Source organism: Leucopleurus acutus (assembly GCF_964270905.1).
Source record: "Leucopleurus acutus genome assembly, chromosome: 12".
Classification (NCBI taxonomy): domain Eukaryota; kingdom Metazoa; phylum Chordata; class Mammalia; order Artiodactyla; family Delphinidae; genus Leucopleurus; species Leucopleurus acutus.
Window position 1 is genome coordinate 36,489,643 of NC_139154.1, and position 72,089 is coordinate 36,561,731.

The 72,089-nt window shown below is 45.5% G+C and overlaps 1 protein-coding gene across 1 annotated transcript; it reads left to right on the forward strand.

Moving 5' to 3' along the window:
• Positions 1-1,955: 1,955 nt before the first annotated feature.
• On the forward strand, positions 1,956-27,909 carry TRIB2 (tribbles pseudokinase 2). Its single transcript, XM_082851824.1, has 3 exons — positions 1,956-3,549; positions 8,415-8,707; positions 25,478-27,909. Exons 1-3 carry the CDS (start codon positions 3,280-3,282, stop codon positions 25,944-25,946), a joined length of 1,032 nt encoding a protein of 343 aa, XP_082707950.1. The 5' UTR covers positions 1,956-3,279; the 3' UTR covers positions 25,947-27,909.
• The last annotated feature ends 44,180 nt before the right edge of the window (positions 27,910-72,089 follow it).

The following is a 72,089-nucleotide window of genomic DNA, read 5'->3' on the forward strand; positions in this document are numbered from 1 at the left end:
ATTTCCATATGTCTGTCTGAAGCCGGACTAGGAGCTCCTGGGCGTCAGAGACCAAATCTTACTCATACTTGGATTCTTAACACCCAGTGCAGGCCCAGCTTATGGTAAACCTTCATAGATTTCCTGGAACTGAAAAACATCATTCTACAGCAATCACATGAGCTGAGCAGGGCGGGTGTTAGGCTTCTCATTTTACAGTTGAAAAAAGGGGACCCAGGGAGGAAAACCAAAAATGTCTTGACTCAATTTTCATTCAAAAATCAGAGGCCCAGACAGGGCTGGAACAGGGTCTCCTAAACCCCTAGTTATAGAGCGCTGCTGGTGGCCACCGAACAGAGGAGGCTGGCGCCTTTCTTTCTGACCCCTCAGCAGAGAAACAGAGGTCTGTTCCTGAGACAGGGACCAGCACAGGTGTGCTGTGGGACCAGACTGGGTGAAAGGATACTGCTCACCACTCATGGTGATGGCCTGGGGGAACAGATGAGTCCCCCTAGGGTCAGGGACTGGGTCCTGGTTTGTGAGGAGTAGGTTGGGGAGACCTGCCAGGAGGCATGGGACCACTCCGTGACCTTTTCAAACCCTGCGGCCCTGTGGTGGCCTGTCGTACAGTCTATGTCCTCTCTGGCCAACCTCCCAGGAACTGCTTATCACCAGAGTAACTTGTTTGTGCATAATTATAAATTATAAATATGCTCCAGGGGGCATAATTGTACAGAGCTCCCTTTTTTGCTCAAAAGTGTCCTACTGTGGGCAATACACGATATAGTCCCCTTTTCCTCCCCCACTAGAAAATATGCATACATGCATGTAAAAGGTCAGAGAGCTCCAAGAGTCCTGTAAACGCCCCTTTCCCAGCCCCTTGGCTTTTATTTATTTATATATGTATTTAAGTTTGTTCCCCCGACCAGATTGCTTGATTTACCAGGACCCATTAGGTTAAGGCCTGGAGGTCCCAGTCTCTGCCTGAGTTCAAGCCCCTTTCCTGACGTGTGTCTACCTAAGCCAGAGGACTGGCACCTCCTGCAGAAGTTGAGAATAACTGAGGTGAAAAGGCAGCCCTCACCTGATTCTCAGTGTTGAATGCCTTTTTGGTCCACGCGTGCGTCGAGGTAGGGGGCGCCACTCTGGCTAGCGGCCTGGAGCCTCGCAGGAGGTGTGCGTAGGGCATTGAGGGCATTGTTTCACTGGGCCAAGGCCCTCTGGGCGCTGTCTTGGGAGAGGAAGAATTAGTGATTACCTTTGGTATGAGTTAAAAGGTGTCTTCAAGCTGGTCTTCTGCAGAAAATACTCAAAGCCTTGGTGGGGGGCGGGGTTTGAAGGGTGACACCAACTAAAAGTAAGCAATCGATTTCTTTTTAAATGGGGAGAAGAGTGTTGGAAAAAGATAACGAAACTAATTTTTGAAACTCCGTGCGGCACCACTGATGCAAGCACATTCTCCACGGAGAAAAGCTACACGTGAGCAGCGGTGTCCTGATGCTCAGAGGATGCCTGGCTTTCTGGGGAAGACGAACGGGTTAGAAAGTCCACTAGCCACTGCTGGAGCTGCTTGGGTACTTGTGACCGGGCGACTCCTGCCCAGCCGCGCGCGCACTCAGCCTGTGGAGGCGCCGGGACCCTCCCTCCCCGGTCCGGTGCTCTACCTCCCCAGCCCCGGGCCGCGGTTGGATAATGCACTTTGTTTACCTCGCCCGGGCCGAGTCATCCAACTGGGAGGCAAGCGCCCGCGCCCGGGGCCGGGAGCTGCAATGGCAGTGGCAGCCGGCCGCGGGCGCGGGAAGCCGCCCCGGGACTGGCAGAGGCGAGGCTGATTGATGGGCACCTGGCTCAATGAGGGCGGCCCGGGCGGGGAAGGGGCGGGGCCTGCTCTGGGCTGAGCCAGTCGCGGGTGCCGCTGGGGGGGGCGGAGGCGCCGTAGAAATGTGTCGGTGACATTGAATGGGGAGACTGAGCGCGAGCGAGGCGCGCGCGCGCACACACGCGCACACACGGCCCCGCTCGCTCCGAGATCCCCGGCCACGTAAGTAACTATTAATACCGCCTCGCAGAGAGATGCGGGCGTGCTGAGCTCGGGGATTGGCCTCGGGCACCGTCGGCCGTCCCCTTCAATTTTAAGTACACATTCCTCTTACCTCCGGTTGGGGGAAGAACAAAATAAAAGAAGAAGAAAAGCCGTCAATTTTCTCCAAAACAAACCCCGCCAGGCAATTTGGGTTGAGGGTAAGGGGAGACGGAGTGGTTGCAAATTATTCCAAGGCGAGATCCAGTTACCGAACGAGAAAGGAACAGCGCGGGTTGACTGGGCTGGGGGTGCATCCCCTTCCAGGGCCGGGAGGACCCCCCGGAAGCTCGGAGACCATTGATCTACCCTTGTCCCTGCCCGCACTTCTCGCTTTATTCGGAGGACGATCTGGAGCGCGAGGGAGCGGCGACAGCATGAGCCGGTGCTGACCTCCGCCCGGCGGGCCAAGCCCTGGGCTTTGCCGTGGTACCTGTGCCCGGACCACAACTCTGTGCCCAGCTTTTGCAATCTTTTGTTGGCAGCGCTGACCGCTCTAAGTTAAATGCTCCCTTGCTATTTTTTTTGTCTGTTTGTTTAAATTCTGGAGAGCTCTTACGGTCTTGGAAAAGCCTCAGACGCCATCTACAGTTAAAACGTAGGTAACTACCCTCTCCGGCACCCCCCCTTCCACGCCCCCCACCCTTTCCACCAAAAAAGGGGGTGCAGCGCGGATTCTGTCTGCGGTGCGGCGCGAGCCGGTACCCGTGCTTATTTCCTTTTTCTTTTTGTTTGGTTTCTAACGCGCTGAGACCAAGCAGCGGCCGTGCGCTCCCCGAAGATTGCACAAACTACAGCCGGGCTCCTCCGCCCCGTCTGCGGTTCGGAAGCCTGCGTGGGGATCGCTTCGGGAGACCCGGCGCTGCAGCTCCCCACCTTAGCAACCTGGTTACTCGTCTAGATCCACGCTGGAAGAAGAGAAAGAGAGAGAGAGAAACTAAAAGTGCGAAGATTCTGCAAATCGCTGGCGGCTTTGGGGTAACAAAAGGACCCGAGTTGCTGCCGACCGAGGACCCCCGGGAGCCGGGCTCGGAGCAGACAAGGTGGCCGGCGGCGCCCATTTGGGGGCTTCTAACTCTTTCTCCACGTAGCCCCCTTCCCGTCCCCTCCCCTCTCGTTCCCTTTTAAAATCCGTGGCACCGAGGCGCCTGCAGACGCACTCGCCAGCGACTCGTCTCTCCAGCGGGTTTTTTTGTTTGTCGAGTGCGATCCCCACACTCATGAACATACACAGGTCTACCCCCATCACAATAGCAAGATATGGGAGATCGCGGAACAAAACCCAGGATTTCGAAGAGTTGTCGTCTATAAGGTCCGCCGAACCCAGCCAGAGTTTCAGCCCGAACCTTGGCTCCCCGAGCCCGCCTGAGACTCCGAACTTGTCGCATTGCGTTTCTTGCATCGGGAAATACTTATTGTTGGAACCTCTGGAGGGAGACCACGTTTTTCGTGCCGTGCATCTGCACAGTGGAGAGGAGCTGGTGTGCAAGGTAAAGAGCCCGGGGTTTGCTTTTGCTTTTTTTTTTGTCTTTTAAGAAGATCCCCCCGGCCTTTTGGAGGGGGCCGGAGGGGGCGGAAGGTTGCCGAGCCCTGCAGTCCGGGGGTGGGGGGAGGGAGATTCGCGGGATAATTACCCGTGGTCTCGTTAAATGGGGTTATGTATTTATTTGTTCCTGTTCGACTAGTTGCGAAGTTTTTAGAGCGTTGCGGGCAATGCGGCGGGCTGCGGCGGGGGCGTTTTGGGGAGAGCCCGCGGCGGGGAGGGCGGCGGGACTGCGCGGGGGCCACGGCCACGCGTGCTCCCAAGGGCTCGTGGAGCTCCTCCGCGCGACGCCGGGTCCCGCTGCCCGGGGATTGCTCCCTGGGTCCAGCCCCCTCCCCTTTCCAACACCGAGGAGGGAATCCCCCGCTAATTTTAAGGCGCTGATGACTTGGTTCCTTTCGCAGCCATTGTTCTCAGCAGCGTGCAGGTGTTGAACCTTTGTTCCGTAGGTGCCCCTTCAAAGAGACACACAAAGGTGTCCCCTCTGGCTGAGCCCAGGGGCCCAGCGCGGGGAAGGAGTTCACAAAGAGCTTGCTTCTGCCAGGAGCCTTGAAAGGAGGGTTGGGGGTGGAAATCAAAGCCGCCAGCGCACCTTTGGGTGCAGGAAATTGTGAATCCTTTGGGTCTTTTCCTCTTGTCTCCGTTCCTTCTCGTCTCCAGCTCTCCGAGCCGGAGCCCCCTCGACCCTGCTACTCCACCCCTCAGCACACACCGTTGCCTGTATGGTTTAGAGGCCAGCATTTGGAGCCTCGGGGATTCACAGTGCTAATGCAGAGATGGGCACTTTCCTTTCCTTTTCGTCTTTGACCCTGAACTGGTTGGCGTCTGTGCTGAGTGTGTCTGTGTGTCTTTGTGTGCGCCCACAGGGCTCCAGACAAGGGGATGAGCAGGAGACTAGTTGCAAAAAAAACAAACAAAAAATGAAGACGGTAGAGCAGGCTACCCAGGAATTGGACATAGATCAAGAATTCACTGTTGCTTAATTTTAGATTTGCTCACTGTTGTTTTTTGGGGGGAGGGAGGTAAGGAGGTAGTAAGGAGTGGGGACCCCTGATGTCTTTGAAATGGGCACTCGGCACAGCTGTGCTGCAAATAATGCATCACACTTTTACCATCAACCACAGGCTGCTTTGTGGACTTGCTTTCTTTCACAGGGGACTGGAGTATTTCATTGTGAAACATGGGTTTTGTGAAGGGTCTCCAGTCTGTTTTGCAATTGCTCAGTTCAGACCGCTGGGGAAAATCAGAGACTCTTTAAATATTTCTCTCTGCTTGTACTGAGCATTTGGTATTTTGCACCTTCTCCAAGCTATTGAGACTCAGAGCAGCTATTCCCAGTTAACCAAAATTCAGTAGGCTATTCAGAGCTGGATTGAATTCTCAGAAGACCTACAACGTTGTACAATGGGGTAGTCATCCTTTGAAATGAATGAATTCCACAGAGCTGCCACTCTCATATGAAATATGCACAATCACCCAGCAGTGAGTGTTTTCACTCCTTTTGCTAAACTTCGGTAGAGCATTTTAATATTTTTCGAAGGCTGGAGACGCGTTTAAGTCAAGGGACTCTGCCGCCAAATTCTGCAGAAGCATCTTGCCCGCTATTTCTTTGTTTAAAGGCAGAGGTGACTCTGGCTCCTGCTGTTTCTTTCTCCCTTCAGATTTTTCAAGACATATTTCACTTTGGGCTGACCTTATAGTGTCATTCGTAGACTTGCTCTCTGGCCTGAAACTGTACTTAATCGGCTGGTTCAGTTCTTGCAAAGATTGAATCAGCCCCTCACCAATTACCATGCGGCGGCAAGTGGATTTAAGTGCAGTATCATTGTTCTGCTTGACAGAGGTCATCCCTTTAAGACACAGCAGCTTCTGTTTGCCTGCCTTTTTACCAGAGGTGATGTGGGTGACTTCTTATGCAAGCACAGTTGTACATAACCTAGGAAGCTCCAAGTGGGTTTATAAGGCTGCTTCTATGAGCTACCCTCACGTAGGCACCGTGGACTTACTGCAAGGCTCAGTGAAATCTACACACTGAATTCCAGTTCCTTTTGACATCTTAGAATATAGAGTTCGTGTCTCCTAGCTCTGTGTTGACCCAAGAAAAAAAGTCTTTGCAAAAACAGATCCAAGGTAAAATGCCACTTACAGAGAACTCTATAGAATTCTGTAGGACATAATTTGGGAGAGAGAGACTGGAGGGTCATTTAACCAAAATAATCATGCCTGTTTATTGTCTCCCTGTGCCTACTTTAAGCTAGGCAGATGAAGGAAGGGGACTTTAGGGGGTTCTTAGCTTACTGTTTTCATGGAAATGCTTGTAGCTACTGTGCAGAATGACATAATTACTATCTTGACAAAATGGGCACTTTTTTTTTTGCAAAGGCTGTGAATGATGGCCTAATCTCTGCCTTATCTGAACTGTCACATTATATAACGAAGGCTCCAAATTAAACATTTAAAAGAAGCTGGCAACCAGGCTTATGGCTTGATTTTACACCTGAAGGTGATGGTTTAAATACCAATCCAAGCCCATAAATGCCTGTTATAGCTACTAATAAAAGTTTGGTTCCTACCCATTTGGGAAAACATAAGTACTTGCTTTATTTTTCATACTCTGTCCACCATCTTGGAATTTAATTTAGTCTCTTCTACAAAGGGTATGGCTGCATTTTGAAGCTGCCATGAATTGTTTGATTATTTTTTTTTTTAATTTTAATGTCCATCCAGTTTTTCAGCAGCAGGACAGGATAATAGACTAAAGGTACTGAGCAAAAAAAAAAAAAAACAAAAATACCTCCTTTTATTTTTTAAAAATGCAGCTCGAAGCAGGAAGTATGTTATAAATAATCATAACTCCATGAGGACTGGCGACACAGCCTGAAGCCTGGCTCTTCAGATCCCAGCATCCTCCTTATATAACACAGTGTCTACATTAGCCACTGCAAAGCCTTTATTGCTCTCCGGGAAATTTTTGAGGCTTTCCTGGGTTTCTGCTGCCTGCAGTCTGGGTGTGAAAGTTGACTCAAGCATTTCAGATTCCTAATTGAACGGACCTCTGAGGTCACCGCTCGCAGGTCATCATTTGACAGTATCAGGGTGTGATTTGTGGTCTCTGGGGACACTGAAGTATTCATTCTTAAATTCTAGGTTATAGTGGCAGCAGCTGTGCCACTTTCCTGAGATGCCTTATTATGGTTCATTCACAACGTTACTTTGCTTCCTCGCCGGGGTTCGCACCAGCCCTCCCGAGGTTCTTAGGAGGCCGGTTTGACTCACAGATTTTTGGGGTTTGTTTTTTGCAGCTAAGAGAGACTTAACTCATGGATTCTTAAGGAGCAGCCTGTGTCCCTGGCTGGGTTTTGGAAAGCCCGTGAATCCCCTTAAGACAAATCCAGTATTATACATGCTTTTGAGTGGTCATTGTCAGCTAAGAGGGGACAGAGCTTTTATCAGATTCTCAGATGGGATCTGGACCCAAAAAAGGTCAACCATGTTCTAAATCAATGTCTTCAGTTTCTGAAGAGGAGGGAGGCCCAGTGATTCGGAGGGCTTTATCCCCTCGTGCGGGTTATTGGTGGCCAAGCCAGGATTAGATTCTCAAATTTGATTATTTCTAGGCTAGCGTTTCCCACACACACTGCAAAGTGATGATCAAGGAGAGTATGTTCTAACTAATGAAAAAGAAATTTAAGAAGCTAAGCGATGGTGAACCGATAACATTCAGTGTATTGTAAGAGCAATCCTGGCCTCCCATGCTTCCCAGCAAGGAACCATCGAGCCTGCACCTCACTTCTGCTGCACCAGATAGACTCATCATACTCACATTCCCAGGCAGGTAGGAAAGCCACATTCCAAACCCAGAGATTTGTATCCCTGATTTAGTGGAGCTCTTGAAATGAATGAAGGCGTTTTCTTGTAACCCCAGAAAAATCTCTGTAGTGTTAATTCCTCTTAGATCTGTCTCCAAAAGGTACTGAGGATGGATTTTCTTTCTAAATAACCCCACAATGAGGTGGCATTTCACAGGCTTATTCTGATTCATAGAAAATCATTGCATAACTGATTCATTGAGCTAGATATCTGTGGAGGGGAGAGAGAAAGGAGCGTGTCTGCTTTCTTAATAAGAAGGACTGTGTCCTTTCCTGGCTCTGCCACTGGGGGCTTGATTTGACTTGTTATCTGAGCCTCAGTTTCCACATCTGCGAAATGAAGGTATTGAATTAGGTAACCTTCAGTCTACGCATTTAACCTATTAATTGCTGTTATATTGTATACTGCTATACAACCCAATTATGCAGCACAAAACATGTTGTATACAGTTGCTGTAGCTGTGTAGTGTACTTTTTTTTTTTAAGGTAAATAAGGTGTTATCTGTGCAGCTTGGGATGGGTCACTTTCAGATTTTGCCTTAATTTTTCTATAAACACAGGGGATTAGGATAGAGAGAAAAAAATCATAAACTTATTTGTGATTTGTTTTGTGTCATTGTGTATACAGTTTGTGTAATACAATACACAACTTGTGATACACAACTTGTGTATTGTATTACATCTGGCTGAGCATCCTGACCTTCGTTTTCTCCTATAATCCTCCTGACACGGTGAGTCAATCACTTGCCCTTTCGCACATGAGGACTCAGAGGCTCAGAGAGGTCAAGCGAGCTATTCAATGCCACACAGCTGGTAGGAGGCAAGGCCAGTGTGGTCTGGGTCCAAGTTTGCCCCATGTTTATGGGAGGCATCCACATTCTGTGACTCGGTTGTACAGGATTTGGTTGTACTCTGACTCTTGGTCTTGTTCATCCTGCCCTAGGTGTTTGATATCAGCTGCTACCAGGAGTCCCTGGCCCCCTGCTTTTGCCTGTCTGCCCACAGCAACATCAACCAAATCACCGAAATCATCCTGGGGGAGACGAAAGCTTATGTGTTCTTTGAGCGCAGCTATGGGGACATGCATTCCTTCGTTCGCACCTGCAAGAAGCTGAAGGAGGAGGAAGCGGCCAGGCTGTTCTACCAGATCGCCTCAGCGGTGGCCCACTGCCACGACGGCGGGCTGGTGCTGCGCGACCTCAAGCTGCGGAAATTTATCTTTAAGGACGAAGAAAGGTGAGTCTCGTTCCTGTCCAGGCCCGTGTACTAGAGCAGGCTGCTCAGAGATGTTGGAGTGGACGTTGTGTTTTGCTGCCTGCCGTCCAGGAGAGGAGGAGGGAGCGTGGAAAGACAAAGGGAGGTGGGTGTCGCAGTGTTTGAAGTGCCCTTAGAAAGCAAATTGCCGCTCCTCTAAGAGATGTTATCAGATGCTCACAAGTGCCAGATTATTCCGTGACCCAGTAGTTATTTTTGTCTTGGTGTCTTGAACTCTGAAGGTGGCTGCCAGCCTGTGTGGCACTTTCTGTGTGAATAAAGCAAGATTTTGAAAAGCTCGCCTTCGGAAAGCTCCACGCCTGGGATCAGTTGTTTGTCATTCATTCGTCACTCATTCAACAGATATTTCCTAAGTCTGTTCCTCAGGATGAATTACAAGTCTCAGTACCGTGACTATCAAGTTTCATTAGCTAGTCAATGACCTATAAAGGAAATGTTACAGACCCTACATACACTTATGTACTGGGTCAGATGGGAACTGAGGGCTGGGATGTCAGTTCTGACTAGGAATTGGAGAGTCAAGAAAGTTTTTATAGGAGAGGTGATTTTGGAGCCAAGACTTGAAAGATGAATGTGTTGTAGGCAATGTGGGAAGGACCTGTGTTGCAGGTGAGGAACCTGCCTGCGCACATGCCTGGCAATGTGAAGGTCTCGGTTATTTTAGGAGACGGCCGGACAGGATGCTAGGCATCTGGGCTTCATTCATGGTTCTTCCATTAACTCATTACATTCTATTTAGCAGATCCCACTGGGACCCTGCTTTCTCCTCCAGCTGACTTTGATTGTAAAAACTCTTTCAAGTTACTTTTTTTTCTTTTTAATAATGTGCTTTTTTAGAGGAGTGGAAGCAGCTGATTTATGTCCATTGCTGACTATTCCAAGGATTGTTCCAGGGGCTCTGCATACATGATGTCATGGAATTCTCCGGACTGCCTTGGGCATCCTCAGCTCCCGTTAGCAAAGTGTTTAGTGAAGTGAAGGTTCCATTGTCACAAAGCTATTAAGGACCATCTGAATACCAGGCTAGTGCACATCATTCATTCATTCACTCAGAGAACATTTCGGGGCTCCCTTTTATCCGTCTGGAATAGATTTACTATCAGACCTTTCCATCTTCCATTTAGTTGGCCATCAATCCCAGTGGCCTGTGGTGTATTTAGACGATTGCTTGTAGAAGTCTCATGGCATCCAAATGAGAGAGACCACGTGGTGTGTGCTTTGGTTTTTCCATCTTCATGGTTTGAGCTAATTGGGCAGTAAATGTCTGGGAAGCATTTGGGGATTAGCACAGGTCAAAGGACCTGTGGTTACTTAACCCAAATGGAATAATTTCATGAACTTTTATAATCCAGCTGAGTATACAAAGTGCAGAGAGCCCCTGGATTTCCTGGACCCACAGAAGTTGATTATTGTTCCATATTTTTACCCATAAAGGAGTATCATAGGAATCCGTGGTGGCCAATATCCCGGTCTCTGACAGTGGATGGCATTTACCTTTATGAACAAACTAAAGAAGGTCGGGGGCGCTATTTGAAAATCTAGAGTGTGGGGCGATGGTTACTTTTCTTTCAGCTCAGGTGTGTCTGCCCTTGGAGCCTGGAGACCCAGGTTCTCATCCTGTTTTTGCCTTTACTCCACTCTGTGACCTTATATTGGTCCCTTCCCCTTGGCCTCAAGTTCCTCATCCTTTTATTGTCCTGGCTCAGTTCTACTGGCTCTAAGGTCTTCCCGAGTTCCAACACTCAGGCATGTGCTGCTTTGAATATTCTCATATGGAAAGATAAATATATATCTGACCCCAGCGGAATACTGACAGAGAGGTATCCTCTTTGCCCTTCAGTGTTCCACCATCCTTGAAGATCTAATAACTCTAACTACAAAAATAAGAGGTAATATTTGGTGACCTCTATAAGCTCCTACCATAAGGTTATCATTTAACACACTTAATTCTCTCTGCAAATTGGAGAGGTGAGTATTAGCATGTCCATTGGGTAGATGAGGGCTTCAAAGTGTAGCATGGCGAAGTCTCAAAGTTACAGACATGAAAGAGCAGAAATAAGGACATATTATCTCTGTTAAGTCAGCTCTCAAGAAATTCATTTGGCCGCCACCAGGAGTCAGGACAATCAATACTGTCTCTCGTGGGGATCTGCATTTTTAAACATCATCTTTGATTCTGTCTCTTTAGAGAGGAATTTCAGGCATCAGCAAGGACATGGGGTGGGTGACCCATCCAGGCTTAGCACAGCCGTGGTAGACACAGATTTGTGAAGTGAGTCAGAGTAGGCTGGATGTTCCCAGGTCACAGGACATGGGAGCAGAAGCAGACGCTAGAGGTTCCATGCTTCAGCCCTTTTGTTTTGCCACCAAGAAGCAGAGCCCCAGAGGTGAGGGTGCTCACCCCAGAGCCCACAGCCGTCTGGAAGCAGATAAGGGCTGAGTCCAACCTCACGTTTGCTGGTGCAGGGATTCTCCCCCAGGCCTGCTTGTCCTTTACAGGAAGACGTGTAAGACTGCTGATCAGTGCACTGTGGCAAAGCCAGAGTCTTTGATGTCGAGGGGCTGGAGAAGAAATACCCACGCGTAAGACGCTTCCAACACGAGAACTGCGGGGCTCTGATGCTCAGTCTGGAGTTATGTTTGACTTATGCAGAAGAGCAGACCCTTTCTAGAAAGAACTAGAAAGAGGCATCTCATGTGAATGTGAAACCAGGACACCACTGGAGCAGGCGTGTCAAAGCTCAATCCTTTTTAACTCCAAAGAGCATTTTCCTTCTGAAAAACACAACCTAAGTGACAGGCAGGAAGCTGGTCTTCATCTGTTTGCAGCATGTCTGAGCACCTGAGCCCGAGCAGCCCGGCCTCCCGAAGGACCATCGGGGGGAAGGAGAACTCCCCATGCCACAGGCGAGGCACCTGGGCCACACAGGAGCTAGGTGACCTTGCTCAAGGTCTCACAACCAGTCCGATGATGGAGCTAGCCTAGAAATCCTATCATTTCCTTCCAGAGCTCTTTTTCTGCCCCGAATCATGCTGAGGTACCAACGAACTTGCTGTGCTGAACACGACATGTGTCTCTGTCTGGGCAGCTCCGAGAAGGTTGCTGTTTCCTTTTCAAGGACATTCTGAATGTTTTCATCAGTAGCTGACAGGACCTTTTTAATTTTCACCCAACCATCAACTTTTCGTAAAAGATGAATAATGCTTAGTGGCCTTCTTTCATCTTGTTTGGTTTTTAACCTCTCGACTTGGGACTGTGAGACAGGTTTTGTCACTCAGCATATTCTAGTTCCCAGGGGCCACCGAGTTTCATGGTAGAGTCTCTTTGTTGGTCTGCACGGTGGCTGTGTGGCAACCTTGCTTGTATTTCCTGAGAAGAACAGGACTCAGGGGCCCTGGGATCTCTTGGGGGCCATGCTGCTGGCAGCCTTCACTTTTGGTCCTAATCAATAGGACCTAATCCATAGGTATTTCAATAGGACTAAAGCTTCTTCCTCTCTTGACAGCAACGAAGCGTTAGAAACAATAGGTTGAATTTGAAAGCTTTTGAAAAGTTAGGTGACGGCGTCTGTGTCTGTTCTCTGATTCTTAATGCATTGGTCCTATGATGGGGGGGCGGGGCATAGAAGAGACTTAGGAAGCACTGCTTTATTAAACTTCAAATCACCAGACACTTCTTTTGCACTCTATTTTTTTTTTTTTTTTTTTTTTGGCTGCGTTGGGTCTTCGTTGCTGCGTGCGGGCTTTCTCTAGTTGTGGTGAGCGGGGGCTACTCTTCGTTGCGGTGCGCGGGCTTCTCATTGCTGTGGCTTCTCTTGGTGCAGAGCACAGGCTCTAGGCGCACAGGCTTCAGCAGTGTGGCACGCGGGCTCAGTAGTTGTGGCTTGCAGGCTCAGTAGTTGTGGCTCGAGGGCTCTAGAGCTCAGGCTCAGGCTCAGTAGTTGTGGCGCACAGGCTTAGTTGCTCCACGGCATGTGGGATCTTCCTGGACCAGGGCTCGAACCCATGTCCCCTGCATTGGCAGGCGGATTCTTAACCACTGCGCCACCAGGGAAGCCCCTCTTTTGCATCTGTCTTCTCTCTCTCAAGGATGTGCTTCTTGTTCCTTGATGATCTTGAAAGTGATAGAAGGTGAAAGCATTACGTAGTGATATTGACTGTGCCCCACATGGTTCAGAAAGAGACCTGCCTCCGGGCTGACTTCTTATGCACAGATTTTCCATTCTGGACCATCTGTAACTCTTGAGTCCATGGCCATCCATGGGAACATTCTTAATGGCACTGTCATCACCGCAAGTCCAGTTTCCCACAAGTGGCTTTGCAGACATCATATACAAATGACACCCAATGTTCTATTAACCCTGATGCTAGGGTGCCTTCTGCTTCTGTGTTGAATCAGCAGCACCTCAGATTCTTCTGCTCCTGTTTTATTTGTTTATTTTTATTTTATTTATTGTTTTATTTGAGCTAGATTCAAATTCTGGCTCTACCACTTATTAGCTACCTGATTAAGTCATTTCATGCTTCTGAGCTGCACTTTCTTTCCTCAAAGCAGAAATAATAATTGCATCTCTGTAGGGTGGTTGTGAGAGTTCAGTGAGATGATTCTGTGACTCACAGGGCAGGGCAGGCACTTACTAATCCACAGCTGCTCCTAGAGTCATTGATAAAATGGTACCGTTATGGAGGAGCAGTTCCCAGAGAATGGAGAATGCAGTAACCATTTCCATGAAGGTGGAGCCCTTGTGATGGAAGGGTTCAGATTTAAGCCACTTCCTCCTCTTTCTTTTCTTTAATTATAATCACTGGATCCGTATTATGAGGGCGCCTGACAGGTCAAGTACATGTGGTGTGGAACCTGATGCTCAGAAGGGCTAGAAGGTTGACGCGATGCACCAAAGGCAAGGTGGACAGAAACACAGGCAGGGAGGGAGGGATCCTGCTCCAACAGGCCTGGACCGGCCACTGTGCTTCTGCCCCTGTGCTGCTGCCTCTCCTCCCTGCCGAGATGCTTCTGCAGGGCAGAGCCTCAGTCATTTTGTTTGTGTTTTGAGGAAGTTAAACCCCTATCTTGGTTGAACTCGCCCTGGACACACCCTTTGCATCCCCAGTTCCTGTCGTAAAATCTGAGATGGTCTGTGTGCGTAGGAGGGGCCCCTGTTGGTTGGGGCCCTGAACCTGAGGAAGAGCAGTGCTCAAATTCCCAGAGGGTGTGCCTGCGTCCTGCAGCCCCTCTCGCCCTGCTCTGGGGTTAGAGGGGTCTGCTTGGTCAGTCTGCTCCTTGAGGCGCATGGTTCAATCCCAGCCTCTAAGGGACAAGGCCAGTTATGCCCGTGGAAAGTGAGTTGCTGTCTGGATTCCAATCTCTCCTCTTGCACTTATTCATCACCTTAGCTTTGACAAGTTACTTCACCTCTTCTGCCCCATTGCCTCGTCATAACGAGAGGACTTTGCTCCTGAAATTAAGTGAATTAACGGCAGTGAACCTGATGCTGGGTGCACAGCTGGCCGTCAGCACGAGATCCTGCTGCTGTCCCTGGCCTCGTCTGCACGTGCTGTCTGGCCCTCTGGGTGACACGGGGCCAGTCTGCTGACTCAGGACGTAAAGAGCCCTTTAAGCTGGTGTATCCTGGGGCTGCAGCGGGGCCACCTGAAGAAAGCGCCAGGGGCAGGGCTTGTGCCTACGGCAGTCCCCGTTTGCCAGCTGGATTTCTCCTCTCCCTTGCCACCCCTCACCCCAGCTCCCTGCCCCCAACCACAGTTCAGTGTTGACATTTCTTTGCCCAGAAATACCCCATGTGAAGGAGAAGACGGCTTCTGTACATGTTTCTTCTTTGGTTTGGAGATCATTATCTCTTGACGTCACAGGTCTCATTTCCTCTGCTTTGTGGAAGCCGATCAGTGCTGTGTCTGCCACAGGGGACCCTTCGGAGGAACCCAGCGGCCTGGGGTTTTCGGTAGAACAAAAGCCCTCTGCCCAGGCGCCAGAGGACCTGCACCTCCCTGCGGGGTGAAGGCCTCTTCCCTCCCACACCAACCGAGGTCAGTGCTCTCTTTCCCAGGTGTTAGTATCTATATGAGTCCTCCCTTTAGATCTTCCAGGTTTTTCTCACCTCTCTTGGGGCTCAGCATCTAACAAAGTACAGAGGGCAGGCACTGGATCCCTGGAGACCAGACTCTGGTTTCTTTCATTAATAGTGATTTACGTTAAGTTGTAGGCTCACTGGATTTTAGGGAAACACCTTGCCTTTTTGCTTTGAAGGAGCCAGAACTCCTGGAATTCTCTTCTTCATGTTGACCACTTTGATGTACAAGGGGCCCATCCTTAGGGAAAGCTCCTCTCCCCAGATCTTTCTTCTCAGGATGTGTTGGTGACACCCTCCGGTAGCGCCCACACTTGCCTCCGTCATAGCGTGTCTCCCGTTCTGTTGTTATTGTCTGTGTGCATCTCCAGACTGTCCTCATCTCCTGCTGGCCTGGGAGCTCCTCGGGGTCAGAGGCTGTCTCATGCGCACGTGGTGGGCACTGAATGACTAAAAATGCCTTTTACTGAGTAGGAGCCGCTCAGATTGGATTCTAATGACAGAGTGAGGGGGGCAGGGAATGTATTGATCTAATGGTCGTCTTGGTCATGGCCCAGATGGGAGCCCAGAATGACTAAAACTTGGGATCTCCCACGTAGACACCGTTTTTCAAGAGAACTGTTTACAGAGCTCCACATCAAGGAACAAATCATTCCCATTTTGATTTAATGATTTATGCAAAAGTGACATTTATCTAAGATACCATTATCCATGTCTGCGGTGGGTGTCATTTTATTTACGAAGGGCTTCAGGTCACAGTTAGAGGGGAGGGCTTCCTCAAGGTTCTGTGCTTAGAAATACACTAAATAGTGGAAATCCCAGCAGGATTTCTGGCTGGGCTCTTTACTATTGGGGCTTAATAAATTAGCTCACAGGCTCGACTGGGACCCCTCAGGCAAATGGAGCAGAGGGCACAGCAGTGAGATTTTTGATTCCTGCACTTGACCATTTGACCTTGGCCTGCCTTCTCTGACATGGGTTGGAGATGATAAACTTAGGGTATCCAGCACAGAGCCTGGGGCACTGCAGGGACTTAAAAAGGTACCTGTCAAGCATTCAATCCCAAATCTGTCACACTGAAGTTTAAGCTAATACTTGAGATTAATAAAAACAGCACTAAATTAAAAAAAAAAAGATACCTGTCATGACTGCTGTCCGTCATCCTCTATGGCTGTGAGCCTCATACCCCAGCAACCTGTAGATTCATTTATTTGTTCAACAGATATTTATGGAGCACGTGGTATGTGCCTGGCACTATTCTAGGTGCTGGAGATACTGCAATGCCGAATGAGACAGAAGCCCCGCTCTCACGGGACTTACATGTTAGTGAAATAATATCTAGGGTCCACCATGTACCAGGCCCTGTTCTAACTACAACACAAATGAATTTCATCTGAATTAATTACTATATTTAAGTGAAGCCATTTAAACCCAGTAAGTGAGTTCTGCTATGGTTATCACCATTTTACAGATGAGGAAATTGAGGCTCAGGGTCATACAGCCAGTCAGCACAGACCTGGGGGTTGTACCCAGGAGACCTGGCTCCCAAGGTTAGGTCCTCAAATGCCACGTTAGCTGCAGAAATAGATGCTACGTAAAATACACCCTTGTGCTCAACTCGTAGAAGGAATTTTCGTATGCAATTAGGCGACAAATGAACAGCACGAGGACCTGGCCGGCTGGAGTCGAAGTAAAGCTCAGGACTCGGTTTTCTCAGAGCAGTCTTGGCAGACACAGACTCGGCCACCAGTTAACTAACCCCACGGGCAGTCCTAATACGTCTTGTTGTTCCACTTTGTGGAGTGGGTTTGGTTTCCTCTGCAGAACTATAAGCTGTGGTCCATTTATTATTTGGACCCTCATGCCTAGCACAGGACTTAGCATTATAAGTGCTGGTGAATGTATGACATTTGACTCAGTGGGGGGGATGAATAGCCCCATATACCCTGGAGGCATAAATATTATAAGAAAAAAATCCCCTAAATATACTGCTGGAAGAAGACAGTGGATGGAAACACATTTTAAATGTCCTTTATCCAGCCCTCGTGGGAATTTCTCTAAACCATGCACAGAATCCAGTCTATTTGAAATTTCTTTGGATTCTAGACATTGCAGTTCTTGAGCAGTCACGCCAAGATGCTCTGAGCTCTAGACAGCAGGTTAGAGCTGGGGGCATCTCACAGACGCGAGAATCACACTATCTTGCAAATGTTTATTAAGCACCTGTTATGCGCTACTTGCTGTGCTAGGTATTGGGGATACAAGACTCAATACCAGAGTCCTCCCCTAATGGAAGACACAGTGCAATGGTTATTTTTAACACCATGTCAGAGAGGAAGGGTGTGCGTTAGAGAGCTGTCTGCAAGCAGGAAGAGGATATTCCAACAATGGAGTGGGGTGTAGAGAAGGATTATGTCAGGGAGGAGATGGGCTCCTTCACAGGGCTGTTCCGAGTGATGGAGGAGGGAAGGGGAGGGGTCCTGAAAGTGCCAGGAGTAGGTGGGGAGGGACTGCTGGGGAAGGGTACTCTGGGGTGGGGTGGGGGCAGAGATGAGGCTGAAGAGGTCTAGGGCCTTGGCTTCATGCCTGGGACCTTGAACTTGATCTGAAATTCAGGAGGAGCCATTGAAGTTGTTTTCTAGTCAGGGCTGGGCGGGGTCACGTTGTGATTCCAGAAGTGTGTGTGGAGGATGGACTGTGGATGGACATCCCCTTCAGGGTGCTGAACCAGGACTCAGGCAGTTGGGGGCGGGGGAGGGGAGGGGGATTTAAATCCAGCCCTTTTATCTTTGCAGCTAAAGAAATCAGGAGGGGAAGGTCCTTCCCCAAAGTCCTATAACGTGTTAGTGACACGACCAAGAGCAGAACCCGGTTTTCTGACTCCCTGAACTTGCTCCGTCTCTGCTCAGGCCACCTGGGGAAGCCCCAGTTTAGGACCCTGCCCAGGGAAGCATCCCCGTCCGGCCCCGTGTGTGGACCAGCCGCTCACAGCGCTGAGGCCTGCCCTCACCCCACCCCACCAGTGGGGCATGGATAGGAATGTTCTGGGCCCCAAATCATCCGAAACAGCACCTCAGGATGTGCCTGCCTCTTGGAAGAAACTGGGCTGGTGGCCCCTTGGGGCAGCGCTGTCCAGCATGGAGCAGGGATGATTGCCTGGGAAGCTTTCCTGAGAGGCTCAGTCGACTGATCTGGGGTCGGGGGAACCTCGGGGACCCGGGTCTCAATGCAGGGGAGCGAGCGCTGGATGGAGTATCATGAGGAGTCCGAGCTGCGTCTCCTCCCTTGGATGTCCTGGCCGTTCCTATGACGACGGCAGGCAGGCTGCATGGAGGGGGGGCGGGGTATGGCTTCCCCAATCCCACCACGGCCCTGATGAGTCGGACGCGAACGTGCGTCTGCACGCCAGCTACACAGGCTTTTACATCCTGGCTGGGCGGGCGGTGCCATGGAAACACCTGGGTGCTTGAGTCCGCTTGGGTTTCTCCTCCCAACTGTGCTGTTTCCCAGCAAGTGACTTCATCTTTCCAAGCTGCAGATTTCTCTGAATCAAAGCGGTGCGGGAAGCACCACGTCCCAGATTGTGGGGTGGTGTCGTAGGGCAGTCAGAGGATATACTGCCTTCTAGAACTTACCAGCCCTCCCTAGGTCCCCCTCCCCTTAGACTTCTCCCCCCCCCACCCCCGAGTGGTTCCCTTACTGGCTTACCTGCTGCTCTCTTGCTAATTTGTGAGCAGCTTGATCTAAGTGCTAGGTCTGTTCACTGAATCTCCGGGAGCTGGCGCATCGGTGGCTCTCAGAGGTGATTGCTGGAAAGATCTATACACACAAGAAACAGAGGCTCAAGGGAGTAGTGATTTATTGGGCAGTTTAGCGACCTGGGGAGTCCCAGTGGTGGCTGCCAGGCTAGCAAAATGCAGCCCATGGTGCTCAGAGGTCTTCCTTGAGTCCCCCCAGCAGTAGCCCCAGCTGGGACCCTTGCTTGACAACTGGACCGGCAGCCAAGGGTGGCTTTGCAGTAGCGGCTGTGGCGGACTGCGGCTGACCTTTCTCCCTCGACCCTTTGCCTGCTTGGACCCACCCCACGGAACAGCCTTCAGTGACTTCCGGACTTCCTGCCCAGGCCAAGCCCACTTGGTCTGGCTGAACTCCCAGCCTGGCCCCTCCCTGGCTGACCCTGTCCTGATCTCTTCCTGCTGAGAGCCCAGGGTGGGTTTTGAGGTTTAAAAGCAAAGGATGATTTGCTTGTGTGTATACCTTTTTTCTATTTTGGATAGAAGCACTGAACATGGAAATCCAGGCTCTGTCACTCACTTTCCAGGTGGCCTTGGACAAGTCACATCTGCTTTCTGTACCCCAGTTTCTTCATCTAGTAAACGGGCAGGTCCAGCTACCACCATCCACCTCATAAACTATAGCACTTAGATCATGTATGTGATGGTTTTGTAGGTGCTCTGGTGCTGAATAAACCCGGGGCCATATTTGTCTCCATAAACCCAGGGTCTCCCTTAAGAAGTTTCTCTGTCTTGGACACCAAGTAAATCTGTGATGTTGGTGCCAGTGTGCCTTTTGGAGAGGACACTGGCATTAGAATCCTCCTGACGTGGATTAGAGCTCAGTTTTTTCAGTTACTCTATGTATGACCTAAAACATTTCATTCTCTGTGCCTCACTTTCCTTATTTTTTAGGAAGTGGCACATATAATATTTGCCTTTCAGTTTTGTCATGAGAAATAAGATAATGTAGACTGAAAAAAATCCCAGCATTTTATAGATGTTTAATTCGTGGTTTCCTGTTGTTGTTACTACAATTATTATATCAATATCAGGATGTTATAGAGGACGGGTTGCAGTCCCTATAGCTTAAGAGTTAAAGGAAAGGTAAAATCGGGAAATCTGAAGCTAGAAGAGCTCTTTTCAGGCCATGTACCATTGGTTCTCATTTTACAGAAGGGAAACTGAGGCTGAGGTCGATTTCGTGCCCCACAGGGAGCCACTCAAGCCTCTGCTGAGAGCGGGCAGGACATCAGGTCGGGGCTTTCAAGGCGGGTGCGGATGCTCTGTGCGGGTGGGGAGTGGAACTGCATCCTGCTGGTTCTGGCTTCCTCACCTGGCTCGGGATCCGAGAACAGGAGGCCTGGCACTGGGCTGGGCCTGCACCTGGGACACAGGCGGCCCCCGTGTAAGCCTTGTTCATTCAGAGGTTGAAAGCAAAGCAGGCTGTTCCCCGCCTGTGCCAGGGACAGGTTGCAGAATGCACGCAGGGATGCAGCTTGCAGGCCAAATCAACCCTGCCATGGCTCAGGGCTCAGGGCTCTCTCCTCCAAGAAGCTGCAGGAGATAACCACTGTCATTTACAGCTCTTTGGCCACACAAATCTCCACCATCCTCCCTTGTCACTTTCAGGAGTCTCTATTCTTCACGTACCATCTCTGGTCTCATCACCTCCATGAAGCCCATCCTGATTACCTTAGTCAATACTGAATAATGTGAGCAGGAGTGAGCGCCACATATTTGGGGGAAGAATATTCTAAGCAAGGGAAAAAAAAAAAAACAAACAAGTGCAAAGGGCCCAGGAAGGTACCAGGGCACAGAATTCATGTCCATTTCAATCTTCCTGAGGCTCGTACATCTGTCTTCCCCTCTAGGCTTTGGGGCTGAAGGTAGGTTCCTTATCGTAATAAGAAGGTTAGTTAGTTTCCACCACTTTTTGCCGACTTACTATGCTACGCTCCTTGATAGATGCTGTACTTGCATTGTTTTATTTAATCTTCACAAAACCCGAGATGATGGGTGTGACTTGTCCTGTCTGTGTCTCCCGTGACTAGTTTATTTGAATGACTAGGGCCATCTGATGCTCCCGTTGAGTTTTATGAAAATCGATTTCTCTGCCTGGAAATTCCTAATCCCCAGACTGATCAGGAGCCCTCAGAAGCTGGAAGACTGTTCATTCATTTCCTCCCACTCTGGCGGGCGCAGGCGCTCCGCCGGGCACTCCCTGCAACACTCCTGAGAGGAGAGGGTGAGGCCCCCCCCCCATCCCCGGGGGTAAGCTGAGCCCCAGAGACCTTCTGAAGGGCCCTGCAGTTGTGTGGCACGTCTGTGGGGACCGGAACTGGAACTCCAGCCGGGCTCGGGCCCACGACCTATGGGCACCCCGGAAGGTCCTTATTTAAAGACGTAATCCAGGCTTCTTGCCTCGACCCTTGCCTGGGAGTGATGTAAACAAGTTCAGGATGTTCCCAGAGAGGCAAGGTCAGAAGAATGCCTGGGGCGCCGCATTTCCTCCCCGTCCTTTTCTAGGCTTCTCTCAGCCCACCCCGGGGGGGACGCCTGCACGCCTGCGCAGAAGAAGCCGGCTCCCTGACCCTGGGGCGCGTTGCGCCTCGTGAGGGGGCGGCTTCGCAGCCCCGCCAGCCTGGGTTGCGTTCCTCCGCCCGGAGCTGCAGCGACGCGGGTCTGGCATCAGCTCCCCGCCCGGAGAAAGGCGAGCGCTCAGCCGCTAACTAGTCTTCCCCACAAATGAGCTGACCTATCCTCTCTATTAGGCTCGGTGTCCCCGTAAAGGAATAATAATTCTTGCCTTGGAAGTTGATTTTATACATCTTAAAAAAGAAAATATATGTAGATACCTACTCATGCTTAAATGCAGAGACGGTGTTTGATATCTGGCACTTATTGTCAGAGGCAGCATTTGAACCCGGGCCTCTCACCTCAAGACTCGGAACTGGCCTGGCTTCTGTGTGGCTGTGTCGCTACCGGCCGCACCGAACGCCATGTGACCACAGATCCGGATGCTCCCAGCCGGAGGCTCGGCCTCTGAAGGGAGGAGGAGGCAGGGGCCGACGGATCAGCTTAGGGGCAGCGGAGGTCAGCGGCGCATGGAGTGCTTTTTGATTAATTAATTTTTTTTACCGCCCTCAGATTCCTTAGGTATTTGCATAGCTCCTGAGTCCTCGTCTTGAGTTTGGGGAGGGGAGAGGTGAACTCGGGGAGGGGGTTAATTGACAAGAGGGAGACCTTAACCGTTTTCGAAGGCCCTTGTCCATGATCTGGAGGAGGGTTCCGGAAAAGCGGTGAGGATGAAAGTGGGGTCCCTGCTGCCCATGGGAGGGAGGGGGTGGGGTTAACGGGGTGAAGGAGAAAGTCGGAATCTAGGGGTGTGACCCGGAAGGAGATAAGAATGTAAAAAGGGCTTTAGAATCGGCTTACAGCGAAGAGCTTGAGGTGGGGAAGCCCGTCCCCTGAAAGGTCCTGGACGCCACATCTCCCTCCTGACCTCACCCTGCCAGGCACCTGAGGTGTTGTAATTTACAAAGCCCGCCCCCCGTAGAGCCTTCACCTGGCCTCCACTTAGTCCTGGGAAGGTGTAACTCCTTTACCCGGAGCAGGGGCCGTTGTTCCTTTCGAGGTGAGCTCCCGGGCGCTCCCGGGGCTCAGCAGCGTGACTGTCCCTTTTACTCTTCGATCGAGGGATTGAGTGTCTACTGTGTGCCGGCTACTAGTCTAGGGGCCGGAGATACCGCAGGGAACACAGGTGGTTTTCTCCACGTTCAAAGTGACCTTAGCCACCTGCCCGGGAGCCCCTGGAGGTGGCGAATGAGGTGAGGACCCTGAAGCGACCACTGGCATCATAATACAGAGTATCAATGCAGAACCGTGGACGTGTAAGTGCGTAGTATTCCCGGCGGTGATGAGGGGATGCGGGATTCTGGGATGGGGCGCTACTTTGTATAGAAGGGTCAGGCAAGGTCTCTTTAATCGAGTGCATTTATTTGACCAGAGACCTGAAAACACTGAGCGGTGCATGTATCTGGAAGAAGAGCATTCCGGGCAGGGGCCTGGGTGGGGTGGGGAGGACCGTGTGCAGAGGCCCCAGGAAGGACAGGGCTTGGTCGGCGTATGTGAGGACTGGTGCAGGGTCTGGAAGGGGGTGGGGGGCGTGTGGGTGAAGATGGTCGTCCCCGCTTGGACGAGTTGAGACAGCGGCGGAGGGTTTCGGCGGACACACCTGGCTCCAAACACGAACCTTCTGGTTCCAAGTCTCATTCCACCGGACGATAGCCCCTCGTCACACAGATGCGACGGCTTATTATTGTTATTTGCCCTGCAATAATTCTTCCCATAGCTGCTCTGCTGCCAACACGGTGAACCTGGAGGTGAGGGAGCCTGGCTGGTCCCAAAGCTGGGCAGGAGCTGCTGCTGGTGAGGGGGGGCGGGGAAGCGGCAGAGAGAACCCACTGCGGCCTGTGGTTTGCGGCCCTTCCCCTCTGCCCTGTGGGTTTCACTGACTCACCTCCAATTTCTGAACATCTGGTGAGGCTGGTGTGAGTCAGCTCCACCTGCCACCTTAGATTAGAAAAAGGAAAAGGAAGAAGAGATCTGTTTCTAATCCGCTCAATTCCAGATTAGCACATCTAGACCCTTCCTATTTTTACAGATCATCACTAAAGGGGGAGGAGAAGGGCATGTGCGCTCCAGATTATAATAGAATATGGGTGAGCAGATAAAGAAGATGTGTTGCTATATATGACAGAAGCCCAGAATGTTAAAACTGGCAGAGACTTTAAGACTGTCTTGTCCAGATGGTTGCACAACTGTGTGCATGTACTTAATGCTACTGAACTGTACACTTAAAAATGGTTAAAATGGTAAATTGTATCTTATGTATATTGTACCACAATAAAAAAAAAATTAAAAAATAAAAAAGAAGACTGCCTTGTTCGGTACTCTGCTTTAAGGCTGAGAACAGAGATGTTTAATGACTCACCCACAGCCACACAGCAGATAAGAGACGTAGTATGGCCTGGAATCTGCTCTCCTACCTCCTAGCCCAGCACCTTTTCCAGTGACCACAACTATTTCTTGCCCATTGATGGAAATTAGGACCAGGAAGTAGTCACCCTTTGGTCTTGGAAACTCCTGTAATCCAAATATAGGATCTTAGAGTCAGCCCAGGGTTTCATCAGACCTTTTGCTCTAGAGAGCTCCGAGCAGTTCTCCTGGGAATAACTTGAGCCTCGCCTCCCTTCAGTGGCTCTTAGGGGAGCTGTGGTGACTGCCTGGAAAGGCTAAGACCTGCAGTTGGAGAAAGAAAGAGAAGTAGCAGTGGATGGACCTGAGTCACGGGCTCTGATTCAGGAATAAAGCCTTATTGTGGTTTCTCGAGCAGTTTCCTATTCTCGGCTCATCTGAGCCTCCTGACACCTCAGGGCAGCAGGGTAGATGCTTTGATGGGCCCTTTTGAGATGAAGGAACCAACTGATAGGAATGATACTGACCTTGTAGGACCTCGTTGGCACTATCCATGCGGTCCCAACCCCTAACTCTAGCCCCTCTTCCCCGTCCCATGTCCCCTTCGTGGCAGACCATCATCAGTGTGAGGGAATGGGATTAACTGAGTTTACAGGGACTTGGCAGTGGAGGTGTTCTGGCCAGGAGAGTGAGAGGAGGGTGTCAGTTTTAAGCACTGAAAGGTTAATAATGCCTAACTTTCCACTCAGAGAACAGCAGGGCAGGGACACAGGAATTCTTGGGAGGCCCCTGGGCTAAGGAAGGGATGCTAGGCTAGGAGCTTGGGGGCACTGAACACATGCTTATTTTGTACTTGGTGATGATATCAAGTCCTTCTACAGAAGGTGAGAGGTCGGTTCCAGGGACTCAGAGTTTAACGCAGGATCTCTCCACCTCCGTTCTTCCCCATCGCACCCAGGAGAGCCCTGCCTCCATCAGCGAGCTCAGTGGTCCTTAACTGGTGGGGGAAAGGTTCACACACACACCCAGGTACCCATGTGAGACAGAATCACATATGTGCTGGCACAAGTGGACTATCTAGTTAACCTGAGTCACATATGTACCAGGTCAAGGACCAGACCCTAGGAGTGTGATGGGCAGGACGGGAGGCAACTTCAACAGGAAATCTTGCAAAGAAGATGAGGATGTTGGCTTTGGAAGGACTAGGTAATGGGTTGCACTCCTGATTGAATGTTCCCTGGCTCTGCCTGTGTCCTAAGAGAGGCAGCTTGGTGCAGTGGAAGGAGCATTCAGGTTGACTTAGGAATATGTGAGGTCAAGTTTTCTCTATTTCCCAACTAGAAGGCTCTGGGCAAGTTACTCAAACTCTCTGAGCTTCCATGTTCTTTTCTGTAAAATGGGGTAATAAAATCCTTTACGTCCGAGTAAAGGGCTGTTGCGAAGCCAAAATGCCGTTGAGTGAAAAGTCCTGCTCCTATGTTGCATCGTGTTCGCCACAAGCTTGCCAGAAGCTGTGGACAGAGCTTCTGTGAGCTTCCCAGCTGGTTGGATCTGAGTTCAAATCTTGTGTCTCCCCATCATGACCCAGGTGTGACTTTGAGAGTGTGACTTAATCTTTTTCTTCCTCGTCACTAAGATGGGGCGATAATAGTGCTGTTTTTGGTTTGTTTGCTTGCTGAAGGTTGCAGTCCCCCGGCAGATCATAAGTTTCATGCAGAGTCTTTGCCTCCTGGGTCCCCAGCCCTGGAATAGGGTCTGGCACGTAGAAGGTGCTCAATAGGTAGCGTTTGTCTGGGCCAATGAATGAATGGTCATCGGAAACATGAGATGTAATGATGGGATTCGTGGGTCTCAGAGCACCCTTATGAGCTCACGTTTTCCTTCCTTTCTTGCAGGACTCGGGTCAAGCTGGAAAGCCTGGAAGATGCCTACATTCTGCGGGGAGATGATGACTCCCTGTCCGACAAGCACGGCTGCCCAGCGTACGTCAGCCCAGAGATCTTGAACACCAATGGCAGCTACTCGGGCAAAGCAGCTGATGTGTGGAGCCTGGGAGTGATGCTCTACACCATGTTGGTTGGGCGGTACCCTTTCCATGACATTGAGCCCAGTTCCCTCTTCAGCAAGATCCGGCGTGGCCAGTTCAACATTCCAGAGACTCTGTCGCCCAAGGCCAAGTGCCTCATCCGAAGCATCCTGCGGCGGGAGCCCTCAGAGCGGCTGACCTCGCAGGAAATTCTGGACCATCCTTGGTTTTCTACAGATTTTAGCGTCTCGAATTCAGGATATGGTGCTAAGGAAGTGTCTGATCAGCTGGTGCCGGATGTCAACATGGAAGAGAACTTGGACCCTTTCTTTAACTGAGCTCACGCCCCACAGTGACTTAGCAGGTACCAGGAGCAAGAGAGGGCAGTGGAGAGGACTTCTTCCAGGGAACACGTATCGCCTGGTTTGGTAGCAAGAAAGACACTGACACTCACAGGCTTCTTGGTTCAAAGAAGGAAAACCGTCAAGGAGCTGACTGAACATGTAGCATGGGGACCAGAGATGCGGGATGGGGGCGGCCTCCGGGGTCCTGTCGGATGGGCGGGAGCCCCCTGGAGCTTCTCTTGCCTAATGGAGCCCCCCCGGAGACTACCCCTGTCAGTTAGGCTGCTTCCGCCTACCCCACTTTCCATTTTGTTCCAAAATAATTGCAGATCCTGATAGAATCAAAACTCTCTGCCTCAAACATACATCTTGGCATCGCACTGTTAGCATTTAACTTCTTGTCATGATTCAGGGAAGGTACCATTGGCCAAGGGTTTTTTTTTTTTTTTTTTTTTTTTCATTTTTAAACAAGCCAACCACCTATCTGATAATTCATGGGGTTCGTTTAAAAAAAATTCGGTGCACACAGACTGACATGAAACCTGGGTGCTAAAACTAAAAGAAAATAAAAATCCATTTTGTGTCTTTTAATTGCGTTCTTCAACTCATTTCTTCTAAATAAACATTGAATATCCTGATCAGGAAATGACATGTTAATACTTTGCTCCCTGAAGTGGGAAAAAAAAAATCTCTCCTTTAACCCACTATTCTGTTTTGTGTCCATTGGTTTATGGCAGGAAGCTATTAGAAGTCAAACTTCCAGATGCATTACAGCTATCATAGTTTAAAGAAAGAAAAAAGAAAGGAAGACGAAAGAAAAAGAGAAATTCAACTCCTTTTTTTTTTTTTTTTTTGGTGAACGATGAGGGCTGCGTTACAGGCATGCCTCTTTCCTGAGATGATAGTGTTAGTGTGAGATCCTGGATGCTCTCGGAGTCTGAAGCTTTTGTAACACTCTGATCTCAACGAAATATTTTGTCTTTGTGTTATTGGCAACTCGTGAAACGAAGCAGGTTGTCCCACACGTATAAAATACAGGGCAGCTATTGAGTTTTCTTTACGGAGTATGATCTTTTTTGGCTTGGAAGCCCCTCTGGTTAGGACAAAAAAACCTCAGTCGAGACAAGCGGGAAGGAAAATAAGCTGAAAGCTGGGATGATATAAATAAAACAAGCTCTCTATCCCCATACGCACCTTTGTATTTTCAAGAACTCTTCTATTTATTAAGGAAAATGTCACATTGTGATGTATTAAGCCAGTACTTCAATTACGGGTTAACTTGGGTAACATGTTACATGCTGTAGTTAACATTTATATATATTTTTTTCTCTGAGTATTTCTGTCCCTGAAATAACCTTTTATTTGGCTTTTCTAGCTAGCTTTATTTGATTTCGAGTGGCAAAATTTTTTTTTATGGCTTTTCTATTGCTGTATGATACAGAACTCTTTTGGCATCAATATTTGTGTTTCCAGTACCTCAGTTATTTGGATTTTACTGCCTGTATACGTTTTGTGAAATGGTCATGTTTTTGGGTAGGTGACACGTGGACTCTAGTATGTAAATGTTACTTGAATCTGTGCTTCATTATAGTACGTGGCATGTATGTTCAGACCTTGGATGCTTTATTCCTACTTAGCAGGATCCCGGCCTCACGTTCCCAGGAGGGCGGCTTATCCGTTCATTGTTGGGAGACAAGGAGGCCATGGATTTGCTCTTGATTCTATTTTGGTAATGGAAGATAAAAAGGAGAGAGGGTTTTTTACATTCTGAAGATGGGGGTGAGTCAAGAAGGACCTATTTTTCTTCCCTCTCCCTTATTTTTTAAGTCCCCTGTAGGAGGAAAGATTGGTGACATGCATGGTGGGAATCTATGGCCTCTGGTGCTTTGTCCTGTATTTGGTTTCATGTTTTTGTCCTAATCTCTTCAATCAATAAACTTGTGCGTATTTAACTAAACCCCTGGGGTCTGGCAAATGATGATTTTCTGCTATTTGGGGTTTGAGACCACCTCACAACAGCCAGGAACTCATCTGTTCTCTTAGGTTGCCACTTTTTTATGAGGGAACCACTATTATTATTTATACAAAGCAAAACTACCTTTCTGTCGTGTTTGGGCATATGCTGGCCAAATTAGATGTAATATCTCACTGAATTCACACTTTCAGAGGTGTGAATTATGTTCCTATTACAGATTAGGAAATCAGCCCAGAAAGTTGTATAACTTGCCTGATGTGAAACCACCTTTAGGTGAGTGAAGAATGAACCCAGGTCCATTGAATCCCAAGCTGGTTACTCTTTCTAAGATTTTAAAGCCCAGAGTTTCTCAGGGCGAGTGTAATGATAGCTCTGGAGTAGCAAGGCTTACCTGGGACTCAATGCAGTATCCCACATGATTCCCCAGAGAAAGCATCTGCTGCAAACCTGACTGGAAATCTCCAAGGTGGAGACCACCCAGCTCCCAGAAACAAATGTCCGCCCAGCATCCCTTCTCTCAGTCAGAGATCCAGGGAGTATCAGAGCTAGGTGGGCTCTGTCAGCAGTCCCATCTACCGTACACCTCATTTAAGAGACGTACCTCCAGCCCAGAGAGGGTCAATTCAATCCTGAAACGTTCAGTACATGCCTCCTCTGTCATTTCAATGCAGGTTGGGGAAACAGACATGGAAACAGACAAAGACAGTGGTGGGTAAACAGGTTCATGGCAGCCCATAGATGAGTGCCCCACCCGTCTAAATCGGTCAGGTGGTATCTTGGAAGGGGTGGCCGCTGAATCAGTCCAGAAAGAAAAGGCTTTGGGTAATAAAGGAAGAGAAACAGCAGTCCTCTAAGCTGAGGGGACTGTGAGAGAAAAGAATCTAAGACTTGCCCAAGTCAATGTCCCTCAGTGCCAAGCTGTGGACGGTGCTCATCAAAGTCCTTGCAAAGCAGTGGGTTTGTGGCATTTGGGAGGACATGGCTGAAGCGGAGGATTTCTAATCAACTGCACCCATCTTCTAAATTCACAGAATGCTTATCATCCAGAGACATCACCTCTGCATCCCCAGCAGCACCTGACCCCATGCCTGGCTCGTGGGGGGCATTCAGTAAACACTGTTCATTGATGTTTAATTTGTGCTGGGGGCTCTATATACCGCTAAATTTCCTTCCAACCCTTCTAAGGGGTGCATCATTAGAAAACAGCCTTTGCAAGGACGGAAGCCCGCCAGTAGTGACTTTTGCTAGGGTACAGATAGGCTGATCCAATTTCTTTGCTCTTTCACTGCCTGTGATTAAGCAGAAGTGGGCCTGCTGCCTAATGAGTGCCTGTTTGAATTGTGTTCTGTCAAACCTTCCCATGTGTGGTTACTGCGGGGAGGGAGTTGCTGACACACACTTCCAGCTTCTATATGAAACCTTGCACCTTGGTGGGGACCCAGAACCAGCAAGCTCCCTTTTTCTTAATGTCTCAAGGCTTAGCCAGAAGAAATCTTTGATTCGATCATGCCTTTGGGGATAGGTACTTCACCCCATTGCTCCTTAATCCGGTCCTGGGGCAGGGCCAGGGGCCTGGGCCACTGGGAGTGAAGGCGGGGGCTGGGAAGGTAGAGGACTCGTGTTCTGAATCCTCACACTCATATTAGCCGTGACCAGGCAAATCATCACATTTTTATTAGGACCAGGGGTGTTGTGAGGATTAACTGAGACGAGGTAGGGCGTGTCAAACGCTTAGTCGTGAGCCAGGCTGACATGGTGAGTGTTGGTAACAGCAGCTGAGGGCATAATAGGGCAGAGCTCTTACAACTGGGCAATGGCCCTGGAGTTGAGAACTTATCCAGCGCCGTCAAGGAGAGTGCCACCGAGGCCTGTCCCCCGCCACAGCCGAAGCAGCTCCACTCTTACACGTGTGTAGTTCAAATGTAGACATAGAAGGAGGAAGACGAAGGTTCGGCCGCTAGGTATGCTTGAAAATGATTGATCAAGTCTAACTCCTGATTAAGAGTTGACAGAGCAGCTTTGACAAAGCAACCAAGGTCCAGAGAAGTCAAGCGCATGACCAGAGGCCACCCCAAGACTAAGTAATGGACCCTGACCTGGAGGACGAAGGTGTGCACGAGCTCTGTATGTGGGTTGTGCCTTACAGACCTCAGGGGATTTGTTATTCACCCATCTCCTCTCACTTTGATCTTAGGTCCTTCCCAGTGGCCTTTTTCCCTGACTCAGTCCGTTCTCCTCTGTGACTAACCCAGTGAACAATATTTAATGGGTATCAGATGATCATCAGAAATAAGTATGAATTATATATATATCAGCATATCAAATGTCTAAGCCAAAGTTTTCGTATTCATTATCTATGCCTTTAGATGATCCCATTTATACAAGTCAGATCATTGTCCAGTGTTGTAACAACAGATAAAGGCCAGGTAACTCAACTTTGGAGATGAAGTCCCTTGCTGAGCCCATGGACAATCCCTGTTGTGTCTGTGTTATTTCTGTGCATTTGAGTCCTTGGGTGTGTGTATACTACAGGAAACCAAACTCTGAAATGAGAGATGAGGGGAGGGAGGAAATAGGAACCCACACCTCCTATTCAGTCTATCGAGAAGCCTTTCAAGGTAGGCAAGAAGTTTTACAAATGAGTAACATGAGCCTCTAAGCTATTAATTGAAGGATGTCATCCAGCTAATGTCGAATCTTCTGTTTGAACCGTGGTTTCACAATCTCCAAAGCCACCCAATGCTGTCAGAGGAAACCCTGATGCCTTTCAGCTCAGAGACCTGAATATTAAAATTTGGGAGCTGTGACCAATGCCCCCTCTCCCCTGTTCCACCCATTCAAGAAAGTTTTCTTGCAGCTCTCAGAGGTAAGGGACTGGAGAGGAGTTGAGAGTACCACTGAGGCTAAATGAAGTTTTCACCTTTTCCTGAACTTAATCACAATTCAACTGGATGTGGACAGAAGCCTTGGGAAGGAATATCTTTCCTTCCTCAAAGAGAAACTTTGGGGGTGGGGGGTGGGAAGGGATAAAGTAAGAGGTTGGATTAACAGATACACACTACTATGCATAAAACAGACAAACAACAAGGACCTACTGCATAGCAGAGGGAACTATATTCAATATCTTGTAATACCCTGTAATGGAAAAGAATCTGAAAAGGAATATATATATATATATATCTCCAAGATCCTCCAAGACATAATCATAGCCTTTCTTCACTCATCCTGTGATGAATTGTCAACACCTTACCTCTATATAGAGACCTAGTAGACATTGTGCTTTCTTCTCCTAAGTATGGTATGAATGATGCAGCCATTGATATTTTACTTTGAAGATGATGTTCCTGACCATTGGACCTTTGAGAACTTTGGTGATGTGGCAGCGCCCTGAATCTTCATAAGGTTTATCTCCCGCTCTTTACAATTACAGTCATCTTAATAGGCTAGCCTTCCTGATCAGCATAATGTTATCCAGGTAATGGGTGAATGTGATGCTCTGTGGGGGTGTCCAGATGGCCCAGCTGTCTTCAGGCTTTGTTGTGAAAGAGAGCAGTAGCATTAATATGGCTCTGGGCCAACTGTGAATACTTTTTGTTGTCCGTTTCATGTCAGTGCCAAGATTTGGATAAAACAGAATGCATTTATCAAAGCAATGGCCACATAATATGTACCTAAGGCCATTTGAATCTGCTCTCACAGTGATACCACATCTGGTAAAGCATCTTTGACAGAGGCTAATGATTGGTTGAGCTTGTGGTGGTCCATAGACGTTCTCCAGTGTCCCTCTGGTTCTGTAAGAAGTAAACTTCCATATTATGGAAATGTGAGAGGAACCATCACTCCTTCATTCTTTAGACTCTTTTGGGTAGCACTAATTACCACCATCTGCCTGAGGATGTTTTTGTTTTTTACTTTCCAGACTTGCATGGGGTAGGTGGGTAACAAGTTTCAGAAGACTCATTTGAGGGCTTCCCTGGTGGCGCAGTGGTTGAGAGTCCGCCTGCTGATGCAGGGGACACGGGTTTGTGCCCCGGTCCGGGAAGATCCCACATGCCGCGGAGCAGCAGGGCCCGTGAGCCATGGCCACTGAGCCTGCGAGTCCGGAGCCTGTGCTCTGCAATGGGAGAGGCCACAACAGTGACAGGCCCGTGTACCACAAAAAAAAAAAAAAAAAAAAAAAAGACTCATTTGGGCTTCCTCACTATGCTGGCTCTTAACCCATAAGTCAAGACCCAATGTGAGAGGGCAGACAGCAGAAGCAAAAAGAACTACAGTTCTGCAGCCTGTGGAACGAAAACCTCATTCACAGAAAGATAAACAAAATGAAAAGGAAGAAGGTTATGTACTAGATGAAGGAACAAGATAAAACCCCAGAAAAACAATTAAATAAAGTGGACATAGGCAACCTTCCAGAAAAAGAATTCAGAATAATGAGAGTGAAGATGATCCTGGGCCTCAGAAAAAGAATGGAGGCAAATATCCAGAAGATGCAAGAAATGTTTAACAAAGACCAGAAGAATTCATGAACAAACACCTAGAAGAATTAAAGAACAAACAAACAGAGATGAACAATACAATAACTGAAATGAAAAATACACTAGAAGGAGTCAATAGCAGAATAACTGAGGCAGAAGAACGGATAAGTGACCTGGAAGACAGAATGGTGGAATTCACTGCTACAGAACAGAATAAAGAAAAAAAAATGAAAAGAAATGAAGACAGCCTAAGAGACCTTGGGGACAACCTTAAATGCACCAACATTCACATTATAGGGGTCCCAGAAGGAGAAGAGAGAGAGAAAGGACCCAAGAAAATATTTGAACAGATTATAGTCAAAAACTTCTCTAACGTGGGGAATGAAATAGCCACCCAAGTGCAGGAGGTGCAGAGAGTCCCAAGCAGGATAAACCCAAGGAGGAACATGCCGAGACACATAGTAATCAAAGTGACAAAAATTAAAGACAAAGGAAAATTATTAAAAGCAACAAGGGAAAAATGACAAATAACATACAAGGGAACTCCCATAAGGTTAACAGCTGATATCTCAGCAGAAATTCTACAAGCCAGAGGGAATGGCATGATATATTTAAAGGATGAAAGGGAAGAACCTACAACCAAGATTACACTACCCAGCAAGGATCTCATTCAGATTCGACAGAGAAATCAAAAGCTTTACAGACAAGTACAAGCTAAGAGAATTCAGCACCAACAAACCAGTTCTACAACAAATGTTAAAGGAACTTCTCTAAGTGGGAAACACAAGAGAAGAAAAGGACCTACAAAAACAAACCCCAAACAATTAAGAAAATGGTAATATGAACATACATGTCAATAATTATCATAAATGTGAATGGATTAAACACTCCAACCAAAGGACACAGGCTTGCTGAATGGATACATAAAGAAGACCCATATATATGCTGTCTACAAGAGACCCACTTCAGACCTAGGGACACATATCGACTGAAAGTGAGGGGATGGAAAAAGATATTCCAAGCAAATGGAAATCAAAAGAAAGCTGGAGTAGTAATACTCCTATCAAATAAAATAGGCTTGAAAACAAAGAATGTTACAAGAGACAAGGAAGGACATGACACAATGATCAAGGGATCAATCCAAGAAGAAGATATAACAATTTTAAATATATATGCACCCAACATAGGAACACCTCAATACATAAGGCAAATGCTAACAGCTATAAAAGAGGAAACCGACAGTAATACAATAATAGTGGGGGACTTTAACACCTCACTTACAACAATGGACAGATCATCCAGACAGATAATTAATAAGGAAACACAAGCTTTAAATGACACAAATAGACCAAATAGATTTAACTGATGTTTATAGTACATTCCATCTGAAAATAGCAGATTACACTTTCTTCTCAAGGGCACACAGAACATTCTCCAGGATAGATAACATCTTGGGTCACAAATCAAGCCACAGTAAACTTAAGAAAATTGAAATCACATCAAGCATCTTTTCCGACCACAATGCTATGAGATTAGAAATCAATTACAGGGAATGAAACATAAAAAACACAAACACATGGAGGCTAAACAATACGTTACTAAACAACCAAGAGATCACTGAAGAAATCAAAGAGGAAATCAAAAAATACCTAGAGACAAATGACAACAGAAACACGATGATCCAAAACCTATGGGATGCAGCAGAAGCAGTTCGAAGATGGAAGTTTATAGCAATACAATCATACCTCAAGAAACAAGAAAAATCTCAGATAAACAATCTAACTGACACCTAAAGGAACTAGAGAAAGAAGAACAAACAAAACCCAAAGTTAGTAGAAGGAAAGAAATTATAAAGGTCAGAACAGAAATAAATGAAATAGAAACAAAGAAAACAATAACAAAGATCAATAAAACTAAAAGCTTGTTCTTTGAGAAGATAAACAAAATTGATAAACCTTTAGGCAGACTCATCAAGAAAAAGAGGGAGAGGACTCAAATCAATAAAATTAGAAATGAAAATGGAGAAGTTACAACAGACACTGCAGAAGTACAAAGCATCCTAAGAGACTACTACAAGCAACTGTATGCCAATAAAATGGACAACCTGGAAGAAATGGACAAATTCTTAGAAAGATATAACCTTCCAAGACTGAACTAGGAAGAAATAAAAAATATGAACAGACCAATCACAAGAAATGAAATTGAAACTGTCATTAAAAATCTTCCAGTAAACAGAAGTCCAGGACCAAAACAGCTTCACAGGTGAATTCTATCAAACATTTAGAGAAGGGCTAACACCCATCCTTCTCAAACTCTGCCAAAAAACTGCAGAGGAAGGAACACTCCCACACTCATTCTACAAGGCCACCATCACCCTGACACCAAAACCAGACAAAGATGCTACACACACAAAAAAATTACAGACCAATATCACTATGAATATAGATGCAAACATCCTCAACAAAATACTAGCAAACAGAAGTCAACAACACATTAAAAGGATCATACACCATGATCAAGTGGGATTTATCCCAGGAATGCAAGGATTCTTCAATATACGCAAATCGATCAATGTGATACACCATATTAACAAACTGAGGAAAAAAACCATATGATAATCTCAATAGATGCAGAAAGAGCTTTTGACAAAATTCAACACCGATTTATGATAAAAACTTTCCAGAAAGTGGACATAGAGGGAACCTACCTCAACATAATAAAGGCCATATATGACAAACCCACAGCAAACATCATTTTCAATGGTGAAAAACTGAAAGCATTTCCTCTATGATCAGTAACAAGACAAGGATGTCCACTTTCGCCACTATTATTCAGCATAGTTTTGGAAGTCCTAGCCATGGCAATCAGAGAAGAAAAATAAATAAAAGGAATACAAATTGGAAAAGGAGAAGTAAAACTGTTTGCAGATGCCATGATACTATACATAAAGAATCCTAAAGATGCCACCAGAAAACTACTAGAGCTAATCAATGAATCTGGTAAAGTTGCAGGATACAAAATTAATGCACAGAAATCTCTTGCACTCCTATACAATAATGGTGGAAAATGTGAAAGAGAAATTAAGGAAACACTCCCATTTATCTTTGCAACAAAAGGCATAAGATACCTAGGAATAAACCTAACTAGGGAGACAAAAGATCTGTATGCAAAAACTATAAGACACTGATGAAAGAATTGAAAGATGATACAAACAGATAGAGAGATATACTATATCCTTGGATTGGAAGAATCAATATTGTGAAAATGACTATATTACCCAAAACAATCTACAGATTCAATACCATCACTATCAAATTACCAATGGTATTTTTTACAGAACTAGAACAAAAAAATCTTAAAATTTGTATGGAGACACAAAAGACCCCAAATAGCCAATGCAGTCTTGAGGGAAAAAAATGGAACTGGAAGAATCAGACTCCCTGACTTCAGATTATACTACAAAGCTATAGTAATCAAGCCAATATGGTACTGGCACAAAAACAGAAATATGGATCAATGGAACAGGATAGAAAGCCCAGAGATAAACCCACATGCCTATGGTCAACTAATTTATGACAAAGGAGGCAAGGCTACACAATGGAGAAAAGGCAGTCTCTTCAATAAGTGCTGGGAAAACTGGACAACCACATGTAAAAGAATGAAATTAGAATACTCCCTGACACCATACACAAAAATAAATTCAAAATGGATTAAAGACCTAACTATAAGACCAGACACTATAAAACTCTTAGAGGAAAACATAGGAAGAACAGTTTTTGACATATTTCACAGCAAGATCTTTTTTGACCCACCTCCTAGAGTACTGGAAATAAAAACAAAAATAAACAATTGAGACCTAATGAAGCTTAAAAGCTTTTGCACAGCTAATGAAACCATTAACAAGACGAAAAGACAACCCTCAGAACGGGAGAAAATATTTGCAAATGAATCAATGGACAAAGGATTAATCTCCAAAATATATAAACAGTGCATGCAGCTCAATATTAAAAAAAACAAAAAGTCCAATCAACAAATGGGCAGAAGACCTATATAGACATTTCTCCAAAGAAGACATACAGTTGGCCAAGAAGCACATGAAAAGCTGCTCAACATCACTAACTATCAGAGAAATGCAAATCAAAACTACGAGGTATCACCTCACACCAGTTAGAATGGGCATCATCAGAAAATCTACAAACAACAAATGCTCGAGAGGGTGTGGAGAAAAGGGAACCCTCCTGCACTGTTGGTGGGAATGCAAAATGATACAACCACTATGGAGAACAGTATGGAGGTTCCTTAAAAAACTAAAAATAGAATTACCATATGACCTAGCAATCCCACTACTGGGCATATACCTAGAGAAAACCATAATTCAAAAAGATACATGCACCCCAATGTTCATTGAAGCACTATTTACAATAGCCAGGTCATGGTAGCAACCCAAATGCCCATCGACACATGAATGGATAAAGAAGAAGTGGTACATATACAAAATGGAATATTATTCAACCGTAAAAAGGAATGAAATTGGGTCATTTGCAGAGATGTAGATGGACCTAGAGACCGTCATACAGAGTAAAGTAAGTCAGAAAGAGAAAAACAAATATTGTATATTAATGCATATGTGTGGAATCTAGAAAAATGGTACAGATGAACTGGTTTGCCAGGCAGAAATAGAGACATGGATGTAGAGAACAAGCATATGGACACCAAGGGGGCAAAGTGGTGGGGGTGAGATGAACTGGGAGATTGGGATTGACATGTACACACTAATATGTATAAAATAGATAAGTAATAAGAACCTACTATAAAAAAAATAAATTAAATTAAGTTAAAAAATAAACCCAGTGTGGGTGTTCTTATATGTTCTAAGTATGTCAAACTCTATACATTTGATGGATGGGGAAATGATAATCAGGTATGTCTGCAGACTCCGTGGACTCAATATGAATTGGTCACGGGCTCTAATTATCACCCCCCATTTCTCCACTCTAATATGGAGCCATCACGACACTTTGCATTTCTGGGTATCAGGGTCAATCCTACCCTGTGTCCACAGATCTTTGAAATGTCTAGATATTGCTATTTCCTCAGCCACCCAAGTAAATGACTCTAGTTCCCTTTAGGAAAGGACAGAGGAATCATTATATGCATTTCTTGGAGATAATATGGGTTCCATTCCAGACCACTGCAGTTAAGCAAATGTCACAAAAAACTGAGTCACACACATTGTTTGGTTTCCCAGTGCATATAAAAGGTATGTTTACACTATACCGTAATCTATTGTGTGCAATAGCATTATGTCAAAAAAACAATGTATACACCTTAATTAAAAAAGACTTCATTCCTAAACTATGCTAAGGATCATCTGAGCCTTCAGTGAGTTGTAGTAGTAATATCAAAGATCACTGGTCACAAGTCACCATAACACATAGAGTAATAATAAAAAACATTGAAATATTTTGAGAATTACCAAAATGTGACACAGAGATATGAAGTGAGCAAATGCTCTGATAGACTTGCTTGACCCAGGGCTGCCACAAAAATTCAATTTATAAAAAAACATAGTATCTGTGAAGCATAAGAAAGCAAAGAGTGAAGAAACAAGGTCTGCCTGTATAATATACACTTGTTTCACTGCCGCAGGGCCCTCTCTCCTGAGAGACCAGCTCCCTTAAATGCCAATAGGTCTGAGTCTGAAAACTTACTTCCAATTTCCTTACTTTGTCTGCAACTGGGCAAAGCATATGACACTTTATTAGAGTCATTTTATTGCCATGAGTCTCGTGATCATCATTCTTATTTGCTTTTTAATGCACTGCAGACATCATGGTAATTGTGGCCTTTTGATTTTTGGCAATTAGCTGTCCACACATTATTGTTTTGGGGTATCATCACTCCCATTGCTACCTGCAAGCCGTCTCCATGCCAGCTCCTCTTCCTTAGCTGTGACCTCTGAAAAGAGCCACCACTGAACTTAGTGATGACTCTCACCAGCACGTTCCTGATGGCCTTGGTGGCCTTTGAGCCATCATGAAACGTAATCCTCTGGTGGGTCTGCTGGCCTCACATAATACATCTGTTCCAGTGCGTTGTCTTCCCTGTGGCTTTAATCCCTTTCTCTGCTGTTTCCCTACTAATTCAGGCATTTAGCTTGGCTCATTTTTGGCCATTGCTTTCTCCAGTTTTCTGGGAAGCCCCCTAACAGCATGTGTGTGTCATCCCCAGGATTCTTGCTGGAGTGGTGTCAGAGTTTTCTATTGCTACTGTAACAAATTATCATAAATTTAGAGGCCTAAAATAATACAAATTTATTATCTCATAGTTCTGTGGGTAAGATGTCAAACACAGGTCTCACTAGATTAAAACCAAGGTGCCAGCAGTGCTCCTTTCTTCTCTGGAGTCTGGGGAGAATCCATTTCCTTGCCTTTTCCAGCGTTTAGAGCCCAACTGCACTCCTCAGCTGGAAGCTCCCCTCGGCCAGCATCACATGGTTTCTCTGCTTCCATCATCACAGCCCTTTTCCTGACCCTTTCTTGCCTCCCTCTTCTACTTTTAAGGACCTCCGTAATTACACTGAACCCACTTGGATAATCCACGATAATCACCATATTTCAAGGTCGCCTGATTAACCATTCTAATTCCATCTGCAGCCTTAATTCCCTTTTGCCATGTAAACTGACATATTGACAGATTCTAGGGGTCAGGACTTGGACATCTTGGGCTTGGGGGCCACTATTCTGCCAACAACAGATAGTAAACCTTATACCCAAGGAGAGTGTTCCCAGCTCAATATGGTCTCCCGATGTACTTTTAGGTTCTAATCCCCTTGACCAAGAATCTTTAAAATCCAGGACTGCAAATACGCATTCCCACCAATACCTGCTGGCTGATTATTGGAGCTGCTTTGGAATGTAGTACCCTGTCTCCCTTACCGGATGCTCTGCGGAGCCATGATGACACTTTGGGTTTCTGGATTTCTCTGTTAATCCTACCATGTGACCAAAGGTCCTTGAAATGTCTAGGAAATCACTATAGTACATACTTATATGGGTTGTGTAGCTGGGTCATGCAGCTACTGAACACAAATTATTGACTTGGTATCTGAAAGGGGACTCTTGTCGTGCGGTGTCTCCCACATAGGAGGGGTGCTGGCTTTTAATAGGAGAGCTTGCTCTCAGACTGTGAGACATCAGGATTCTGGCAAGCCAAAATCTTTGGGGGAATCCACTAAGATATAACAGGGATCCAGATTTTCCCAACCAGGGCCTTGACCTTGGTATAACAGACCTGTCTTGGCTGCATATTCAATTGCCTTTGAAGCTCTACACTAAGGATTACACCCTGAGTTTGAGCATTTTCTGTTCTCCCATGAAACCAAATAAGACCTTCTTTGTAAGCTACCGAAGAGGCCCTCTGGTCTTCACACTCAGTTTTAAATGGTTTGTTAACTGTCCTCAACTTTCCGTTGTCCCTTTGAACTGCAGTGCAATGCCACTGTCCTTCCCGGGCAAGGATGTTAATCAGTGTCCCAAAGCTGGCCTCATAGAGCAAAGCTCTTCACCTCCCGCCTCTGCTTCCCAGGGCACCACGGGAGCAGTAGTGCGGGGGGTGAGAAGATGAGTATCCGCGATACTCATGAGGTGGGTGGATCTCCTCTGGCACCCTTTCCAGGCACCCCCAGCCACCCCAGGAAATCCTCCCAGGCCACCTTTCTAGATTCCTCTAGAGCCCCAAGCCTCTGCCTCCAAAGCCAGGGTGGAAGGGGATCTGGAGCTTCAGAACCTGCCAGGCCCCATAGATCTCCACTTCCTTCCCAGAGGAGGAAACCTGGCCTAAAGAGGTAACCCATTGTTTCTCCTTCCTATGGGTGGGATGTTCCAGGGAGGATGTGTACTTCACTCTGAAGTCAGAATTTATTTCTTCTTAATGATCAGAGAACTGGGAATCCCACTGGCTCTGAAAATGTAATGCCTTAAAGGCATGTTTAAAATATAAGCTCCTTATTAAATGTAAAAATGAACCCTCATCTTAAGTCTTTTACATACCTTCCAGCATACAGATTCTATCTTTACATATTGCTACTTGGTTGGCAAAGAAACAAGAATCATCTAGTTTGGTTCCGCACTTCTATGGGTGAGGAAGGACACTGAAGGCCAGGGAGGGATAGAAACATCATAGCTGTTCTCACAACATCATCCTTCCAGACACAGCTCTGGGGTCACCTCTTCCAGAAAGCTGTGTGTGTTTGAGCAACCACCCTTCCCATGGGCCCTGCTCCACTTCTGGACTGTGGTCTCCTTGAGGGCAGGGTTCTGTCTAATGTGTCTCTATATTCCCAGTGGCCCAGATGGGTCCAAGCACAGAGTCAATATTCATCAAATGTGTGTTGAATGAATGAAGATGGCCCAGAGATGTCCTCAGGGCCAAACCAGAGAGACGGGTCTCACATGGTGATTCAGAGCACAGGAGTCTGGTGTGAATCTCACAGCCAAGATGATTATATCAAGGCAGGGAGGATAGTAAGGGAGGAGGACAGGAAGAAACAACTGGTGAGCTCGAGAAAGCATCCTTTCTACAAATTACCAACCATTTTCTTTATTGCATAGGATGCTTTGTAGTTTTTTAATATATTGAATCCAGCTGGCAGCTGGGGTGGTGGGCAAAGTCCTACAGACACTATCTGATTGAATGTTTAAACTCTTTATGCCATTTAAGGGACTGAAATCTAGAATACAGGTCTTCTGAGCAGGTACTGCTTTTATTACATATTGTTACAGGCTATTAAATATTATACCATATTATTAAACACTTCTTTATTACAGGTATTCTTGAACCTTCATATAGAATCTGGGAAGTGACTGGCCATCAACGAATATTTGCAGAAAGAATGAATAAGAGGTTTAACAGACTGCTGGACCTTCACAAAGGCGATGCAGCTTGGTATCATTTTGCCAGGGATGGTATTCTGAAGAGTAATTCAGAAGCCATCTCAATGTGAGTTAAATTCTTTTCTATTATTTTGACAATGTTCACCAGTTTCAGTATGAAATCTATGAAGATGCTTAGAGAAATGGCCTCGGGAAGTTCAATGTACATATGAGGCTGCTCCTGGTAGATAAACCTTTGAAAGGATGGTCTGTGCTTTTTGGGGTAAGTTTGGCAATTTCTGCACCCCATCCATGGAGCTGGATTTTCCGATATTTTCCCCAAGTGTTTATCTTCATCTTATTCTCATGATGAGGAAGCTGATTTTGTCAAACTTTATTTTCTGTTGTAAGTATATTTTTTAGAATGCACATCTCTCATTTTCTAAATATAAATTTGCTGTTATTAAATGTGCTTTTTTTTAAGCTGCCCGTATATCATCCAGTCCAAATGTGATTCTGACATTCCCCGGGGGAGACTTCACTGACCAGATCACGAGGGCAGACCACTGGACTCAATGACCCCTACCATTGACTCCCATAAAGTTTTCAGTGGCCCCGGGCAATTAAAAGGCAGTGTGATGAATGATAAAGGAGAAAATCATGGCTCAGATTCCAACGCTGGGGCTCAGGGCATAATGGGGTAGCTGACAAGACTGGGCCCTTGCAATGCCCCGTGAGCACCTCTGGGATAGAGGTAAACTTGAGGAGTTGTAAGGCCACTTAATCCAGCCTCAGGGGGAGGTAAAGAAGGACTCACTGAGGAAAAATATGGCTAGTCTGAGTCCTGAAGGATGAGTAGGAATATGTGAGGCAAAAAAGGTAGCGTCATCAGAAGGCCCATCAGTATACACTATAATATATGCATATATTGGGACTTCCCTGGTGGCACAGTGGTTAAGAATCCACCTGCCAATGCAGGGGACATGGGTTTGAGCCGTGGTCCGGGAAGATCCCACATTCCATGAGCATCTAAGCTTGCGAGCCACAACTACTGAGCCTGCGCTCTAGAGCCCATGAGCCACAACTACTGAGCCCACATGCCGCAACTACTGGAGGCCGTGCTCCACAACAAGAGAAGCCAACACAATGAGAAGCCTGCGCTCTAGAGCCCATGAGCCACAACTACTGAGCCCACATGCCACAACTACTGAAGCCCGTGTGCTTAGAGCCCGTGCTCCGCAACAAGAGAAGCCAACACAATGAGAAGCCTGCGCACCACAATGAGGAGCAGCCCCTGCTCACCTCAACTAGAGAAAGCCCGCGCACAGCAACGAAGACCCAACACAGCCAAAAAAAAAAAAATATATATATATATATATATATATACTGTATATAGACATATATAGAAATATACTCTGGTATGTTTCTGACTGCTACTGTCCAAAGCTAAGCACAATTGGTTATGAAATGCAACATGTCTGAGTAAATAAAATGTATTAATTAACAAAAACACACTTTTCCTGCCATCAAACTCTGAAAAGCATTTTTTCGCACATGTTAGAGAGAGCATACAGTGACGTAAGCAATGTTTTCTGGATCAATTTTGTCACAGACATAGATACAGACTTTGCCTAGTTACGTTTCCATTCCCTAAAAGTCCCAAGGAGTGTGTGCTGGACATTGAAATGGTGGCACAACCTACTGATATAATAAAAGGAGAGAGTTCCGTGGGGACTGAGGCCATCTAGGAAGACTGGGGAAAGAAGCCTCTAGATGCTAGCTTTGACTGATGTCCTAGGATTAAAATTTCTGCCAAAGGGGGTTATGAATGACTCTTGCCACTGGCTTTGCTGAAAGCCGGGCCTCCGCCTCTAGTTTTGCGACGCTCATGTTGTTGAAGAGCCCAGGAGGACAGCCCAGATTAGGCTGAGTCAATGCAGGAGTGTTTACAGCAATCCCATCCCAGGCCATCTGCTCAGAGAGTTAAACAGAACTTCAGGCACTTGGGCCTTTTTCCTTCTGGATCCCAGGTCTCACCCAATAAATGACCTGCCTTCACCAATACTCACAGTTTACACTGTCAATACTGTACCAGTTGGAGAAAACAATTTCATCCTGTTTTTAAAAAAGCTTATTTTCTCACATTTACTAAAGGAAAACATAGCTTCATAGGCCTATAGACATAGTAGGGATTGAAACACAGAAATGGAGAAAGAAATTCTGGTTCCACCTCTTTGAAGCAGAGTAATATTAGGCAAGTTTCTTAACTTGTCTGTGTTTCAGTTTCTTCATCTGTTATTTGGGGATGATATTACCTACTTCATACGTCTACCGTGATAGTCACAGGGATAGTACATGTGGAAGATGCAATAATGCCTTCTTATTATCAGACGGCCACTTTCAGTCTATCGTAATTTGCTTCCTGTGAAGCCAAGAACCTCGGGGATCAACATTTGCTTAGAGGAGCGAGAAAGGAAATGTGATAACCAACTGGCAGTGAACGAGTCCACCCATGGGCTCCCTGGGACACCTTTGGAAGGGAGCCCATGTGTTCCTCTCTGCAGCTCAGTGCAAAGGGTGTGCTGGTCTGGGTGGGGCAGGGTCAGGGCTGGAGGTGACCTCAGGTGTCCTGAGGCATGGCAGCTAAATCACTCAGTAGCCATCCTATGGAAACAGGGGTGGGGATGCCAGGAGGTGTTGCAATATTATTTTAGAGGATTCATCTGCTTAGTATTATAGTTCCCCTCATTTAACCCTCAGAGGTTTTGGACTCTGTCTGGTGTGAAAATTTTTTTCTGTTTAGAAAGAGTTCCGCACATTGCTCATTACTTTAGCAGACTGCACATCGTGAGAGCTTGTTTATTCTGCTAAGTGAGTCATCAATATCCTCCTCTACACTCAGCCGTGGAATGGGAGACTTGGAAGAGTTGAGGGCTCAGCTAGCTCAGCCCTCTCAATTGACTGATGGGGAAATGAAGGCCCCACAGGGAGAAGGGTTTGCATGAAATCACATCGTAATGGACCTAAACTACGGGGCTCCTGATTCCAAGTCTGGCATGTATTCTACTCAATGCAACAGACTTTTAAAGAGTTTTGGAGGGAATCGGTGGAAGAAGAATCATGTTAAATACTCTCTATATTGTGTTCCAATTAAACCTCTCAGCAGCTCTGGAAGAAAGTCATATTTAGGAAGGGGATTATATAAATCTCCCATGTGAAAGGTACCCTCCCTGCATTAAGAAGTAGAGAAACATCCTCATGGCCAGAGGTAGGGAATTCAGGGTCAAGAAGTCTCTACAACAAACTGCTTAGATTCTCAATTGTCATAAATGCATTGTTTCTTTGTCTAAAAGGTATGAGAGCTGCCTGGTTTGGTCGCTTCTTACGTCTCATATCTATGAGACCTCCATAAATATGAAATTAAAACTTGTTTTTTTCTTCTGTTAAAAAAAAGAAGAGGATTATAGCAGTTAGTTAAGGAGACACAAATAGAAAAAAAATTACATCATTCATTCTACATAAAAAATATCCTACATGGAAAATACTTGTGTACTTACTCCCCATTCATTGTGCTAAACGCGGAGATGTGGAAGAGAGTAATACAGATCCCATCCCCGTCGTCACTGACTTTATAATCTAGTGAGCTCTGGAGTCTGTACTACACAGGTAGTTTTAAAATTGGTTACTTGGAGCACTCAGGTGCCACAGAGATGGCTCAAGGTTTCATTGAGGCTGCACAGAGGATCACGCTGGGGGCCACACCTCTCCTCCTCTCCCCATCCCCGCGTCAACTGTAGAGATGCCATTCTGTCTCTTTCTACACTGGGACTTCGTGTAAGATTTCACTTGAAGACAGGATTCCTTTGATTCACCCACTAAGCTGATTCATGCTGCCTCCTTCTCTTATTCAGAAAATCTTCAGCTGCCAGTGCAAAAACTCAACTCAGAGTATCTCGAGAACAGAAACAATGGAATGTACTGGAAATCTTTGGATACATCAAGTTTGAGGTTCAGCCAGGTCGGGAAGCTTAAACATTGGAAGGCGTAGCCCCCTCTTGTTTGGCTTCAGATCAGTTCAGATCTAAGAACTTGAATAAGAACATCAGATTTTGCTCTCTCTTCCTTTCTTTCCTTATCTTTCCACTTAGCTTATCTCTGCTTGGTTTTATTAGTCATAAGTTACCTCCAAATAGCAGATGATATGGCTGTTGGAAGCCCCCGATCTGTAACCTTCCAGCAGAAGGAAACATTTCCTCTCTTTATATCCACATAGTCATCTCAAGGAAGAATATTATTGGTCCTGTTTGGGTCCAACAAATCTGTGGAGCCAAGGGCATAAGGATACTCTTGCTGCTCAACACAGGCTCAGGTGCCAACCCTGGAGGAGAGGGTTGGGAACTATGATTGACAGTTCCACGACCATCAAAGAGAATGATGATTAATTTATAGAAAGAACGGTTGAGAAGGTGCAGATGGGAAGACCAATGCTAAGGTAGCATAGTCTATTTTAGCCTTCCTTCCTTAAGTTGATACAGATATATTCTTTGATAACCTATTGCTTTATTCTACTTATTGTATTTTCTTTAATATTGACTAATTGCAAAGATGATTCTAGGCAACTGAAATTAAAGTATGTACAAGAAAGATGAAACTCAAACTCTTGAGCTCAAGGTAAAAGGTAAGAGGGGGTGATCATAACACTACTTCCAGATGCCCTAGACATACACGTTAAGAAGAAATCTTAGCTTTGAGTTTCCAGTTTCCTTCCAAAAAAAAAGGAAGAGTGGGTTCATAATTCTCATTGTCTAATATTAGAATCTAGTTGCCAGGGGCTAACAAACTTTTTCCTGCCACTGAGATCTGAGTTCAGTTTGTCACAGACACTTTTGTCTATAAGATATTCATGTAGTTTTTTTTTAATTTAAAAATTTTTTTCAAGCCAGCAAATAATCCTTCTACCCAGTCTCTACAATCCTGGATGGTTCTTTTTTAAGCCTTTTGTGAAAAATACATACAGCCAGCATCTTTTGAAGATGTCATTCAAATGAGAGCACCATGCTACTAAGAGAGCTGGAGAGTGTTGAGGAAGAATGGACCTGCTCAGGACCAAATGATCCATTTAGAGCTATAGTCATCACTTCAGAGGGAATTATTTCCTTTCTGTCTCAATAAGAAGATGGGAACCATGAGAATCATTGGAAATTAGCACAGTTTCATTGAGAAAGGCACTGCAAAGGAGTCACACTTCTAGAACATTTTGACGTCGACAGTGGTAATGACGGGTGCATTAATACTGCATTATTGTTATATGGACGAGTGATGAAAATAAAGAGAAATCTATTTTCCAGGTAGGAGAATGCATGCAAAGTCTACAAAAAGGCAAAAAGAGCTTGGTGCACATAAAGATTAATGATCCTGAGAGCCAGGAGATCTAGATTCTGTTTCTGGCTCTGTCCTTATTTGCTGTGTGGTTCTGTGAAAATCCCTTCTTATTTAGACTTCATTTTCAAAATATGCAAAATACAAGAATAGGTTTATGTGATTACTAAGATTTCTTCTGGCTCTAAATGTCCATATCTAGATCATATTTTTAATAATACAGATTCTAGAAAACTATGCCTGTTTGATTATTAAGTGACAATATTGTTTTCCACATGTAGCTTTTGGAAACTGGTCCTGTTAATTGGCAGAAAACTCTCATATTGCCAAAACACTCTTGTGTTTCTGAACAACACTTATATTTTGCTGAGAAAGATTTTGAATATTTCTTGCTCTTAATAGTTTTCTTATAGAGACGCAGATGTAGAGAGCAAACGTATGGACACCAAGGGGGGAAAGCGGGGGGGAGGGGTAGGATGAACGGGGAGATTGGGATTGACAATATATACACTAGTATGTATAAAATAGGTAACTAATAAGAACATTTTGTATAGCACAGGGAACTCCACTTTGCTGTACAGTAGAAACTAACACAACACTGTCAAAGAACTATACCCCAATTAAAAGAAAATAACAGTGATTAAAAAAAAAAGTGAAGGAGAAATAAAGACTTTCTCAGACAAAAAATAAACAAAAAATAGTTTTCACTTTGTGAGCAACCCTCCTCCACAATATCCAGAAAACAATGAAAAATTCAAAGTTTCCTTGAAGCTCTTTATCTCTGTTGCTTCTCTTTATGACATACACTAGCCTCTGTCCGTTACCAGAGAATTGTTCCACCGACCCTGCCTTGTAAGAGGGCATCCCAAAGTCAAGGTTAGCTTTTCCTGCCTCCAGAGAAAGGGTTGGAGATTCCTATTATAAGAGAGAGAATTAACATTGGAAAATTAGTTTTTCTTACCTAGAGGAGGGTGTGTAGGAATGAAAATAGAAATGGAAGATTCCATCTAAGAAGACTGAGACTGAGATTCTTCCAGTTCTGCCAATAAACTAAATATATAAGAATTGCTAATACTGATATACCGTTTTGCAGTTTACAATATACTTTCATATGTATTATTTCACATGATTCTCACAAATACTCCTGCACATAATCGATATTCATTGTGTTTCCTAGATGAGGCAATGGAGACCCCTATGGTTTAACTGAAGTGACAAGACAGCTAGTGGAGAAGGAGGGGACCAGGGCCCGCGTTCAGCTCTCATCAACCCAGTGCAAGAGCCTGAGCTACTGCTTTGCAGCCCTGGGACTCAGTCTCCCGGCTGGTAAACCAGGAGTCATAACCCCAGTCTACCTAATTCACAGGTCTGCGTGTGTTCTGAGGAAACACAAATGCCATTCATTTCTTACTGACTGAACTCCAAGTCTATTTCCATAGCTCAGAAACATGGTCAAATATCAAAGACCTGAATTTAGCAACTTCTAAAGTCAAAACAAACCAAACACCACACAAACTCTGCCTTCTCCTCGTAACAAGGGAGTAGTATTAAGCCCAGAGCTGACCTGGGATTCTCTCCAGTGGGACCCGAGAGGGGAGAAACAAACCTTACATTTGCAATTTTGGTGTGGTTTGAGACTCCATTTGCAAAAAGAAGTTACTCACGAAGGAGGAGAAACATTTTTGTGGATGCAAAAACTGGAGACAAGACAGGAAAAAAAAAATCATAGATTTGAAAATCTTACAAAAATAACAAATGAATAATTTACAGCTTTCCCTTCATTTATTGAAAAACATTGGAACGTGTTCTTACTCAATGCAGCTCTTGGGTTCTCTTCCTGCGGCTATTACTCAGTCAACTTCATTTCTTTTCTTTTTTTAAAAAAGACATTTATTTGGTGACTTGTTCCTGGCTTTTCATAAGATACCATCTGAGCACCATCTGTATGCTCTTTCCACCCAAGCCTTCAGAGACAGTGTCTATTTGCCTCTGCTATATCCCAGACACCCTGCCACCCATCACACACACAGTCTCTCAGACCCACCCTCCCGATGCTGTCTCTAGCCCCCCACGAGAACCTTGTGAGAATTCCTAGCCTCAGATCACCATTCATTCACCTTTAATAGGAGCCTTTGAAAATTCCCGTGTCTTATTCCTCTGACCCAGAGAGCCTTACACCTTACATATGTTGGTCCCTGTAGTTTCCCTAGGGTTGCCAGATTTAGCAAATAAAAGTACAGGATACCCAGTTAAATTTGAATTTCAGATAAATAAAAAATTTTCAGTATAAACATGTCCTGTATACTACACTTGTGATGTCACACTTTTAGGAGAAGCGGAGCCGGAATCACTATTTCCATTTCTATGGAGAAGAAAACTGAGACCCACAAAGGTAAGAGAAATTGTCAGAGGTTGCACAGCCAGCAAGTGGTATCGCCGGAATTTGAATCAGGCTGGCTGACCTCAAAGCCCAGGCTTTCTCCATGGCAGCGGGCTGCCTCTGATAAATATAACAGTGTATCTATGGTACCTGACAGTTTTCAAAACACTTTCAGATGCACGATCTTAATTAATCTTCCCAGGAACCCTTTGAGGTAGGTGCTACAATTCATTTTTTCTAAGACACTTTTTTTCCTTTTTAACACTTTAACATCTCTGATTGCAGAATGTATTTCATTGTCAATAGTGTGTCAGTCTAATTGGCAGTATTTTTTTTTCTTTCTTAGAAGGGCTTACCTAGTGGCATCTTGGATTCAATTAAATGCAACATTATGTATTTCCTCAGGGAAGTCTGGTCTCTAGGCTAAGGTGGCAGACACCGTAATTAAACCTGTCTTCCTGACCTACTACCCTCATGTTGAAAAGAAATTATACAGACTTTCTCCCCAAGACACACAATGGAACCAGGATGGGTTCAGTGAACTCCGCAGGTATCACACTTCTTGCAGGAGGGTGGAGGTGTGTGCTCCCTCTTTGCTAAATTTCCCTGTAAACTTAGAACTGAAAGACTAGGCAGGTGAGGTGAAGAATCTGGCAAGGAATGGCTCCCCCCTCTTTTGTCTAAATCTTCCAGGGGAGCTACACAGAGAAAAAACACAGCTCCCTGCAATGTCACACAAGTGAAAAATTCAAGGAAACGGGAGACAGAAGCTGGCCTTGGTAAAGTCATCCCACGGCGGGCTCTGCCAGCTGGAGAGCACGGCCGACAACACGGGCTGCTTGCTCCAAGCCTGGGTCCCGGCCCAAGTGCTTAATGACTCAGGCAGCATCTCTACCACCGCTTCCCCTTGGAGCCTCGGTCTACAGTCTAGACTGAGCTGGAGGCGCTCATTCTTGACATTGGGCCCACATTTCCCAGCACGTATTCACAGAATCTCATTCCAAGTGTTGTATTCTTGGGCTCTGAACAGCTAATATCAGGAGGGAAACTTCATTAGAAGAGAGAAACACATTGTACAGGAAAAAGGAGGAGGAAGAGAAAAATGATACATTGATCGCAAGCGGACGGTCTGAGATTGAAGCGATTTACACTTTCAGAGTTTAAGGCACGATGAGCATCTGCCTGAAAGATGATCATTTCCGAAGAGAAGGCATTTGAATGGTCTTTTTTTTTTAAAGTAAAAGAGCTTATAACTGGAAGTTTGTATGGATCTAATGTACAGTGCGGGGATTATAGTTAACGATGCTGTATTGTGTACTTCAAAGTTGCAAAGACTTAAAATTTTTCACTACACACACATAAATGGTAACTGTGTGAGTGACGGATGTGTTAACTCACCTTATTGTGGTATAATCACTTTGCAATATATACGTATATCAAATCATCTCGTTGGACACCTTAAACTTATACCGTGTTACATGGCAATTATGTCTCAATAAAGTTGGGGGGAATCAATATAAAAAAGGAGCTAATTCTGTATCAGAAGCCTATCTGCAGATTGCCCTCCATGTTGAGACCAGTCAAATGCATTTCCCTTCCCTAGGCTCTCAGTAATAAATCACATCACTTAAGCTTCCATCAAGGCTGTAGGGTCAATGTCAATGTTCTCATTTTAGAGACAAAGAAACAGAGGCTCAACGGCCTCAGTGACCTTGCTGAAGTTCACAGACTATTCACGGCAGAGCTGGGAGCTGAGCCCAGATCCTGAGACTCCAAAGGCTGTGTTCTTTTTGCTCCCTGCACCCGTAGCTACTGGTACCTCAGTGAATAAGAGAAGAGATCAAGTTTGCTTGGGCGAACTTGGGAGAAAGTTGGGGAGGGCAGAGTGGAAAGAGAGTGATAGATTCTAAAAGGGGCTTAAGAATTTGCCTTGCGTCCTGGCAATGCTGACCTGATGGAGTCGTTAGAACATATGAAGAGGAAAGAAGGGGTTAGCGTCGGGAAACCCATCTCTGTAACAGAGCCTTCATGTCAGAAGAGAAATGTTTAGTCTGGGGAGGAGGTCCTAGAATAAAAGGCCTTTGATGGTGAATTAGAGGGCTTTGAAGATCATTACCTCCTTACTCCAAGAATCTTGATACAAGAAAAACAAAATTTTTAATGGCATCATCCTTTTCCAATGCAGCCAAAGTTGCTCAAAATGGTGTAACGAAAACAAAATGATCTTTGGAACCAAACACAATTGGGTTGAACCCAGGCTACACCACTTACTGATTTTTGACCTAAGGCAGGGCATTCAGCCTTCCTGAGTATCAGTTTCCCCATCTGTAGAATAAAGGTGAGATTACCTCTCTCAGAAGGCTGCCAGGAGATCCCTCATTTAACTCTAATTAGCTCACTCCCTTCGTGGGTTCCTTGAATCTGACACTTGCTCTGTTACAGCTCCACACACCATATTCTAATTTCTTTTTTTGCTGCTGTCTCCGCTTATACTCTCTTGGATCCCTGGAGGTTTCACCTAATTGTATCTCTGGCATCAGTGTCTGGCAAAGGAGCCGCTCTCAGAGTCTCCTCAAAGAAAACTCCTGGGAGAGTAGGCAGCAGGAAAGATGAGAAAGAAGGGATTTAGTCTAACAAGCTCCAAAAATTTAGAATGTGTTCCCCATTTACTCTGAGACCTTCAGCCTTCTCTCTTCTCCCAACCTCCCAAGACCTGTACCAGCCCCTGCCTCTTACACATAAGCAGGTGAAGTCTAAAAGGAACAGTTGTAGGGTAAAATAGAAAGTATCTTTTCACTGGGGGGTTAGTAAGTTTACAATAATTAGATGTTGGTTTACAGTTGACAGTGCTCTTTCATCTCCATTATCACCTCTTTTGAGGCTGGCTATAACCCTCTATGGTAAGATGGGCTCACAGTATTAGAGATAGTCCCTGACTAACGATGGTTCAACTTATTATTTTTCAGGTTTACATGGTGCAAAAGTGATACGCATTCAGTAGAAACTGTCCTTTGAATTTTGACCTTTCCCTGTCTAGCACTTTGCGGTACGACACCCTCTCATGATGCTGGGCAGCAGCGGTGAGCCTCAGCTCCCAGTCCCCACGCGATCACGAGGGTCAACAACCGATACACTTCCAACCATCTGGACCCAGACAACCATTCCGTTTTTCACTTTTAGTACAGTAGTCAATGAGGTACAGGAGATATTCAACACTGTATTATAAAATAGACTTTGTATTAGAGGCCTTTGCCCAACTGTTGGCAAATGTAGTGCTTGAGCACATTTAAGGCAGACTAGGCTAAGCTATGATATTCTTTGCTAGGTCAGGTGTATGAAATGTGGTTTTGACTTACAATAGTTTCAATTTATGATAGACTTATCAGGACAGGAAGTAACCCCATCATAAGCTGAGGAAGATCTGTGTTTCACTGTACCAGTGGGGAAACTGAGTCTCAGAGAGGTAAAAAGGAAGCGAGGTCACACAGTTGCTAGTGACAAAATCAGAACAAGGAGGCAAAATGACTCCCTCTTTCTGCGCCTCTCCGTGCTTTGTCTCTCAAAGATAACGCAGAGCTAATAAGGCTAAAAATAATGGCAGGAGAGAAGTTTCCCTGACATCTCGGATGTGTGTAGGCTCTCCCAGAGCCTCGCGTGGGGGTGCAGCACGGCCTACATTTCCTGCTCACTCATCAGACAGGCCGTCCAGCCCTCAGAACAGAGTGGATCCTGCAGAACTGGAGCAGGAGCTGAATCACCGTGAGCCTGACTGTTGGATGGGAAGTGATGGCGTGGGTGGTCGCATCCCAGACAGAAGACGCTCTGCCAGATGGAGACGCGCCTGGAAGCTTGGATGGGGCTCCAGTTGTTGCCAGATCCCTGGCGCTGCTCTCTTTTGACTGAATAGGTGGCCGAGGAGGCAGCAGCCAGGGAGCTCCCCACCACTCATGGGGTCCCGGGACCCCCAGGTCGGGACATGTCCAAGGGTGATCAGGGGCCACACCAGCCAGAGGGAGAGGCGAGGGCACCAAGAAGTGCTGACACAACCTAGCTCTTGGTAAGGAAATTTGGGCAGTAACAACAGTGTGGCCAGGATGCTACTTACACAACACCCATCTGGTGGGCGCTCTGGGCGCTTCCCTCCAGACACACAACTTGGACACAGCAAGTATGCAGAAGCTAAGGGCTCACCCTGCCATTGCTGAGCTGCATGCAACAGTATTCTAGGGAGAGGAATCCCACGTAAGTGGAGGAATATTTGAAACGGCCCTCCCTTTCTCCTCCATGGCGATCAGGATAATAATCAGGACAGCTACAATTACTCTACACTCTGTGCTAATCACTTCTAGTCTTTATCACAATTCTGCCAAGTGGGTGTCATCATGCTCATTACATATGTGAGGAGATTCTCCAAGGTTAAGTAACTTACCCAAGGTCACCCAGCTGTGACTAGTGGACCTGGGGCACTAAAGCCAGTTGACTAGAGTCACTTAGCTGACGGGTGACAGAGTCGGGTGGGAATCGGGTCTCTCTGACCTCAAGGCTCTGTGCTGCACACCGTACACCCCCCACTTGCCATCTCCTTCCTGCTCCCCGCCCCAAATCCCCAGAGGAAAAGAGCCCCTGAAAGTCACCTCCAGAGGGAGACAAGAAGACAGTTGCTCTCCTTGGCCCAGCACTGAGGTTTTATAGGGCTTCAGCGCTCTGGAATTTGTAGGCAAATGTTACTCTCTTGTCTCTGGCAAATCCAACTGCACATTTTGTATTCACAAAGCCCTACTCAGACACACGGAGGATGGGGGCCGCTCTTCCTACTACCCCCAGCTTCCCCGGCTCTTCCTCTGCCCGTCCTGTGCTTTCTCAGGAGCACGTCCAGGCAACGCCAGCCAGCAGCACGGGAGTCAGAGCAGGACCGCGAGTGCGCTTGCCGTCACCATGCTCCCCCAGCCTGTGGCGGGGAGCCCTGGGGAGCCCGTCAGGATTGGAAGAAACTCTAGGAAGTTGTTTGTTTAGGTTCGCCCCCAACCCTGTCTGGGGTGGGAAGAAAAGGGCCAGAGAAAGGATCTCAGAACCCCTCAGAGTGCATTTTTAGACATAAATGAAAAGAGAAAATTATAGATCTATAAATCTAACCAAATTTGGAAAAAATGCCAGGAAAAGAAGCACTAAGTGCTTATAAATTACTTTAATCCGATGAGAAAGAAGGAAAGGAGGGAACAAGGGAGGGGGGAGGGGGAAAACGGATAAAGGAAACCAGTGTTTACTGAATACACTTATGTGTCTCCCATGATGGTGGGTGCTCTGAGACCAGAATGAGAGGCAGGTTTTGTTTTTAGTTCAGATTCATCATTAAATGATGTGTGACTTTTGGCAAGTATTTTCCCTCTCTGGGCTTTGGTTTTCCATTTCATAAAGGGTTGAGGTAGAGGATCTCTAACTCCCATCCAGGCCTATACATCTAGAGATGTAGTCTTTATAGACCAATGCCTCCTCCTATATCACTGGGAGTTCTCAAAAGCAGTGTCCAAGGCCTCATCATGTCATATGCGAGGGCAGCTGGAGTCCTGGAGTGTTTGCTCTGGAACTCAGTGCTGGTGTTGACAGGGAATGCCTCTTGTCTTTTTGTTCTAGCGTGGTATTCTTTCTTCTTCTCCAGGACAAGGATCTGGCCACTAGACCAGGAAGGCTACCGTATGTCACTGGTAGATCTGAGCCATCAGCTAGGGTAAGGGGGGACTAAGTAAGTGAGTGGAGGTCAGGTAGAGATGGAGAAGAGGAGGAGACAGGATGTGTGAGGTGGCAGAGAAGGAGAGTTGCCAAAATGTGTCTTTATGGTAGGTCTGTGGCCAAATCTCCCAGCAAGACCAGCTGGCTTTTTTGTAGGGAGATAGCGGAGTGCAATGGTCTAAGATAGTAATTATCATCAAGGGACTTGGGTGCTAGTCCTAGTTCTGGACTAACTGATGCACACTTTTCCTTTTCTCTGATTCTCTAAGGTGAGGGCTGTGCAGGGGCCTCCTCAGTGACACTCTTCCACAGGAATATCTTGGTCAAGTACCATGCATGACACCCTACAGAAAACCAGGACCACTCAATGTGCACAGCTCACTTGACCTTGATGATTTTCATATCTCAGCTTTCCCTAGGGACCCAAGTCATTTTCAACAAAGGGTGCCCATCTTAGAGATGGCTGCTTTCAGGAGAGTCACCACTCTTCCAGGATGACCTGGGCGCTGTGCTGAGCTGCCTGGCCCCTCACCTCCTCCACTCTTCTCTACCCGATCGGAGGTCCTGACCACTATTTGGAGAACGCCTGTTGAGTATGTTGCCCACGTGACTCCTGCATCCACTGAGAATTGAACTAGATGTTCTCTGAGATTCCCCCTAATTCTGAGCTTGAGAGACCTGTATTTTTTCCAGAATTATGAGAGCAGGACATGGCTTCTCAGAAACCAAGATCTTCAGGATATTAAAAAAAGATATACATAATTGGGCCTTATTTTATTTTTTGTAAAACTATATCATGTGCTGTGCTGAACACTCTAGTTGTAGGGCCTCAGAAGGCAAGGAAGCAAGCAAAAAAGTAGAAAAGGAGGAAGGAAGGGAGGAAGGAAGGCATGAAGAGAGGGAGGGAGGGAGGGAAGGAGGGAGGAAGGAGGGAGAAAGAGAACTTGTAGAGAAGGATATAAGAAGGCTGTACATAAAAGATGCCAAGAGAAGAAAGGGGGAAGAGAAAAGAGAAAAAGAACAGAAAAAAGAAGAAAGGAGAGAAGAGAGAGAGGAAAGGAGACCAGAGAGATGGACATGCTCCTTGAGAACACGTTTCCAGGCTGCAGTCCTGCTGCCCGCCATGCACAGGGATCTGCCCCCTGCCCCCACGACTTCCTCTGAGCAGGAACTTCTGTAGCTGTGGAGCAGATCAGGCTGCCCTGGCTGGTTTTCAGCACAGTCCCTGCTGTTTCTGAAGGATGCTGGAGGTGGAGTAATTAGCACTTGTTCCTGTGCCAGTGCTATGCTGGAGGAATGGGCTGTTGGAGAACACTGCTTGGCTGATGGATTGCTGGCCTCTTGTACTGCCTGAGGGCTTGTCTGTGCATTTGAACTTCTCAGCAACCATGGAGGTAATGTGGGAGGAGGATGCTGGAACTGCGCCCTCCAGGCAGACTTCCCGTGGCTGTAAGGAGCCCAAAGAGACCAAACAAAGTAAAGGAATGGCGAAGTAGAGACAGTTTTGAGAAGGAAGGTAGCAGAGCCTTGAGCAAATTTCCTTCAGAATCATCTTTGTCAATTTTTAAAAAATGATTCAATCATCTCGTTTTGAAATAAATGAATCCTGAGCTCTGGCATCATACAGCCCCGGATGTAAATTCTACTTCGTCCCTTCATCTTGAGCAACCAACTTAACCTTTCAGAGCCTCAGTCTTCCCACCTGTATAATGGAGGTGCTACTTGTAGAACAAGGATTTGAGATGTTCTGGTTGCTTCCTGGTGTGTTACCTGGCATTCAGCAGGTGCTGGGCAATGTTTGCTCTCATGCCCTTCAAGCATCTAATTTCACTTCTTTCTTCATATTTCCAATCCATTAGGGACACCGAAGCACAGGCATTGCTAGAAACCAATCATTGATTTTAAAAAGCAAAAGAAGATTCTATGTGGCAAATATATTCAGGAGGAAATAGTGATAATGAGGAACCAAGGAGGCCTCATGATGTTCGTTCATTCTCTAACAGTGGTCCCCAACTTTTTTTGGCACCAGGGACCAGTTTCTTGGAAGACAATTTTTCCATGGACGGGGAGCGGGGGGATGGTTCAGGTGGTAACGCCAGCAGTGGGGAGTGATGGGGAGCGATGGGGAGTGATCGGGGTGATGGGGAGCAATGGGGAGTGGTGGGGAGCGATGGGGAATGGTGGGGAGCAATGGGGAGCAGTGGGGAGTGATGGGGAGAGATGGGGGCGATGGGGAGCGATGGGGAGCGGTGGGGAGCGATGGGGAGTGATGGAGGGTGATGGGGAGCAATGGAGAACGGTGGGGAGCGATGGGGAGCGATGGGGAACGGTGAGGAGCAGTGGGGAGCGATGGGGAGCGGTGGGGAACGGTGGGGAGCGGTGGGGAGCGGCAGATGAAGCTTCACTCGCTCGCCTACTGCTCACCTCCTGCTGTGCAGCCTGGTTCCTAACAGGCCACCAGCCTGTGACCCGGGGGTTTGGGACCCCTGCTCTAAGAGGTTGAGGGTATCTCAATGTCCAGTATTAGCTGTAGTGCCAGCTCTTTTTGTTTTTCTGGCCACGCCACACAGCACGTGGAATCTTAGTTCCCTGACCAGGGTTTGAACCCGCGGCCCCTGCATTGGAAGTGCAGAGTCCTAACCACTGGACCACCAGGGAAGTCCCCCTAGAGTGTCAGCTTTTTGTGCATTTCCTTCACCTGCAGTTTTGCTTGTCACTCCCCCTGGTACCTCAGGCATTGTCCCTTATGCCTTCTCTGAATACTTTTCCCCATCAAGTTGAACTGCAATAATTTGTCTTCTTAATGCATAGTTTTTACTCTCTTCTGAGAGGATAATTTTGATTTCCTCTCCTGAAAGTTAGACATTTATTTTTGTATTCTTCTATTTCTTGCCTTTTCTTAACTATTTCTCTAAGGAGATTCAGCTGTTCATACCATCTGGCCACAGCCTCAAGAATTAGAAAAGCGTGTTCCATGATAAGAAAGTTCATCTTTACGTGCTTCAGGTATGCAGGCCGGAATGGAGATTCAGAGAACAAAACTCATGCATCATCCTGTTGTGTGAAGCTGTTGTTTCCTACAGGAGAGTTGTCTGAAGGTGGTGTCACACAACTGTGCACACAGGTGTAGACACACCACACACACACGCAGAATATACAACAAACCAGGAACGAGGAGACCACACTTCTAATTCCACCTTTGCCACCATCTTGCACTGTGACCTTAGAATAACCACCTAATCCTCAAAGCAGATCATATTATTCCAATTTTACAGATGAGAATACTGAGGTACAAGGTTATTTTTTGCTCAATATCACATTTCTATTATAAAATCCAGCAAGTATTAAAATTTAGCTTTCTTGTTCCCCAAATCAAGAGCTCAGAGTTTAGATTTGAAAGGAGGACTGTTCATGTCTCTGTGTCCTTAATTCCATGTCTGCCCTGGTTTGACTCCTTTAGGCCATACTGCCCACTTCTCTTGGTATGTACCTAGCCTCCAGAATAGAAAAGTCTGGCGTATCGATTCCACCCATGGCCTCCACTCCTGGGCTCTCATCTTACCTTTCCTACACTAGGGGGTTTACCTTCTGACACAGGAACACTTAACCTTCTAAGACTGAGGGGTCCCCTTTCTTCTCTGGAAACGTTTCTCTTTCTGAGCTCTTAGCTCCTTTTCCTCTCCCCTTCCTCCCTCCCTCCACCCAGCCCTTCTTCACTAAACTCTATTGTCTGAACTGATTACTCAGAGCCAGGTGTGGGGTGGAAGCGCACTGACTAAAATAAATTTGTGCTCAAGCGTTGGTGAATGAAAGCCTCCCGTTTCCTAGTTTGTATTTTAAAAAGAAGCATAAGGAAGCCCAACTGACATTCTAATAAGTTATGGGTTCTTCAGATGATGTGAAATGTGTCATGAACAATCCTGGAATTAGTGGAGTGATGTTCAGCAGTTTACCACCAGAGAACGGGTAGAATATCTGGCTTAAAAGTACCACCAGGGACAACCCCACCATTTCTAAGCCTGGTCCTGCTCATTGGAAAGCTGCTTCTAGAGTCTTTAATGATAAAATGTGAGTGTCTTTAACACTGGAAGAATCTCCCTCAATATGTATTTTATCAAGAACTATAGATGTTTTTTTTGCATTCTTGGTGGGTTGGTGGAGGGTCCAAAAGCAACGCTGGGAGGCGGAAGATGACAAACAGGAGGATTCAATTAGGAGGAAAAACTCAGCATCACCCGCTGGGACCACACGGCCTCATTCCTGCACTAGATTCCATCTTTGAAATGTCTTCTGTACAGCACTCTCACCCCTGCCCCCCTCCTTGAAATTTCACAGCTGCAATACAGAGGGACTTTGAAGGGCGGAAAGACAAGAGGGATTTTTCCTTTCTCCATGGTCATATTTAACAGCCAGTTCCCAAATGGTATTAATAAACATTTCAACTTCAAAAACCGAACTTGACATTTCTACATCCTTTCCATTGTTGCTATGTTTTTGTCTTTGTCATTACACAAATGATGTGTATGGTACATGTGGGACTAAAACGGGTTCACATGTCTCTGGGTTCAGAAATGTGTATATTTGTTGAAGTGTCTATAGGTCCCTGAGAAGTACTGGGGTAGTCACTGTTATCCTAGAGATAGAATAACATCTAGCGCTGTGAGTCCAAAGATTGGAAACTCCAAGATCAATATGTGGGGTACAGAAAGTGAAAGTGCAAATATTCTTTTGGCAAAAGGGCTGAATGGGATGGGACAGTGGTACAATTGGTGCCAGGGATCAACCTTGCATTTGAATCCCAGCTATACTACAGGCTATCTGAGTCATTTATGAACAAGTAATGGAATCTTTCTGCCTCAGTTTTCACTTCTGTAAAATGAGGATAATAATGCTTTCTTGCAGGGTGCCTTGAGATTTAAATTAAATGATAATGTATTGAAATGACGCCCACATAGTGAAGTAATAAGAAATACCTTTATGTTGGTCTCTGCCCCAGGTTCCTGACACAGAGGTTCTAAAGCCCTTATAAGTAAGGATGCTAGAAGAATCTTTTGTGCTAACATTTTAGTCTTGGCTCCAGTTCCTGACACAGAGCTCCTGAGACCTTTGTGTTTTCCTGAATGATAGGAGACTCTGACCCAAAGCTCTTAAACGCCTTGGACTTTCCTGGGTTAATAGGAATGTCTTTTGTTCTAAAAAGGTGACTCTTAGTAGGCTCCTGGGTAAGGGGCTGAACACCAGAAAGACCAAGCCATGATTAGAAGCTTGGAACTTTTAGCCTCACCCCGCCACCCCCCCCCACCACCATTTTCTGGAGAATTGAGAGAGGCTGGAAATGGAGTGAATAATTGATCACACCTAGGCAATGAGGCCTCTACAAAAATCCCTATAGTGCAGAGTTTGGAGAGCTTCCAAAGTGTGCAGGTTGGTGACTATACCCATAAGCTGGGAGGGTGGTGGACCCCAATTCTACGAGAACGGATGCCCCTGTGCTCAGAATTCTTCCAGACCTTGCCTTACGGACCTCTTTATCTAGCTGTTCATCTGTATCCTTTATTATATAATAAACTAGTAAATGTAAGTCAGTTTTTCCCTGAGCTCTGTGAGCTGTTCTAACAAATGATCAAATTCAAGCAGGGGGTGTAAGAACCTCCAATTTGTAGCCAAGTCAGACAGAAGTTGTGGGTAACCTGAGGACCTACTACTTGGGGTTGGTGTCTGAAATGGGAGGCAGTCTTGTGGGATGGAACCCTTCTCCTTTGGCGTCTGCACTAGGTCCCATCAGAGTCAGATTTGACTTGAATGTAGGATACCCTCTCAGAGAGCTGCTTGATGTGGGAAAAAACGCACACATCTGGTGTCTGCAGTATTGTGGGTGTGAGGAAAAGAGAAACAAACAGAGTGCTTTTCCTCTTGCATCAAAGACATTGCCCAATAAATAATGATGATCATTAATGACTTAATACTAGTATTCATGGTCTCAGGAAGAGAAGGAGGAGGAGGAAGTCACTGGAGGGGAAAAGGGCTGATGAGTGACAGGCATTGAGGCACCTGGGTTGTTGGTGTCCAGGCAATTTGGCGTTCTCTGAGTTTTCTAGGAAGGCTCAGAAAACTCAGGCTCAGGGGATGGAGTGGCAGAAGAGAGCAGCAGTGAAGACACTGGGAGCAGCTGGGCCTTGGGGAGCGCCTGTCTGGAAGCAAGCCTGCTGAAAGGCCATGGGATGACAGAATCCATGGGTGAAAAGCTTCAGTCACGTGGCCAGGCAAGTGCTGGTCATGTGACCCTGTCTGCTACTTGCTGGCATTTGGTGTCAAACTCTGTTCTAGGAAGTATTTTATAGATAATTTTACCCAAATGGACGTGTGAGTCATGGTGACCTTGACTCTGTGGGACAATGGGAACTGGGCCTGGGAGGATATTCCGAGGAGTAATGTGGGTCAATGTCCTACATTTCCTGGAGAAAACAAGAGCACGGGAGACACTTTGGAGACACTCCGAGTATATTTATACACACACAGTCACGCACACACATACACACACTAGCACGTATTTAAGACAATGACTGACTGGCAAATTGTAATAGAAAAGGGATCTATTTTGGTAGCATTGATGTGATTGATTGACTACTATAAATCCATAAGTTCATGGGCCTGACCATACTTCTGCCTGGGTCAGAAATGCTCTATGCACTCTAGGGCGCACATGACACAACTACTGAAACTGCGTGCCTAGAGCCTGTGCTCCGCCACAAGAGAAACCACCACAATGAGAAGCCCATGCACTGCAACGAAGAGCAGCCCCTGCTCGCCACAACTAGAGAAAGCCTGCGTGCAGCAACGAAGACACAAATCAGCCAAAAATAAATACATAAATAATTGATTTTTAAAAAATGCTCTATGTACGTGGTTCTGTGCCAGTAAGGGACTCAGAATTCAGGGACACAGAGCCAGGTGAAGGAGGCTGAGGACCCTGAGACACTTCGTTTTCCTAAAACTGAGCTTTAATCCTGCCAGTGTCCTGAAGAAAGCCATCCCTTGCTTCTGCTCACCTGCAGGATACACTCCCACCTTCCTCTCGGAGCCCACAATTGTAAGACTAGTTCTTGTTCAGTTCTAGCCTGATCTCATCTCACAGGCCCTCGATATCCTGATACTTGCATTTCCTTCCAGTCTTCAGGTTCCCTTTTTACCCCTGGCTTTGCACATTCTGTTCCCTCTGTCTAGAATAACCTTCCTACTCCAGGAACAGGAATTCACCTTTTCAAATCTGGGCTGTGTGGTTCGTGCCATAACAAAGCCACCTTTGATGGGTTAAGAGCCCTTTCAGTTGCAAACTTCTTACTTCCCTTGGCCCGGCCTTGAAGACTGTTTGTAAGGGTTGTTAGCTCACTAGACTGTGAACCTTCCAGGGAAGAGAGGTCAGCGTATTTCACCTCCATGTCTTGAACCTCGCATCTAGTCTGGAAAAACATGTGTTAAAATAGATTAATGATTGAGTTGTTTTTCAGCCCACAGCCTAAAATTTTTTTCAGTGTGATTCTCAGACCACCTGCATCAGCATATCCTTGGGGAGCCTGTTAAAAATGGGAGGTTCTGAGCCTCACCCCAGACCTAAAGCATCTCTCAGGTGGGGTCCTGATATCTGTATGGCTAGCAAACTTCCCAGATAATTATAGTTACACTGATGTTGAGAATCACTGCACTAGCAGATAGAAGCAGGGGAAGGCTACAAGAGACAAACACTGGCGAGAGCTGAGAGCCCGATGGGTGAATGGGGAGAGAGTGGGTGGCCAGAATCATTTTATTATACAGTTTTCTAATTGATAGTCACAATAGTCTGATAGATAGTAATAATAATGACACTGCATCATCTAGAAAAGTTTAAACTTGTAGTCAGTAATTTTTCTCAAGAAGGAATAGTCGTATATCGATCATTTTAGAAATATTGCCATCCAAAATGGAAACGCTGCATTTTCAAAACTAAAGAATAAATAAATGAATGATTTGGGAAATTAACTCACATAAAACAGTGTATGGGTGAACGTCATAGGGGATAACCATTATATAACATGGCTACTATGTTCCTTTGGGCAGTTCATCTTTTGCCCTTGTCACACTCACCAACTGGCCTCACCAACTGAGCCAAAGCGAGGAAGAGCCTAGGAGAACCAAGCAACCCATGGATGAGTGTGTTCAACTCACAGTAGACAGTGCAGCAGAATGACTGTGGGGTATTTGGAGCCTGGAAGACTTGGGCTCAATTCTCATGTCTACCTCTTAACTCACCTTGGGTCCTTGAGTATCTGTTTTTTCCCCCTCTAATGATGGCAGGTGATATCTCAATTGTGCAGTTGGTATGAGACTGATGTTCAGTAGTATCTAAGTGTCAGGCATTTTACATACATTATTATTGAAGAGATTGTTGTTATTCCTTAGATGGGAAAGCTGAGATTTGAAAAGTGTAGAAACTTCCCCACAGTTGCCTAGATAGCAAGTGTTGCAGTTCAACTTGGATTCCAAGTTGGTTATGATAAGGAGTGTAACAATGCCCAGTGCCTGGTAGGACATCAGAGCCTTTGCATCCTTCCTTTCCTATGACTGAGAGGAATCTAAAGGACAAAACAAAGTGCAGAGAGCATCTCAGATCTCTTTTGAATTGCATTTTTGGCTTCAACACAGAAGCTTCCAGCATCTCTCCCAGTCTCTCTCCATCTGGAAATATTAAACGTCTGTCTCAGGGCACAGGTGACTGACATGGTGGGAAGGGCCAGCTGCTGAAAGATTGACCCCGAAGGTGACCAGGATCAAAGTGGATGTGGGCTTTGTAGATCAAAGGCTTTGCTTCCCCCATGGAGTGACCCAGAGAGCCAAAGTCAGGGCAGCGGCAAGCGCAGGCTGCGGGAACATCGCATTCCCATCAATTCATGTTGTAATTAGGCAGCCGAGTGCATCGGCTAAGGCTTCTGGGTGGTCTGAGTGGGGGACTCTCCACTTGCTCCCGTTGCTGGGCTCTGGACGTGGAGCATGGTGGGCAGGCCCAGCCTGGGAGAGAAAGATCTCACCACTTAGACGGAGCAGTGGGCTCCCAGCGCTGTGGTCACTCTGTTTGTGGAGCCTTCTGTTGTCCTCAGAAGCCTGTTTGAAATTAGCTGGTGGTTTCACGAGTTGGGCTTAAAGAAGAGGTGCTCAGAGCCCCCAAACCACTTTCACCTCATAACTCTGGTTTGCCGGCCTCAATAGAGAGAATGTCTGTTAAAGGTCTGTGCCGTCAGAACCATTGGATGAGGACTTCCATGGACGCAGAGGAAACAATAATTAAAACTTCGGTTACTGAGTGCTTATTAAATACCAGCACTTACATGTCACTCAGATCCTCACAAAATTCTGCTCTTGGTATGGTTAGTCCCATTTTATAGACAGTAACATTGGGGCTCAGAAAGATGCAATGACTTTCTCACAAGTGGAGCTCCCAAGTGAAGTTGCCAGGGCTTAGATCAGGTTTGGGGACTCCAGACCTGCATTAATTATCTAGTGCCACAGTGACAATGCATGACAACCAACCACAAAACCTCAGTGACCAACAACCAGCAGCAGTTATTTTTGCTCCCTAGTCTATGGGTAAGGTGGGAAGTTCTGCTGATTTGGACCAGGCTCTGCTGCCTGGGGCTGGGCTCATTCCTGGGTCATGGGTCAGTGGCTGGGTTAGCTGGGGCAGGCCTATTTTGCATGGTCTCCACTGGGGAGACCACGCCCTCTACCATGTGGTCTCTCAGCCTTCAGGGAGTCAGGCTGGGCTTGTTTTCTGGGTGTGGTAGGGGTCCGGGGGAAAGAACGTGAGCATGTTGTCCTGGGTACTGAATTATCTTACTGCCCCATCACCTCGTCCTACTGGCTGACACAAAGCAGCACACTGTGTTGGTATTTGTGTTGAATACTGTGCTGAATCCGGTAGACTATTCAGGCATAGAAAAATAGATTCTCTCTGTAGATAGGAGGAGCTCTAATATCATACTTGTGAAGGTATTATTTGAATATCAAGAGACCATCCCTTGGGCTCTTCAGGCAATCATTTTACCAAAAAGCTGCAATCTTTCCACTATACCAGTGTGCCACTGACGTAGAATTTTGAGGATTTTTGTACGTTGCTTCTATTTTTAGTAAATAAGCTAGAACCCTAATATTGCCCCTGCCTTGGTTTAAGTAATACATACACTTCAGCTGAAAGATGCATAATAAAATTTGTACCAAATTTATTCTTACTCTAGCTGATACCGAATGAGGAATGGAAGAAAATGACATGTACACTTTGCTATGGTCACTGTGTCTTAGGATTACTGACTGAGCTCTGGAAGCTCACAGAAACATTGCAATGGCGCCTAACTGAGTTTAGGATCCACACAAAGTCCTCTGTTTAGTCCTCTGGAGCGCTCCCCATCCTGCCCTGTCCTCTCTCTGATCCTGTCTCCTAACAAGTCCACTCTCCTCCCCAGCTTCCTTCCTCTAGTCCTGAGTGGTTTGTTTTCCTGCAATATTGCCTCACTCTCCTTGTCTCTGTGTTTCTGCACATGCTGTTCCTTTGGTCTGGGGTGTCCTTCCTGCTTTCTTTCTCGTCTAACTCCTACTCATGCTTCACATCTCGAGGGGGCCCCTTCCTAAGCATGCCACCTGGTTTAGCACCGACACCGGGCTGCGTTTTCCTCGCTCCAAGGCCTCACCACACCGTGAGTTCCTTGGGGACAGCTTTCATCTCTCTGTTTCCAGTGTCCAGCACAGTCACAACAGGTGGAGAGGAGCTATTTGTCAAATAAACAGATACATAAAAAAAACCATCTATGTGCTTCCAGTGTTATTTATTCTTTGAGGAAATGACTTTAATAAAGAAACAATTTTTAATTTCATGACTCTTCATGCAACTTTTTTGCAATTCAAATTTTTCTTAACTGCTCCTTCACGCCATGAGTAAAAGAAGCCTTTTTTTTTTTTTTTTTTTTTACAGTCACACATGTTGGGTTGGCTGAAAAGCCCTGCAGGCTGAATGGAGGTACCTCATTTGAGGAAACACAGCCTCAAGCCATGTGAGCTCCGGGTCCACGAGCTCTGCCAGAGCTCCGCAGGACATTTTTATGAGCTGTTTCTAGAATTCTTTCCAGCCCAAACTTTATCCTGTTTGTCCCAGTTCCTGGGTCTATCTGAACACTTGGTTATTGGCCTTCTACTCTGGAACACGGCCAGCACACAAACAGGGAGTGAGGTTTAAAGAATGAGGGTGTGTGCAGGAATTTTAATAAATAGTCCCATCTTGGAGGGTTTGTTGATGAAGTAGGGTGGAATGAAGGGTGTCAAGGATACAAAGAAGGAAACCAAATGAACAAGTACTGAATTTTCAACTATTTCATGCAGATCTATATGTAGATTTATGCACACATATTCTTGTCTAAGTATAGTGTATATGTATGCATGCATACACTTTATGTATTTAACATATAAGTGTGTATTTAAATCATGTATTTGTTCTTCTGCTTTGTAGATGTATATGCATGCATATTTGCACACCTCTGTTTATATACATGTATCTGAACATATTCATAAATGTATACTTATGTGTATATCTGACATATATTACATAAAATCTTGCACTATGCATACACAGTTCTGATTAACTTTCTATTTAAAGTATAGAAAGTCTAATTCATATGCAAGTATGTATGTAAATGTCTGTGTATATAAATGTGTAATGCTATATATCACAGTTATTGTGTGTATATATTTGTGTAATGTAGCTACCTCTGATTATTCATATGAATAAGTATGCCTAAATGCTTTTCTACATATGCAGATACATAGACACACTTGAATGTAGCCTTATCAAGTCTTAGATTTAAAATATATAATATGGATATTTTTATACAAGAAGTATGTTATGGAGGAAATTCAAGACTGTGTTTAATAATTTTTTTCATTTGCAAGACTATCTAGGAAAGTACTTTGTATATAGCAGACACTCATGAATATCCCTGTTGATGATATCTTTCAAAATGAATTACATTTGTGAAGGTGATGCTAGTTACTGGAACAAATAAACCTAAAATCTCAGTGGGACACTGGTGACCTAGGTCCTCTCTTGCCCCTTGGTGATGATCATTTCCTTTTCTTGGATTCTGTTTCTTCCTCTTTAATATGAGGATGTTGTATGAAATGGCTCCAGATGCTTTGTTAGTGATTACGTGCTTTGCTTGTTTACTTTTGGCAATTCTTAACTGGACACCCAGGGTCAGCCTTGCAACATTTTTAGAAACAGAGTGTGATCTTTTCAACTGCAGCTTACGAGGTTTATGAGGAAGAGAAGTCTTAAAAGAATCAGCCACTGGCATTCACTAACCTGATGTTATGGCCAAACTCTGTGATGTTGGAGGGAATGCTGATGTAACGACAGACAGGAGAAAGGGGATTCCATCCCTATATGGCCACTTACGAGTTCCTTCCTTCCGAAAGCCACCTGGGTTCTCCTTATATGTAAGATAAAGATTATGGTTGTGCTGTATCTACCCACAGAGACTTGTTACAAGAAGCAAATGAGATCTCTTCTAAGCTTTTTAAAATGAAAACTGATTTTGTTGAGGTGATAATGATAACTGATATCTGCTGTTTAGGTTGATAAAATATAGTAGCAAGGCAAGGCAAACACTTTTGAGCAATGAGTAGAACAACAGTAAACATCTAACACAAATGACTCTAGTTTCTGGGATAGTAACAAAACTCTGGGCAGAGGCTTTACATCCATGATGTGAGAAAACACATTCATGGGATCCGTGGTCTGGGAAAGTTTCCCCAAGGAAGGCTCAGTTGATCCGTGCCTTGAAGCAAGGAGATTTCCACTTATAGTGAAGAGATGCTACAGTGATCTCCAAAGAGAGGGTTCCCAGGCACCTAGGACCATCTGGTACCCACACAGACATCTAGAGGGAGCTTACCAGAGATGCTGGCTGCAGGAGCCTCTGGAAATTGCTGGGATAGACCAAGGACTCCTAATTTTTGGTATACAAGCCCTCCAAGTGGTCTGTGGATAGAATTTCAAAGTTTGTAATCATGGACAAATATCATATCTTTTATTCCTTTCCAAGAGTTAGCATAAGGACTACTCAGTTCAGGGTGGCAGATTTTATATTTAGTTTTGGCTAAGGAAGTATAGGTCACATTTTATGTTTCTTCTGAGGATTACTAAAGAAGTGAACATTGTAGAGAACATTTTATTTTTCTTAATTCCTAAGGATATAAGAACTATAGAGAGATTGGTTCAAGATGGCGGAGCAGAAGGACGTGCACTCACTCCCTCTTGCAAGAGCACCAGAATCACAACTAACTGCTGAACAATCATTGACAGGAAGACACTGGAACTCACTAGAAAGATACCTCACATCCAAAGACAAAGGAGTAGCCACAATGAGATGGTAGGAGGGATGCAATCACAATAAAATCAAATCCCATAACTGCTGGGTGGGTGACACACAAACTGAAGAACACTTATACCACAGAAGTCCATCCACTGGAGTGAAGATTCTGAGCCCCACATCAAGCTTCCCAACCTGGGGGTCTGGCAATGGCAGGAGGAATTCCTAGAGAATCAGACTTTGAAGGCTAGCGGGATTTGATTGTAGGACTCTGACAGGATTGGGGGAAACAGAGACTTCACTCTTGGAGGGCACACGCAAAGTAGTGTGCACATCAGGACCCAGGGGAAGGAGCAGTGACCCCATAAGAGACAGAACCAGGCCTACCTGCTGGTGTTGGAGGGTCTCCTGCAGAGGCGTGGGGTGGCTGTGGCTCACCATGAGGACAATGACACTGGCAGCAGAAGTTCTGGGAAGTACTCCTTGGCGTGAGCCCTCCCAGAGTCCGCAATTAGCCCCATCAAAGAGCCGGGTAGGCTCCAGTGTTGGGTGGCCTCAGGCCAAACAACTAACAGGGAGGGAACTCAGCTCCACCCAACAGCAGACAAGAGGAGTGAAGTTTAACTGAGCTCTGCCCACCAGAGCAACACGCAGCTCCATCCACCACCAGTCCCTCCCACCAGGAAACTTGCACAAGCCTCTTAAATAGCCTCATCCACCAGTGGGCAGACAGCAGAAGCAAGAAGAACTACAATGCTGTAGACTGTGGGGCAAAAACACATTCATAGAAAGATAGACAAGATGAAAAGGCAGAGGGCTATGTACCAGATGAAAGAACACGATAAAACCCCAGAAAAACAATTTAATGAAGTGGAGATAGGCAACCTTCCAGAAAAAGAATTCAGAATAATGAGAGTGAAGATGATCTAAGACCTCGGAAAAAGAATGAAGGCAAAGATCAAGAAGATGCAAGAAATGTTTAACAAAGGCCAGAAGAATTAAAGAACAAACACCTAGAAGAATTAAAGAACAAACAAACAGAGATGAACAATACAATAATTGAAATGAAAAATACACTAGAAGGAATAAATAGCAGAATAACTGAGGCAGAAGAACAGATAAGTGACCTAGAAGACAGTATGGTGGAATTCACTGCTGCAGAACAGAATAAAAAAAAAAATGAAAAGAAATGGAGACAGCCTAAGAGACCTTGGGGACAACATTAAACACAACAACATTCACATTATAGAGGTCCCAGAAGGAGAAGAGAGAGAGAAAGGACACGAGAAAATATTTGAAGAGATTATAGTCGAAAACTTCCGTAACATGGGAAAGGAAATAGCCACCCAAGTCCAGGAAGTGCAGAGAGTCCCAGGCAGGATAAACCCAAGGAGAAACATGCTGAGACACATAGTAATCAAACTGACAAAAATTAAAGACAAAGAAAAATTACTGAAAGCAACAAAGGAAAAATGACAAATAACATACAAGGGAACTCCCATAAGGTTAACAGCTGATATCTCAGCAGAAACTCTACAATCCAGATGGGAGTGGCATGATATATTTAAAGTGATGAAAGAGAAGAACCTACAACCAAGATTACTCTATGCAGCAAGGATCTCATTCAGATTCAACAGAGAAATCAAAAGCTTTACAGACAAGTACAAGCTAAGAAAATTCAGCACCAACAAACCAGTTCTACAACAAATGTTAAAGGAACTTCTCTAAGTGGGAAACACAAGAGAAGAAAAGGACCTACAAAAACAAACCCCAAACAATTAAGAAAATGGTAATAGGAACAACATATCAATAATTATTATAAATGTGAATGGATTAAACACTCCAACCAAAAGTCACAGGCTTGCTGAATGGATACATAAAGAAGATCCATATATATGCTGTCTACAAGAGACCCACTTCAGACCTAGGGACACATACCGACTGAAAGTGAGGGGATGGAAAAAGACACTCCAAGCAAATGGAAATCAAAAGAAAGCTGGAGTAGCAATACTCATATCAGATAAAATAGGCTTTAAAATAAAGAATGTTACAAGAGACAAGGAAGGACACGACATAATGATCAAGGGATCAATCCAAGAAGAAAATATAACAATTTTAAATATATATGCACCGAAAATAGGAGCACCTCAATACATAAGGCATCTGCTAGCAGCTGTAAAAGAGGAAATAGACAGTAACACAATAATAGTGGGGGACTTTTAACACCTCACTTACAACAATGGAGAGATCATCCAACAGAAAATTAATAAGGAAACACAAGCTTTAAATAACACAATAGACCTGATAGATTTAATTGATATTTATAGGACATTCCATCCAAAAATAGCATATTACACTTTCTTTGGAAGTGCACATGGAACATTCTCCAGGATAGATCACATCTTGGGTCAAAAATCAAGCTTCAGTAAATTTAAGAAAATTGAAATCACATCAAGCATCTTTTCCGACCACAATGCTATGAGATTAGAAATCAATTACAGGGAACGAAACATAAAAAACACAAACACATGGAGGCTAAACAGTACATTACTAAATAACCAAGAGATCACTAAAGAAATCAAAGAGGAAATCAAAAAATACCTAGAGACAAATGACAACGAAAACACGACGATCCAAAATCTATGGGATGCAGCAAAAGCAGTTCTAAGAGGGAAGCTTATAGCAATACAATCTTACCTCAAGAAACAAGAAAAATCTCAGATAAACAATCTAACCTGACACCTAAAGGAACTAGAGAAAGAAGAACAAACAAAACCTAAAGTTAGTAGAAAGAAAGAAATCATAAAGATCAGAGCAGAAATAAATGAAATAGAAACAAAGAAAACAATAGCAAAGATCAATAAAACTAAAAACTGATACTTTGAGAAGATAAACAAAATTGATAAACCATTAGCCAGACTCATCAAGAAAAAGAGGGAGAGGACTCAAATCAATAAAATTAGAAATGAAAATGGAGCAGTTACAACAGACACCGCAGAAATACAAAACATCCTTATAGACTACTACAAGCAACTTTATGCCAATAAACTGGACAACCTGGAAGAAATGGACGAATTCTTAGAAAGGTATAACCTTCCAAGACTGAACCAGGAAGAAATAAAAAATATGAACAGACCAATCACAAGAAATGAAATTGAAACTGTGGTTAAAAATCTTCCAACAAACAAAAAGTCCAGGACCAGATGGCTTCACAGGTGAATTCTATCAAACATTTAGGGAAGGGCTAACACCCATTCTTCTCAAACTCTTCCAAAAAACTGCAGGTAAGGAACACTCCGAAACTCATTCTACAAGGCCACCATCACACTGACACCAAAACCAGACAAAGATACTACACGCACAAAAAAATTACAGACCAATATCACTATGAATATAGATGCAAACATCCTCAACAAAATACTAGCAAACAGAAGTCAACAACACATTAAAAGGATCATACATCATGATCAAGTGGGATTTATCCCAGGAATGCAAGGATTCTTCAATATATGCAAATCAATCAATGTGATACACCATATTAACAAACTGAGGAATAAAAACCATATGATCTTCTCAATAGATGCAGAGAGAGCTTTTGACAAAATTCAACACCCACTTACGATAAAAACTCTCCAGAAAGTGGGCATAGAGGGAACCTACCTCAAAATAATAAAGGCCATATACAACAAACCCACAGCAAACATCATTCTCAATGGTGAAAAACTGAAAGCATTTCCTCTATGATCAGTAAGAAGACAAGGATGTCCACTTTCGCCACTATTATTCAGCATAGTTTTGGATGTTCTAGCCACAGCAATCAGAGGAGAAAAAGAAATAAAAGGAATACAAATTGGAAAAGAAGAAGTAAAATTGTCAATGTTTGCAGATGCCATGATACTATACATAGAGAATCCTAAAGATGCCACCAGAAAACTACTAG

Coding starts and splice junctions, on each gene's coding strand:
- TRIB2 (XM_082851824.1), top strand. CDS start 3,280: ATGAACATACACAGGTCTACCCCCATCACAATAGCAAGATATGGGAGA. Junction 3,550..8,414: donor GAGAGGAGCTGGTGTGCAAG/GTAAAGAGCCCG, acceptor ATCCTGCCCTAG/GTGTTTGATATCAGCTGCTA. Junction 8,708..25,477: donor ATCTTTAAGGACGAAGAAAG/GTGAGTCTCGTT, acceptor CCTTTCTTGCAG/GACTCGGGTCAAGCTGGAAA.